The sequence below is a fragment of the Arachis hypogaea genome, chromosome 9 (genome assembly GCF_003086295.3).
Source record: "Arachis hypogaea cultivar Tifrunner chromosome 9, arahy.Tifrunner.gnm2.J5K5, whole genome shotgun sequence".
Classification (NCBI taxonomy): domain Eukaryota; kingdom Viridiplantae; phylum Streptophyta; class Magnoliopsida; order Fabales; family Fabaceae; genus Arachis; species Arachis hypogaea.
Window position 1 is genome coordinate 79,030,933 of NC_092044.1, and position 72,089 is coordinate 79,103,021.

At 38.6% G+C, this 72,089-nt stretch overlaps 1 protein-coding gene and 1 non-coding gene across 16 annotated transcripts; both read left to right on the forward strand.

Moving 5' to 3' along the window:
- Positions 1-6,739: 6,739 nt before the first annotated feature.
- LOC112713971 (small nucleolar RNA R71) lies at positions 6,740-6,847 on the forward strand. The gene has a single exon (XR_003158931.1). It is a non-coding gene; the product is annotated as a small nucleolar RNA R71 (small nucleolar RNA).
- A 3,120-nt stretch (positions 6,848-9,967) lies between these two features.
- Positions 9,968-38,909, forward strand: LOC112711084 (uncharacterized). Of its 15 annotated transcripts, none has more exons than XR_011865865.1 (8): positions 10,112-10,253; positions 11,606-11,675; positions 12,031-12,084; positions 12,179-12,798; positions 12,889-12,981; positions 13,092-13,199; positions 13,844-14,240; positions 14,429-15,598. XR_011865865.1 is itself a non-coding variant. In XM_072203049.1 (7 exons), exons 4-7 carry the CDS (start codon positions 12,634-12,636, stop codon positions 36,902-36,904), a joined length of 429 nt encoding a protein of 142 aa, XP_072059150.1. In that variant the 5' UTR covers positions 10,112-10,253; positions 11,606-11,675; positions 12,031-12,084; positions 12,179-12,633; the 3' UTR covers positions 36,905-37,784. The 15 variants fall into 15 exon arrangements, 6 of the variants coding, with proteins under 6 accessions (XP_072059153.1, XP_072059149.1, XP_072059151.1 ...); XR_011865861.1 differs by having other exon boundaries at positions 13,847-14,240; positions 14,429-14,852; XR_003157221.3 differs by lacking the exon at positions 12,031-12,084 and having other exon boundaries at positions 9,968-10,253.
- The last annotated feature ends 33,180 nt before the right edge of the window (positions 38,910-72,089 follow it).

Consider the following 72,089-nt stretch of genomic DNA (forward strand, 5'->3'; position numbering starts at 1 on the left):
ATTGTATTTTGTGATTAGAATTAGTGAAATCCAGTTCATATTTATTCTTGAAAGATTTATTTACTTTTTTCACCAAGTAGGTAGAATCATTTTAGCCTGTAGTTGCATTCACATTCATAGGTTGCATTGCATGAGTATTGCCTTTCCCTACTCATTTATTTGGTCTCTTTGAGTTTAGCATGAGGACATGCTAATGTTTAAGTGTGGGCAGGTTGATAAACCACTATTTTATGATTTACAATGTGTTTAATTGTGTGGTTTTATCATGGTCTTTACCCACTTATTCATATAATTAGCATGCATTCATATTTCCTTCCTAAAATTATTACATGATTGAAAACATGCTTCTTTGGTCTTAATTTAGCTAATCTTAATCCTCTCTTATTACCATTTGATGCCTTGATCTGTGTGTTAAGTGTTTAAGGCTTTATAGGGCATGAATGAGTGAGAGATTGGGAAGGAAGCCTGCAAAAATGGAAGGAACACAAGAAATTGAGGAGATGACTAGCGAGAAGTGACGCGTACTGGTGGACAAAATTGTGATCACTACAACTTCGCACAACTAACCAGCAAGTGTACTGGGTCGTCCAAGTAATAAACCTTACGCGAGTAAGGGTCGATCCCACAGAGATTGTTGGTATGAAGCAAGCTATGGTCACCTTGTAAATCTTAGTCAGGCAAACTCAAATGGTGATGAATGATGAATAAAACATAAAGATAAAGATAGAGATACTTATGCAATTCATTGGTGGGAATTTCAGATAAGCGTATGAAGATGCTTGTCCCTTCCGTCTCTCTGCTTTCCTACTGTCTTCTTCCAATCCTTCTTACTCCTTTCCATGGCAAGCTGTATGCAAGGGTTTCATCGTTGTCAGTGGCTACCTCCCATCCTCTCAGTGGAAATGTTCAACGCACCCTGTCACGGCACGGCTATCCATCTGTCGGTTCTAAATCAGGCCGGAATAGAATCCAGTGATTCTTTTGCGTCTGTCACTAACGCCCCGCCCTCAGGAGTTTGAAGCTCGTCACAGTCATTCAATCATTGAATCCTACTCAGAATACCACAGACAAGGTTTAGACCTTCCGGATTCTCTTGAATGCCGCCATCAGTTCTAGCTTATACCACGAAGATTCCGGTTAAAGAATCCAAGAGATATCCACCCAATCTAAGGTAGAACGGAGGTGGTTGTCAGGCACGCGTTCATAGGTGAGAATGATGATGAGTGTCACGGATCATCACATTCATCAAGTTGAAGAACAAGTGATATCTTAGAACAAGAACAAGCGGAATTGAATAGAAGAACAATAGTAATTGCATTAATACTCGAGGTACAGCAGAGCTCCACACCTTAATCTATGGTGTGTAGAAACTCCACCGTTGAAAATACATAAGAACAAGGTCTAGGCATGGCCGTGAGGCCAGCCTCCCAATGATCTAAGAACTAAATGTCCAAAGATGATCAAAGGATGTAAAATAATCCAAAGATGATAATACAATAGTAAAAGGTCCTACTTATAGAGAACTAGTAGCCTAGGGTGTACAGAGATGAGTAAATGACATAAAAATCCACTTCCGGGCCCACTTGGTGTTTGCTTGGGCTGAGCAATGAAGCATTTTCGTGTAGAGACTCTTCTTGGAGTTAAACGCCAGCTTTGGTGCCAGTTTGGGCGTTTAACTCCCATTCTTGTGCCAGTTCCGGCGTTTAACGCTGGAATTCCTGAGGGTGATTTTGAACGCCGGTTTGGGCCATCAAATCTTGGGCAAAGTATGGAGTATCATATATTGCTGGAAAGCCCAGGATGTCTACTTTCCAACGCCGTTAAGAGCGCGCCAATTAGGCTTCTGTAGCTCTAGAAAATCCACTTCGAGTGCAGGGAGGTTAGAATCCAACAGCATCTGCAGTCCTTTTTAGTCTCTGAATCAGATTTTTGCTCAGGTCCCTCAATTTCAGCCAGAAAATACCTGAAATCACAGAAAAACACACAAACTCATAGTAAAGTCCAAAAAAGTGAATTTTAACTAAAAACTAATAAAAATATACTAAAAACTAACTAGATCATACTAAAAACATACTAAAAACAATGCCAAAAAGCGTACAAATTATCCGCTCATCACAACACCAAACTTAAATTGTTGCTTGTCCTCAAGCAACTGAAAATCAAATAAGATAAAAAGAAGAGAATATGCAATGAATTCCAAAAACATCTATGAAGATCAGTATTAATTAGATGAGCGGGGCTTTTAGCTTTTTGCCTCTGAATAGTTTTGGCATCTCACTCTATCCTTTGAAATTCAGAATGATTGGCTTCTTTAAGAATTCAGAATCCAGATAGTGTTATTGATTCTCCTAGTTAAGTATGATGATTCTTGAACATAGCTATTTATTGAGTCTTGGCCGTGGCCCAAAGCACTCTGTCTTCCAGTATTACCACCGGATACATACATGCCACAAACACATAATTGGGTGAACCTTTTCAGATTGTGACTCAGCTTTGCTAGAGTCCCCAATTAGAGGTGTCCAGGGTTCTTAAGCACACTCTTTTTGCCTTGGATCACAACTTTATTTCTTTCTTTTTCTTTCTTTTCTTTTTTTTTCTTTTTCTTTTTCTCTATTTTTTTTTTCGTTTTTCCCTTTTTTTTTGTATTCACTGCTTTTTCTTGCTTCAAAAATCATTTTTATGATTTTTCAGATCCTCAGTAACATGTCTCCTTTTCCATCATTCTTTCAAGAGCCAACATTCATGAACCACAAATTCAAAAGACATATGCACTGTTTAAGCATACATTCAGAAAACAAAAGTATTGCCACCACATCAAAATAATTAAACTGTTATAAAATTCAAAATTCATGCAATTCTTCTCTTTTTCAATTAAGAACATTTTTTTCATTTAAGAAAGGTGATGGATTCATAGGATATTCATAACTTTAAGGCATAGACACTAAGACACTAATGATCACAAGACACAAACATAGATAAACATAAGCATAATTTTCGAAAAAGAAAACAGGAAATAAAGAACAAGGAAATTAAGGAACGGGTCCACCTTAGTGATGGCGGCTCTTTCTTCCTCTTGAAGATCCTATGGAGTGCTTGAGCTCCTCAATGTCTCTTCCTTGTCTTTGTTGCTCCTCTCTCATGATTCTTTGATCTTCTCTAATTTCATGGAGGATGATGGAGTGTTCTTGGTGCTCCACCCTTAGTTGTCCCATGCTGGAACTTAATTCTCCTAGGGAGGTGTTTAGTTGCTCCCAATAGTTTTGTGGAGGAAAGTGCATCCCTTGAGGCGTCTCAGGGATCTCATGATGAGTGGGGTCTCTTGTGTGCTCTATCCTCTTCTTAGTGATGGGCTTGTCCTCATTAATAGGGATGTCTCCCTCTATGTCAACTCCAACTGAATAACAGAGGTGACAAATGAGATGAGGAAAGGCTAACCTTGCCAAGGTAGAGTACTTGTCCGCCACCTTATAAAGATCTTGGGATATAACCTCATGAACTTCTATTTCTTCTCCAATCATGATGTTATGAATCATGATAGCCCAGTCTATAGTAACTTCGGACCGGTTGCTAGTGGGAATGATTGAGCGTTGAATGAACTCCAACTGTCCCCTAGCCACAGGTTTGAGGTCATGCCTTCTCAATTGAACCGATTTCCCTCTTGAATCTCTCTTCCATTGGGCACCCTCTTCACAAATAACTGTGAGGACTTGGTCCAACCTTTGATCAAAGTTGACCCTTCTAGTGTAAGGATGTTCATCTCCTTGCATCATGGGCAAATTGAATGCCAACCTTACACTTTCCGGACTAAAATCCAAGTATTTCCCCCGAACCATAGTAAGATAATTCTTTGGATCCAGGTTCACACTTTGATCATGGTTCTTGGTGATCCATGCATTGGCATAGAACTCTTGAACCATTAAGATTCTGACTTGTTGAATGGGGTTGGTAAGAACTTCCCAACCTCTTCTTCGGATCTCATGTCGGATCTCCGGATATTCACTCTTTTTGAGTGAAAAAGGGACCTCGGGGATCACCTTCTTCAAGGCCACAACTTCATAGAAGTGGTCTTGATGCACCCTTGAGATGAATCTCTCCATCTCCCATGACTCGGAGGTAGAAGCTTTTGCCTTCCCTTTCCTCTTTCTAGAGGTTTCTCCGGCCTTGGATGCCATAAATGGTTATGGAAAAACAAAAAGCAGTGCTTTTACCACACCAAACTTAAAAGGTTTGCTCGTCCTCGAGCAAAAGAAGAAAGAAGAGAGTAGAAGAAGAAGAAATAAGGAAGAAGGGAATGGCTTTGTGTTCGGCCAAAAGAGGGAGAAGTGGTGTTTAGGTTGTGTGAAAATGAAGGAGTGAAGATGGGTTTATATAGGAGTGGGGGTGGTGATGGTTCGGCTATGTGAGGGTGGGTTTGGGAGGGAAAGTGTTTTGAATTTGAATGGTTAGGTAGGTGGGGTTTTATGAAGGATGGATGTGAGTGGTGAAGAGAAAGATGGGATTTGATAGGTGAAGGGTTTTTAGGGAAGAGGTGTTGAGGTGATTGGTGAATGGGTGAAGAAGAAGAGAGAGAGTGGTGGGGTAGGTGGGGATCCTGTGGGGTCCACAGATCCTGAGGTGTCAAGGAAAAGTCATCCCTGCACCAATTGGCATGCTAAAATGTGTTTTTAGCCATTTCTGGCGTTAAACACCGGGCTGGTGCCCATTTCTGGCGTTTAACGCCAGCTTCTTGCCCTTTTCTGGCGTTTAACGCCAGTTTGGTGCCCCTTTCTGGCGTTAAACGCCCAGAATGGTGCCAGACTGGGCGTTAAACGCCCAACAGCTAGCCTTACTGGCGTTTAAACGCCAGCACGCTCTCCTCCAGGGTGTGCTATTTTTCTTTCTGCTTTTCATTCTGTTTTTGCTTTTTTTATTGATTTTGTGACTTCTCATAATCATCAACCTACAAAAAATATAAAATAACAAAGAAAAATAGATAAAAACATAACATTGGGTTGCCTCCCAACAAGCGCTTCTTTAATGTCAGTAGCTTGACAGAGGACTCTCATGGAGCCTCACAGATACTCAGAGCAATGTTGGAACCTCCCAACACCAAACTTAGAGTTTGAATGTGGGGGTTCAACACCAAACTTAGAATTTTGTTGTGGCCTTCCAACACCAAACTTAGAGTTTGACTGTGGGGGCTCTGCTTGGCTCTGTTTTGAGAGAAGCTCTTCATGCTTCCTCTCCATGGTGACAGAGGGATATCCTTGAGCCTTAAACACCAAGGATTCTTCATTCACTTGAATGATCAACTCTCCTCTATCAACATCAATCACAGCTTTTGCTGTGGCTAGGAAGGGTCTGCCAAGGATGATGGATTCATCCATGCACTTCCCAGTCTCTAGGACTATGAAATCAGTAGGGATGTAATGGTCTTCAACTTTTACCAGAACATCCTCTACAAGTCCATAAGCTTGTTTTCTTGAGTTGTCTGCCATCTCTAGTGAGATTTTTGCAGCTTGCACCTCAAAGAGCCCTAGCTCTCCATTACAGAGAGAGGCATGAGGTTTACACTTGACCCTAAGTCACACAAGGCCTTTTTGAAGGTCATGGTGCCTATGGTACAAGGTATTGAAAACATCCCAGGATCCTGTCTCTTTTGAGGTAGTTTCTGCCTAGACAAGTCATCCAGTTCTTTGGTGAGCAAAGGGGGTTCATCCTCCCAAGTCTCATTTCCAAATAACTTGTCATTTAGCTTCATGATTGCTCCAAGGTATTTAGCAACTTTCTCTTCAGTGACATACTCATCCTCTTCAGAGGAAGAATACTCATCAGAGCTCATGAATGGTAGAAGTAACTCCAATGGAATCTCTATGGTCTCTTTTTGAGCCTCAGATTCCCATGATTCCTCATTGGGGAACTCATTGGATGCCAGTGGACGTCCATTGAGGTCTTCCTCAGTGGCGTTCACTGCCTCTTCCTCCTCTCCAAATTCGGCCATGTTGATGGCTTTGCACTCTTCTTTTGGATTTTCTTCTGTATTGCTTGGAAGAGTACTAGGAGGGAGTTCAGTAATTTTCTTGCTCAGCTGACCCACTTGTCTCTCCAAATTTCTAATGGAGGACCTTGTTTCAGTCATGAAACTTTGAGTGGTTTTGATTAGATCAGAGACCATGGTTGCTAAGTCAGAGGTATTCTGCTTAGAACTCTCTGTCTGTTGCTGAGAAGATGATGGGAAAGGTTTGCTATTGCTAAACCTGTTTCTTTCACCATTATTATTGTTGAAACCTTGTTGAGGTCTCTGTTGATCCTTCCATGAGAAATTTGGATGATTTCTCCATGAAGAATTATAGGTGTTCCCATAGGGTTCTCCCATGTAATTCACTTCTTCCATTGAAGGGTTCTCAGGATCATAAGCTTCTTCCTCAGATGAAGCTTCTTTAGTACTGCTTGGTGCATTTTGCATTCCAGACAGACTTTGAGAAATCATATTGACTTGTTGAGTCAATATTTTCTTCTGAGCCAATATGGCATTCAGAGTGTCAATCTCAAGAACTCCTTTCTTCTGACTAGTCCCATTGTTCACAGGATTCCTTTCAGAAGTGTACATGAATTGGTTATTTGCAACCATTTCAATCAGCTCTTGAGCTTCTGTAGGCGTCTTCTTCAGATGAAGAGATCCTCCAGCAGAGCTATCCAAAGACATCTTGGACAGTTCAGAGAGACCATCATAGAAAATACCTATGATGCTCCATTCAGAAAGCATATCAGAAGGACACTTTCTGATTAATTGTTTGTATCTTTCCCAAGCTTCATAGAGGGATTCTCCTTCCTTCTGTCTGAAGGTTTGGACTTCCACTCTAAGCTTACTCAATTTTTGAGGTGGAAAGAACTTTGCCAAGAAGGCATTGACTAGCTTTTCCCAAGAGTCCAGGCTTTCTTTAGGTTGTGAGTCCAACCATGTCCTAGCTCTGTCTCTTACAGCAAAAGGGAATAGCATAAGTCTGTAGACCTCAGGGTTAACCCCATTAGTCTTGACAGTGTCACAGATTTGCAAGAATTCAGCTAAAAACTGATGAGGATCTTCCAATGGAAGTCCATGGAACTTGCAATTCTGTTGCATTAGAGAAACTAATTGAGGCTTAAGCTCAAAGTTGTTTGCTCCAATGGCAGGGATAGAGATGCTTCTCCCATAAAAGTCGGGAGTAGGTGCAGTAAAGTCACCCAGCACCTTCCTTGCATTGTTGGCATTGTTGTTGTTTTCGGCTGCCATAGGTTCTTCTTCTTTGAAGATTTCTGTTAGGTCCTCTACAGAGAGTTGTGCTTTGGCTTCTCTTAGCTTTCTCTTCAAGCACTACAACATTTTTGAGCTATTGCAACATGTGCGATAAATAACCCTTAAAAAGTGTTGTCTAAAGTGGTTAAAAGCATCACTTAAAATTTATTGCAAAAAAATAAAACTAATACAACACCTTGTTAATAAGTGTTATTTTTTATCAATTTAAAAAACATATAAAAAACGTTGCTTTAATAAATTAAACAAACAACATTTATAATATTTATATATTACACTTATCAAATGTTGCTATATTAAATATACAAAAATAACTATTATAAAAATAATATATTACTTTTTTTAAAAGTTGCCTTTAGATTTATTTTAAACTTCACGTTTAAAGTGTTGCTTAAAATTTTTTAATATTTTTTAAAAAACAAAAATAAACTATATGGTGTGCAGAGAAAGAGAAAAAGAGGGAGAAGAAAACCCCAATCCATTCCAAAGTGTTTCGTTCCTAAAACCACAACCCTAACAAAATTCCTAAAATATTTCAATTAATAAAATCACAAAATCCTCAATCCATTCCAAATGTTTCGTTCTTCAGTTGTTCTTCAATCCATTCGATGACGATGTGCATTTCTTTATTGAGCTTCGATCTCAATCTCTGCTCGCTAATGAGCTTCGATTTTTTATTATCGTGAATGTGCTTCGATCTTCTCTGCTCGTCAATGTGCTTCGATCCTCTGCTCTTCTCCTCGTTGAGCTTCAATCCTCTACTTCTCTTTTTGTCAAGCTTCGATCCTCTCTGATCGCGTTCATCACCGCCACTGTTCGATTATCACTGCTCGTGTTTTTGGTGAGATTCTCATTTTTGACATTCTTCTGCAGGTATTGATGATTCTACCGTTCTTTTTTCTGCTCTATTTTAGCACCTGTTTATATATCCTTCCTATTGACAAGTTTAGGTCATGCAAATAGCATTCCTGTTGTTACTTTGGAGGGTTTGGGTGGTGATGGTGTTTTTGGAGGGTTTGGGTGATGGTTGTTGTGGGTAGCAGGCGAAGGAGCTTGAGAAATTGGTGATGGAACATATGGAGGATTAGGTGATAGTTGTTATGAGCAGGGGAAAGAGCCTGTGGTGGAGTTGGAGTATGATAAGGTGGTTGAGAAATTGGTGTTGGTACATATGGAGAAGGTGATGATCTTGGTGTTCCTGGTGGAACAATTGGAGTGTATGGAGGGTTAGGATGATGATTCTTATGGCCGGAGGAAGGAGCGGTTTTTGGTGGAACTATTGGAGTGTATGGAGGGTTATGGCTAGGGGATGGAGCAACTTGTGGTGGAGTTAGAGTAACATATGGTGGAATAATTGGAGTATGGCCAGGGGAAGGAGCTTGTGGTGGTGTCGGAGTAACATACGGTGGTGATGGAGTTTTTGGTGGGACTATTGGAGTATATGGAGGGTTATTGCTATGGGAGGGAGCTTGTGAAAGGGGGGATGATGATTAACTTAAATAACATTTACTACTTTTCTGCCAGTATTGAATTACCTATGTGCTTCACAAAATAATTTTTTAGAATATCTATTTAACTGTGTAACGTGTCTTATTCAAATTTGCAGGCTGCTTTTCTGTTAGCTTTGGTTGGACCAGAAGTTGCATATTCTGCTGCACAAGCTACAGTGACAACTCTTTCGGAGGCTTACAAAACAACTAAAAATCATCGATCATTCCCAAGAAACACATCACTACAAGGTGAGAATGGTGAATATCTTTGGCTTAAGATTACAAGCTTCTTAATTAATTAAGGTAATGGTCATAATGGAGGTTATCTTGAAATGGATGGATCAATCTTCATCATGTACTTATTGGACTAGTTTTTGAAACGTGTTTTTCTAAATTATGTGAATCTATATACTGTGCTGCAATTTTTTCCGTTTGTTTTTCTTCCTCCCCTCTTTTTCTGGAGCTGATATAGTATGTTCATGTGATTCTCAACAGAAAGTGAAGAATTTAACTTATTAACTCATTTTTCTCAGTATAATGCTGGCTTTGTTTCTGATACAGAAGCTGGTATTAAATCTTAGCTTGTTAATAAACATTTCTGCAACTGACCTTTTCTTGAAAATAGCAAGACCCGCCGCTTTGATGCTTGTGAAGATCCAGAATATGAAATTTTAAATTTTAATGATGTCACTTAATTTGAATTTGTGAGTTTTAATCAACTATATATATATATATATATAATAAACAATGTAATCAGTAAAGGAAAAGTAATCAATGATTATATAAAACAACTAAGATCTCGTATAGTATAGTAAAAGATTTAGCTTATTTTCATTATATGTATTCTGTAGAAATTAGGAAACAGGGTAAGTAGTGCTGATATTTTGAGATTAGCAATTGGGAAACGGGAAAAGTATTATATACGAAATTAATATATAGCTGGTTGTTATAAGTTTCAGGTTTTATCAGATCGTCTCATTTCTACTTTTACTTCTGCTTTCATTCCTCAATCCACTGCAAAAAAACAAAGTTCTATTATAACTAACAGAAAATAAAATAAGAAGATTATATCTTTATTTCTGAGTTTATATTATTATTATTATTATTATTATTATTATTATTATTATTATTATTATTATTAGTCTCTTGAGCATTTCACGTTTGTCGCTGTTTATATTATTATTATTATTAACTGCCAGAATCTGAGTATTCACATTCCTGGCCTCATGGTAGCAAAATCTTGTTCCCCCTTATTTGCCACGTGTGCAACTCAGTGGGTCCCACCCTTGCATTTGATTGGTTCTTCCGCTCTCTTACTTCATAAATATATTGTTATTGCAGTTTGCACTTTTGGTATGTAACTAAGCTTGTTACATGTTACATACCAACAAGGGAAGAAGAATTAGAAAAGAAGAAGAATTGCAGTCTTATTATCTTCCCTGAACCAAATTCCACACAACGAAGATAATTGAATATTCTTCCTTATCAAGGTACTCTTCTAAGTTCTAACATGCTTGAATTATTGTATATCATTATTGTTTTTGTTTGGGATCTTATTATTCATACTTCATACATGTTCATACTCTGAATATGAGTTGCTGTCTCTGGTTTTGTATCTTAATTCCTTTCCGGTGACCATGATTTTGTTTAGTCAAAATCAGGCCGGATGACGAGTGGCAAGTTCATATTAATGGAAGATTGTGTCATGTGTTAGCTTTGTTATTGGTATGAAAGTTACAGCATGAAAGAAAATGAGAAAAAGAAGCTATTACTTGGGTATATCACACTACCCTCTTGTAAAATTTAGCTAACATGAATTATGGTATTTATCTATTTGCCATGCCTACACTACGTTTCCTACCAGAAAATAAGTGTCATGCATTAAACACTATTAGCAAGGCCATTAAAAGATGGACAGCTACAAAGAATATCTCTTTTGTATTTTTCTTAGAAGTGGGTATATGAGACAAGATTCTTAAAAGTGGGTCCCTGGGCCTTAAAGTCAAAAGAATGGGAATGAAATAAGGATGAAGGTGTGGTGGTGGTACATAATGTGAAAGAAGTAACTAAGAACATAACTATTTTAATTAGTGAGGATGGTTAGTTGTATCCATTCTTGGAACTGCTAAGACCAATACTTGCATCATCACATGCCTTGTTTCCATTGGGGGACCCTATTCGGAATAGATATATATGGCTACTTCATTGTACAAATTAATGCGTATATTCATAAATATCTCTTTGTATTTTTCTTTATATATAGTCATCATGTACGTATCTTATCCTTAGTTTTTTTGACTGGCTCTGTGGACCTCTTCTTATCTTTGTTATCATTTTCTTTTCGTGTCACTCATAATTCGTTATTTAGTTTGGATGAGTAACTTTGTTTCTTGATTTGGGGATTTAAAAGAACAGCTTAGCTTCCAAATGATATAGATACAAGTGTCAAACACTTGGATGATCAAATTTCTACCTCCTGTTTTCAACCTTCCAAGCTTTTAATCACAACCACATTAATATATTTGGTTATTAAGTATCTTAAAAATATTAATCAAAATTATTTATATTTTTTTTAATGGCCTTGCTAATAGTGTTTAAAAGCTTTTGTTCCCTCTATGTACAAAATTCATGAATGTGATTTGCAGCAATATATCAAAAGATGGACAGCTACAAAGAATAAAATGGCAGTAGTATTAATAGTGCTTTTGTTTATATAAAACCTGCACTCTCTTGTGTATATAAAAGCTACACTAAGTGCAGAATTAGATTGATTTTATGCAAGTCACAATTCATTTTCACTCATACTCTTTCTCATCTCCTCTAGTCTTTCCTTCTTAATCAGATTGATTCTTTTACTCATACTTGGATATACGCAGCTGAACACTAAGTGCAAATTGTTGTGGCATGACCTCGTAAGATATTTCTATCTTATACTTATTTGCTTTTATATGTTTATGTTATTCTTTTGCACTTTTTTATGTAACAAAATACTGATTGTTTAATTAAAAAATTAAAATATAAAAGCATTTTTATTTTAAAATATATCTTTTCAAAAGTAATTATTAATATTTCTTTTAGAATAATAAAAGAATTATGATTAGTTTGTATTTGGTTAGCTTTTTAGAATAATAAAAGAATTATTAATATTTCTTTTAAAATATAAAAGCATTTTTTTAATATTTCTTTTTGATAAAAGAAAATTATTTTTAGCTGGTGTTTAAGACCATAATCATTTTTAGTTTAATAGTAATGTTGGTGAATATGAAGATGCAGTTTTTCATGGTGATGACAATCACCTTATGGAAACTAACAATATTAAAGGTGCTGTACTTTATACATAATTATCATTTTACTTATTCATTAGTATGTATAGCTATATAATTTATTTAACTGGTTAAATTGCACATATTTATAGATACTCCAAAGACTAGAAGGACACGAGGAAAAACAAGGTGTGCTAAAATTCATGCAAGAAGCTGGGAAGAAAGAGAAGAGGTGACTTTTTATGAAGGACAAGCAGTGGGACCAACTCCAAGAAGAGTGAAGGATTTAACTTACTTTATTGGAACAATGGGAAGGAATAGTGATTTCATAACATTGATGTACACTAGTTGGAAAGCTGTGCCCCTCAAAGTCAAAAAGCGCATATGGAAATATATTAACATAAGTGTTTTATTCTCATCTATTTTTTATGATCTGAAAATTTTCAATTTCGCATGGCTTAGCTATAGTTTTGTGAAAATATATAGCTGCTATTTTATGCTGCAGTTGTCTTTGTTTTTAGTGTTCTTGAATTGTCATTTACAAATTTTGTTTTGTACTTTTTTGTAGTCAAAATTCATTCTTCCAAAAGAGGGGAAAGAGTGGGTGATGACTGGTGTTCGAGAAGCTTGGAAAGGTTACAAAACAAGAATCAAGGAAAAGCATTTTGAGATATATAACAACATTGAAGATATGCTGAAAAATCGCCCTTTAGATATTCCAAAAGTTCAATTTCGAAAGTTAATTGCATATTGGAGTATTCCTTCTGTTAAGGTGAGTTGTAGAATAAATAATTTTGTTTCTTTGTCTTTTTGATGCTTTTGGTTTATTACATATAACTCCCTTTAATTTTGTTGGGTATAGACTCTATCTCGTTTAAATTCTGAAAATTGTAAAAAGCAACAACATCAACATCGAATGGGACCTATAAGTTTTGCAAGAGTGCGTAATGAAATGGTAATAATTTTGATTTTTTATAAGTTTTTTCTTGTTGTATAATGACCATCTTAAAACTAGATAAATATTATTTTTGGCCATTTTTAATACTCTTTCCCCCTTACTTGTAGCGTGAAATGAATGAGAACAAAGAAGACCCATCACAGGTTGATGTGTTTGTTGCAACTCGAACTGGACGAAAAGGAAAAGAGCTTAATTCATTTACACAAGCTGTTATTGTAAGTCATAATAAGTTGAAGTAGAACTGCCTTAATTTACAAATTGATCTGAAGTAGAACTGCCTTAATTTACAGTATCATTTACAGTATAAAACTTAAGATCCTATCCTGAACATAAAATACTGGATTCACCATGATCTTAACCCTATTTGGACCCTGTGATCTCTGCCTATCATTAACCATATCTTCCATGTATTGAGGATCAAAGCTCCTATTCTCTTCTACCCTTAAGATTCCCAATGGAGGGTTGAAATAAAATGCCAACAAATACAGCAACCATATGCATTTTGCTGCCATAAAGAAAGCTTGAAGAATAATGCTGCATTCCTACTAGTCGACAAGAAAAGTTCCCCCAATGAAGTTCTCATCTCAAAAACTTCCATTAATGCTGCATCCCTACTCTCGTTTGCTTCCATTAACTCCCTCTTGAGTGTCTCAATTGAAACTGTTCACATGTCCTTAAGAACTTGAGAAACTTCTTCAGATTCAGTTCTGTTTGGGGAACTCATCATCACATTCTTGCTATGCTTCTTCTTGAACCGAGGAAATAGCCATGACATAACACCTTTACTTTTAGGCTGTTTTGGAAAGAAGCATGAGAATCAGTGAGTGAAACAAGCTAAAATTGTTATGTTTTCTTTTAGTAGGATAAACTTAAGAGCCACCAAGAAGCTGGAGACACTCCCGAGAAAGCATTTACTACAGTATTTGGCAAAGAACAACCAGGAAGAGTTCAATGTTATGGGAGGACAATCACAAAAACATCTCTGCAGAAAGAACGAGAGATTGCTAAAATTAAGCAACAACATGCATAGACTATAAGTTCAATGAAAACTGAACTTCATGAGACAAAAGATAGAGTCCAAAGTTTGGAGGATCTTGTGAAGCTTCTCTTGCAACAGAGTTCTCTTGGCACAAATATTGATGAAGCACTGTCTTTATTACGAGCCAAGGAATCAACACATGATATAAATAGTAAGCAATGTCCGAATGGCAACGATCGTCCTTCCTCATCAACTCGTGATCCAAAATGATGACCAGGTATAACAAAAAAATTTGCAGTAATTTTTGTGATTTATCATTTATTAGGAATTGACTATCAACATTTTTGGCCTTTGCTTTCTCTGTCTTCTACCATCTTACTTCATGGTAGCTTCTGCAATACACTCTTGCTATTTTTAATCAATCATCTTTTTTTCTTTTTCCTTTTTAATTACTTATTTTTGTAGCGTTGTGCTACTGTGAGGAAGAAAATTTTTTCTTCATTGCTGAAATAATGTGGCTATGTTGGGGAGTGATGCGTGTTGTCACTGCAACAGACTCTAGTAACTACTGTTTCATTCGCAGGAATGACAGAAATTGTCAAGGGAGTTGTTTCATATCTTTATCTTTTCATTTTTTTCCCTTCAAATTTATGTTTCAGTCATTTATTTCTCTGTTGCTTTCTCTCAAACATAAATTAATTAATTATATATGATAGTGATAATAAAAGAATAATGACTAAAAAATAAAAGAGAAAAGTCTAATATAGCAGCAACGTTATTTCCTTCCACACCAAACAGTTATGTGAGTGAAGTCTCTTCCTGTGAGCTTGTTTCTTCTGATTCTATGATTCTAAATAAGAACTACTAAGCTAATTCCTTTTTGGAGCAATCATCATTATCTGAATTGCATTTCTCTTTCTCAGTTTACTCAGGTACTTCATCAAACACATACCATGCATCATTTTCCGTTATTGCACCTTTTATGTTTCATTTTTTTTAAATGCAACTTTAACTAAACCCCAATTCATTTATGTGTTTGCTTTTCATTTGGAAACTTCTGCTTTTATATGCTGTAACTTTATCAGTTGTTTCAATGGATTCTACATTAAAAAATTGAAGTATGTGGATCCTGAATTATTTTGTTCCTTTGATTTTATTCTATTAGTGTTGTTTTGCTATTTTATGGATAATCATATGGTTAGAACTTAGAACAATTTGGGAGTTTTCTGACACCTGTATTTTCAGCTAACACAGGTTAAGAATTATTGCCTTAATAGGGAAGTTTGATGTTACTCGCACATAGTTATTAGGGGAGTATAACAATGGCTACTACAGTAGTTATTGGACTCAGTGGAGGCAAGAGGATTTTGAGTTTATCATACCATTACTCTATGTTACCGAAAAGCTTTCATTTGGCACTGATTTTGGATCCACACACTATCAGATTGTTCCAACAAAGTCAAGCATAGATATAAAATATGCAAATAGATTGACATCTTTTTGATAAATATTAATTACTATTTTGTTATGACAATTATTGTTAGACAAGAATTTTATTATTTTGTTGAGAATTATTGATGAACATTTATTAGAAATACTAATTGAACTTTTTAATATCTATTTTAATTAGAATTTTATTATTAGTTATTTTGTCTCTTTTATAATTTTTTGAATATTAGACAACACTTGTATAGTTGCATATCCAAAAGAAAAGGCAACACTTGTATAGGTTGCATATCCAAAAGAAAAGGCAATACTTTAAAGGGTTGCATATTCAAAACTAATAGGCAACACTTCAAAGGATTGCAAATTCCAACTTATAAGCAACACATAAAAGAGTTGCATTTTATTGCAAATAGACAACACTTCAAAGGATTGCAAATTCCAACTTATAAGCAACACATAAAAGAGTTGCATTTTATTGCAAATAGGCAACACTTTTTAGTAGTGACCAAAATACGAGAAAAGAGACAACACTGCAAAAGTGTTGTCTCAAACACACCTTTGAAGTGTTGTTGTTTTTCAACCAAAGGCAACACTTACCAAGTGTTGCTCTCAAAAGCGTTGCTTTTGAAACAAAAAAGTGTTGCCTTGATCTAAGGTAACGGCTGCATATGCAACGCCGACAAAAAACGTTGCCTTAGGCCCAAAAGTGTTGCCATTGATCAAAAGCAACTTTTTGTCAGCCTTTAGGCAACACTTTTTAAATGTTGCCTCAACCTGAAAATGTTGTAGTGAAGGTCCTTTCAGGTTCAGGATCAGCCTCAACAAGAATGCTTTTGTCCTTGCTCCTGCTCATAAGAAAGAGAAGGGAACAAGAAAATGTGGAATCCTCTATGTCACAGGTATAGAGATTCCTTTAGGTGTCAGAGGAAAAGAAAAATAGAAGACAGAAAAATTTGAACTTATCAAAGAAGATGGAGTTCGAATTTTGCATTAAGGAATAGTGTTAGTCCATAAATAGAAGGATGTGAGAAGAAGGGAAGTAATTTTCGAAAATTTAAGTAAAAGATTTTGAAAACATTTTTGAAAAACACTAATTGATTTTCGAAAATGAAAGTGGAAAAGAAATCAAGTGATTTTTGAAAAAGATTTTGAAATTAGAAATCAAAAAGATTTGATTGAAAACTATTTTGAAAACGATGTGGTTAAGAAGATATGATTAGTTTTAAAAAGGTGTGATTGAGAAGATATGATTTGAAAAACATTTTAAAAAGATTTGATTTTGAAAATTAATGACTTGGCTAACAAGAAAAGATATGATTCAAACATTAAACCTTTCTCAACAGAAAAGGCAGCATACTTGAAATGTTGAATCAAATCATTGATTGATAGCAAGTATTTTTAAAAATAGAAAGAAATTGATTTTGAAAACATATGATTGAAAAGATATGATTTGAAAAAGATTTGATTTTGAAAAAGTTTGAAAACTGAAAAAAAATCTGCATTAAAAACAAAATCTTCCCTCTTGTGCCATCCTGGCGTTAAACGCCCAGAATGGTGCACATTCTGGCGTTTAACGCCCAAAACTCTACCCTTTTGGGCGTTAAACGCCCAACCAGGTACCCTGGCTGGCGTTTAAACGCCAGTCTGTCCTTCTTCACTGGGCGATTTGAACGCCCAGCTTTTTCTGTGCAATTCCTCTGCTGTATGTTCTGAATCTTCAATTCTCTGTATTATTGACTTGAAAAGACACAAATTAAAAATATTTTCAAATTTTTGATAATGAGAAATAATCAAAATGCAACTAAAATCAAATAACAATGCATGCAAGACACCAAACTTAGCAGTTTGTATACTAACAACATGAGAATGCATATGAAAAACAAAACACTCAAGTCAATAGAATTCAAAGATCAGAGCAAGGAAATCATCAAGAACAACTTGAAGATTACTAAGACACATGCATGAATGCAAGAAGAACAGAAGCATGCAATTGACACCAAACTTAATATGAGACACTAGACTCAAACAAGAAATTTTTGGATTTTATGATTTTGAAATTTTTTTGTGCTTTTTTCGAAAATTAAGTGGAAAAAGAAAATAAAGGTATCAAAATTCTTAATGAGAATTCCAGGAATCATGCAATGTTTAGTCTAAGACTCCGGTCCAGGAATTAGACATGGCTTCACAGCCAGCCAAGCTTTCAAGGAAAGCTTCGGTCCAAAACACTAGACATGGCCAATGGCCAGCCAAGCCTTAGCAGATCACTGCTCCAACAGCAAGATTGATAAAAATCAACAAGCTCTTGTGATGATAAGTTGAAACCTCGGTCCAATGAAATTAGACATGGCTTCACAGCCAGCCAGATTTCACCAGATCATCATGAAACTCTAGAATTCATTCTTAAGAACTCTGAAGAAAAAAAAATACCTAATCTAAGCAACAAGATGAACCGTCAGTTGTCCATACTCGAACAATCCCCGGCAACGGCGCCAAAAACTTGGTGGACGAAATTGTGATCACTACAACTTCGCACAACTAACCAGCAAGTGTACTGGGTCGTCCAAGTAATAAACCTTACGCGAGTAAGGGTCGATCCCACAGAGATTGTTGGTATGAAGCAAGCTATGGTCACCTTGTAAATCTTAGTCAGGCAAACTCAAATGGTTATGAATGATGAATAAAACATAAAGATAAAGATAGAGATACTTATGCAATTCATTGGTGGGAATTTCAGATAAGCGTATGAAGATGCTTGTCCCTTCCGTCTCTCTGCTTCCTACTGTCTTTTTCCAATCCTTCTTACTCCTTTCCATGGCAAGCTGTATGCAAGGGTTTCACCGTTGTCAGTGGCTACCTCCCATCCTCTCAGTGGAAATGTTCAACGCACCCTGTCACGGCACGGCTATCCATCTGTCGGTTCTCAATCAGGCCGGAATAGAATCCAGTGATTCTTTTGCGTCTGTCACTAACGCCCCGCCCTCAGGAGTTTGAAGCTCGTCACAGTCATTCAATCATTGAATCCTACTCAGAATACCACAGACAAGGTTTAGACCTTCCGGATTCTCTTGAATGCCGCCATCAGTTCTAGCTTATACCACAAAGATTCCGGTTAAAGAATCCAAGAGATATCCACCCAATCTAAGGTAGAACGGAGGTGGTTGTCAGGCACACGTTCATAGGTGAGAATGATGATGAGTGTCACAGATCATCACATTCATCAAGTTGAAGAACAAGTGATATATTAGAACAAGAACAAGCGGAATTGAATAGAAGAACAATAGTAATTGCATTAATACTCGAGGTACAGCAGAGCTCCACACCTTAATCTATGGTGTGTAGAAACTCCACCGTTGAAAATACATAAGAACAAGGTCTAGGCATGGCCGTGAGGCCAGCCTCCCAATGATCTAAGAACTAGATGTCCAAAGATGATCAAAGGATGTAAAATAATCCAAAGATGATAATACAATAGTAAAAGGTCCTACTTATAGAGAACTAGTAGCCTAGGGTGTACAGAGATGAGTAAATGACATAAAAATCCACTTCCGGGCGCACTTGGTGTGTGCTTGGGCTGAGCAATGAAGCATTTTCGTGTAGAGACTCTTCTTGGAGTTAAACGCCAGCTTTGGTGCCAGTTTGGGCGTTTAACTCCCATTCTTGTGCCAGTTCCGGCGTTTAACGCTGGAATTCCTGAGGGTGATTTTGAACGCCGGTTTGGGCCATCAAATCTTGGGCAAAGTATGGAGTATCATATATTGCTGGAAAGCCCAGGATGGCTACTTTCCAACGCCGTTGAGAGCGCGCCAATTGGGCTTCTGTAGCTCCAGAAAATTCACTACGAGTGCAGGGAGGTCAGAATCCAACAGCATCTGCAGTCCTTTTTAGTCTCTGAATCAGATTTTTGCTCAGGTCCCTCAATTTCAGCCAGAAAATACCTGAAATCACAGAAAAACACACAAACTCATAGTAAAGTCCAGAAAAGTGAATTTTAACTAAAAGCTAATAAAAATATACTAAAAACTAACTAGATCATACTAAAAACATACTAAAAACAATGCCAAAAAGCGTACAAATTATCCGCTCATCACGTACGCGTCAGCGACGCGACCGGCGGAAGAAAGAAATTCGCAGTGACGCGGCTGCATGGCTCACGCGACCGTGCGGATTGGAAAAGCACAAGTGACGCGGAAGCGTGGACGACGCGAACGCGTGGCTGGGAAAAACGCGAATGATGCATCCGCATAGATGACCGATCGCATGACGTATGCGATCTGCAGAGTTACAAAAGCCGCTGTCAGAGATTCTGGGCCGCATTTCAACCCAGTTTTCGGCCCAGAAACACAAATTAAAGTCAGGGAACTTGCAGAGACTCATTATGCTCTGATAATTCATAATTTTAGGATTAGATGTAGTTTTTAGAGAGAGAGGTTCTCTCCTCTCTCTTAGGATTAGGATTAGGATTTTTATTAGAATTATGAATATTTCTTCTGCATCTCAGGTTTAATATTCTTTGTATTTATTTATTTTCAATGTTCCATGTTTGGATTGATTTTCTTATTTAAATATAATTTGAGATATTTTCAGATCTATGATTTGTTTCTTTCATTTATGAAATAAATAATTTAGATTTTTCTACCTTTTGGCTTTGGTTGATTAATTGGTGACTCTTGAGTTATCAAACTCATTGTTGATTGAAAATTGGAATTCTTCAAGAATTGATTCAAGATCCAATAACTCTGACTTTTCCCAAGGAAAGACTGGGACTTGAGGATTCAAATTAATTCATTCACTTAACTTAACTTCATAGTTAGAGGTTAACAAAGTGGGAGAAAAATCAAATTCTCATCACAATTGATAAGGATAACTAGGATAGGACTTCTAGTTCTCATACCTTGCCAAAGGTTTATTTTACAGTCAATTATTTATTTTACTTATCATTCATCATAATTGTTCCTCATTCTTAAAACCCCCAATTTACAAACTCATAACCAATAATAAGAACATACCTCCCTGCAATTCCTTGAGAAGACTACCCGAGGTTTAAATACTTCAGTTATCAATTTATTTAGGGGTTTGTTAGTTGTGACATCCAAAACGTTTGCACAAAGGGATTTCTGTTGGTTTAGAATCTATATCTACAATGCGACTATTTTTATAAAATTCTTTACTAGCAAAAATCCTAACGTCAAGGCTTCAGAAAACTAGCGGCCGACTTGAATATAAAACAACAATTTACCTCTGTTGAGCACCCCCAAGCCAATGGGCAAGCTGAAGCTGCTAACAAAGTTATATTAGCAGGGTTAAAACGGAGATTACAAGATGCAAAGGGAGCCTGGGCTGAGGAGCTCCCGCAAGTCCTATGGGCATATCGAACAACTCCACATTTCACGACAAAGGAGTCACCTTTCCGATTAGCTTACGGAATGGAGGAAATGATCCATTTTAGCAAAAAATCCAATTCCCAACTTCAAAGGGAAGAGCTCGACTTACTTCCGGAAATTCGAGAAAGCGCTCGAATAAGGGAAGAGGCGTTGAAACGACGAATGGCCTCCAGATACAACCAAAAAGTAATACAGCAGGCCTTTGCTAAAGACGACCTCATCCTAATCCGAAACGACATATGAACAACTTGACCTGGAGAAGGAAAGCTGACAGCAAACTGGAAAGGACCCTTTCGAGTTATAGAAGTATTGGAAAAGGGCTACTACAAGCTTTCCGAACTCGACGGGCGAGAGCTTCCTAGGTCATGGCACGCCTGCAACCTAAGTAGGTACTATAGCTAGGGATGATAAAAGATCTTGGACAAGGCGCACTCTTTTTCCTGAAAAAGGTTTTTTAACGAGGCGCCCATCCAAGACCTACAAATCACCCGACATAGGAAATTAACCCCCCATGTATATTTGCATTCTCTTTTAATAAAATTTGTTCAGATTCTCTACAAATGCTCAAGTCGTATTATTCTGAAACATTCATCACCCGATTATAAAGCTACAGATCGACAGAAAGTGAAAACCAAATTCACTACGCGATCACAATAAAAACAAGGGTTAAAACCCAAATTCTACAAAATTGGCAAAGATAAAAATAGAATAATGCAAGAAGTTATAGAAAGTGATCCATAGAAAGGACTTGACGAGGTCATAATAAAATGGATTGCTATAAAATAACTTAAAGACTGGCCGGCACAAAAAGTCGGACCAACCACAACGACCCAAGTTATAAGTAAAGCCCTGGAAAGAGGTCTGGCCAACCCTATAAAAGAGGATTACTATAACTTCGAAGAGCCCGATATGATGAAGTCGGACTCCTACAAAAAGTTACAAAGATAATCCCTGAAAGAAACCCGAACAAATGTCCAAGAAAGAGGATTATCAAGTAACTCGACAGGGCCCGACATGAGGAAGTCGGCTCAGAAAAATAAGTTACAAAGATAATCCTTGAAAGAGACCCAAACAAAGGTCCAAGAAAGATGATTATCAAGTAACTCGACAGGGCCCGACATGAAGAAGTCGGCCCAGAAAGATAAGTTACAAAGATAAATCCCTGAAAGAGACCTGAACAAGGTCCAAGAAAGAGGATTATCAAGTAACTCGACAGGGCCTGACATGACAAAGTCGGCCCAGAAAGATCATAAGTGGCCTCTAACGTTAAAAGGGGGAAGGAAGCCAACGTTAGTGACACTCAACATTGTCACTAACGTTGGCCTAAGGTGCAATGTACCACATTAACTCCCACGTTAACTTAGTTAACGTGGGAGCTAACGTAAGAGGCAAGGGTGGTCGACAACGTTAGTGACACCCAACATTGTCACTAACGTTGGAAGCAACCACAAAATCCCAAGGAGCCACGTTAACTTCCACGTTTACTTAGTTAACGTGGAAAGCTAATGTTGATGAGTGAAAGATGAGCCAACGTTAGTGACACTCAACATTGTCACTAACGTTGGGGATGGCTAAGAATGTCCACGTTAGAAGCCACGTTAACCTAGTTAACGTGGACTCTAACGTGAGACATTGGGGCACATTGGAACGTTAGTGACAATGTTGAATGTCACTAACATTCTCGAAGGTTGGCAAGGCCACGTTAGAAGCCACGTTAACCTAGTTAACGTGGGCTCTAACGTGAGGCAAAGGGGTACATTGGAACGTTAGTGACAATGTTGAGTGTCACTAACGTTCTCGAACTCATACTTTCACTAAAATGTTAACACCCCTAACGTCCTGAGCTAAAGTCTCTGCCCACTTCACACTTTCTCTCTACAAGTAAAACCAAGCCCAAATAAAGAAGAGAACTGCTTCAAACTCAAGATCCAAAGGCCCAAGACTTGAAGAGTCAACTAAAAGCTGAGAAGAGTAGTATATATAGGAATAGCTTTGAATTATTTAGGGAGTTCTGCAAGTTGGAAAACTACTCTCTGTATTTTACTCTGCTCTTCTAGTTCCATGATGTATTCTCCATCTTTGTTTTCATTTTCTAGAGCTATGAACAACTAAACCCCTTTCATTGGGTTAGGGAGCTCTGTTGTAAGTTGATGGATGAATACTAGTTTTCATTATTCTTCTTCTATCTTTTCTCTTGATTTTACTTGAAAGCTTTCGATCTTCATCCCATTGGGTAGTTATCTTGGAAAAGAAGCTATTCAAACTTGGATCTCTTCTGAGCCTTGAAAGAGGAATGAAGATATCAAGCTAGAAATGCTTTCTCATGCTGGACCAAATTGGGTTTGGATGGATATGTGACTATAATCCTCTCAATACTTGATTTGGGAAATGCATGTGGTATAATCAGTGACCATACTTCATCTCTTCTCATGAGCAATTGACCAAGGAATTGGCTATTGATCAAGATTTGAGAGATTAAATTGCAAGAAATTGTAATTCAATCAATTAAGATTGCCAAGGAGATCAATGAGTGCATTGATTGAGGAAGAGATGAAAATGAACTTGATCCGGAGAATTGCAACATCTCCTGCGCCCAATGAACTCCCCAATTCTGATCTCACCCATTCTCTTTAATTTCTGCGTTTACTTTCATGAGCAAACACCCCATTCCCATTTACAATTCTGCAATTTACTTTCAGTCATTTACTTTCATCCCTTTAATTCTAGCATTTACTTTTTCTGTTATTTACATTCCCGCCATTTTATTTTCTGCAAATCTCAACCCAAATTCTGAATTCGCTCAACTAGAACATTCTTCTAATTAAAGTTGCTTGATCAATCAATCCTTGTGGGATTCGACCTCACTCTATTGTGAGTTTTTACTTGACGACAAATTCGGTATACTTGCCGAAGGAAATTTGTTGAGAGACAGTTTCCACCTGCATCAAGTTTATGGCGCCGTTGCCGGGGATTGATTGTGCATCAACAATGATTAAATTAGGAGATCACTAGATTGAGCATTTTTGTTTTGTTGATTTAATTTTCTGTTTGAGTAATTTACTTTCTGTCTTAGTTAACCTCTCCCCTTCCCCCTCTACTCTTTCATGTTCTTTGTTATTTACCATTCAGTTTGCTAACCCACTAACTGTTTGATATATTGCATCACTCACAACTAACAGTAATTCTGACAGCAATACTATCTGCACATATTGTTACTTGCTTGTACTTGTTGGTTGTATGACAGGGAGAAGAAGCGGGGCTTCAACTTCCTTCGATTCTGAACCAGAGAGGACTCTCCTTAGATTAAGGAGGGAAGCAAGAGAAAAACATGCAATCGGTGCTGAAGAGGAGGATGAACACTTTGAACTAAACATGGAAGGCAACATGGAAAACCAATATGAAGAAGAGGCTAATAACCATGGGGGAGGAGGTAGAGCAAATCATGCTGGGGAGGATAGAAGAGTGTTAGGCTCTTACATCAATCCAAACCCAGGCAACTGTGGAAGTAGCATTCAGAAGCCCACTATACATGCCAACAATTTCGAGCTAAAACCTCAGCTCATCACTCTTGTGCAGAATAATTGCTCATTTGGAGGAGGTGCTCAAGAAGACCCGAATCAACACTTGACCACCTTCTTGAGGATTTGTGACATAGTGAAGTCCAATGGAGTCCATCCGGATGTCTATAGACTGCTCTTGTTCCCTTTTTCACTCAGGGACAAGGAATCCAAATGGCTTGAATCCTTCCCAAAAGAAAGCCTGACAAATTGGGAGGAGGTAGTGAATAAGTTTTTGGCACGGTTTTACCCCCTTTCAAAGGATCAATAGGCTGAGAACTAAAGTGCAGACGTTCAAACAGCAAGATGGGGAGACACTTTATGAAGCTTGGGAAAGGTTCAAAGACCTAACAAGGAGGTGTCCACCAAATATGTTCAATGAATGGGTGCAGTTGCACATCTTCTATGAAGGGTTGTCATATGAATCAAAGAAGGCAGTAGACCATTCCTCTGGAGGATCATTGAACAAGAAGAAGACTATTGAAGAAGTCGTAGATATAATTGAGACTGTAGCTGAGAATGACTACTTCTATGCTTCCGAAAGAGGGAACACTAGAGGAGTGATAGAGCTAAACAATGTAGATGCTCTGCTGGCTCAGAACAAGCTCATTACCAAGCAGCTAGCTGACCTCACCAAGAAGATGGAGAGGAACCAAGTGGCAGCAATCACCACCTCCTCAACAACCCAAGAAGGAGTTGAAGAAGAAGCAGAGGGTAACCTTGAGCAAGCCAACTACATTGGGAATTCACCTAGACAGAACCTTGATCCATACTCCAAGACATACAACCCTGGATGGAGGAACCACCCAAACTGTGGGTGGGGGAATCAGCAAGATCAAAGCCAAGACCAGAGATGTTACAACTCCAACAACAATGTAGCTCATCAACAATTCACACAGAGGACATATCAACACCCCCACAACAACACTTCTCCACACCCATATCAAAACCAAAACAACACCTCTACTCCCAATCCACCATCATTTGATGACAAGCTCTCTAAGATTGAAACCTTACTTGAAGGAATATGCAAAGAGATTCAAGAAAACAAGGTATTTCGAGAGGAAGTGCAGTCAAACATGCAGAATCAAAATGCTGCCATCAAGAAACTGGAGACACAAATTGGTTATCTATTCAAGCAGCTTTCTAACCACAACCTTTGCAATGATAACAATTCAAGCAAAGAGGAGGAGTGTCAAGCTATAACACTTAGGAATGGGAAGGAACTTAAGGAACTCTCCCAAAAACCACAAGAAGAAGGCTCAAATGAAAAGGGAGAAGAGCAAGATGGAGTTCAAACTCCCACTTCAAGTCCACAAAAAGAAAAAAGGATGCCAAAACTGAACATCTCAAGAGCTCCATATCCTCAGCAGTTGAAGAAAAAAGAAGATGACAACCAGTTCGTGAGATTTTTGGAAATCTTCAAGAAACTACAAATCAACATACCCTTTGCTGAAGCAATAGAACAAATGCCACTCTATGCCAAGTTCCTGAAGGAGCTGATGACTAAGAAGAGAAGCTGGAAGAACAATGAGACTGTGATACTAACCGAAGAATGTAGTGCTATCATCCAGCACAAACTACCCCAGAAGTTGAAGGATCTTGGGAGCTTTCAGATCCCTTGTATTATAGGAAAATCACAGTAGAGAAGGCCCTTTGTGACTTAGGAGCCAGCATCAATTTGATGTCAGTAGCAATGATGAGGAAGATGAAGATCGAGGAGGCTAAACCCACAAAAATGGCCTTACAACTGGCAGACCGATCGTTCAAGTTCCCTCATGGCATAGTAGAGGATTTGTTGGTGAAAGTAGGAGACTTCATATTCCCGGCAGATTTTGTAGTGTTGGACATGCAGGAGGAAGCCAAGACCTCCATTATTCTGGGAAGGCCGTTCTTGGCTACTGCTGGAGCTATCATTGATGTCCAAAAAGGTGATCTTACCTTGAGATTACACAATGAAAAGATGACATTCAATGTGTTCAAGGCCATGAGTTACCCACCAGAACAATTGGGGGAATGCATGAGGTTAGACGCACTTGAAGAAGAAGTGCTGGAGTGTTTTGAAGAAGAAGAGCATGAAGAGCCTGAGAGATCAATGGAGGAGGAGTATATATCAAGTGAGGATGTTGCAACAGCAGAGAGTCATGTACAAGATGCACCAAAGGAAGAGGCTGAAAAGTCAGAGGCACCCAAGGTTGAACTCAAAGCATTGCCACCCACTCTCAAATATGCATACCTAGGAGAAAATAAATACTACCCAGTGATCATAAGCTCATGCCTCAGCCAAGATCAAGAGGATGAACTGCTCAAGGTGCTGCGGGAGCATAAGGACGCCATCGGATGGACCTTTGCTGACCTGAAGGGAATCAGTTCAGCTATATGCATGCATAAAATACTATTGGAAGATGATGCAAAACCATCCATTCAATCCCAAAGAAGGCTGAACCCAATCATGAAGGAAGTGGTACAGAAAGAGGTTATGAAGCTTTGGCAAGGAGGTGTAATATACCCGATCTCAGACAGCCCTTGGGTCAGCCCCGTGCATGTTGTGCCCAAGAAGAGAGGAATCACTGTGGTTCCCAATGAGAGGAACGAACTGATACCTACCAGGACCATCACGGGATGGCGGATGTGCATTGACTACCGAAAACTCAATGAAGCTACACAAAAGGATCATTTCCCTCTCCCATTCATGGATCAGATGTTGGAAAGACTCGCAGGACATGCTTATTACTGTTTTCTTTATGGTTATTCATGATATAACCAAATAGTGGTTGATCCTAGAGACCAAGAGAAAACTTCATTTACCTGTCCATATGGAGTGTTTGCCTACAGACGCATGCCATTTGGGCTATGTAATGCACCTGCGACTTTCCAATGCTGCATGCTTTCTATCTTCTCAGATATGATAGAGAAATTCATTGAAGTTTTTATGGATGATTTCTCGGTATTCGGAGATTCTTTTACTAGTTGCTTGAATCACCTAGCCTTGGTATTGAAAAGATGCCAAGAGACCAATTTGGTCTTGAACTGGGAGAAATGTCACTTTATGGTGACAGGAGGAATAGTTCTTGGCCATAAGATTTCTAACCAAGGAATCGAAGTGGACAGGGCTAAAGTGGAACTTATTGAAAAGCTTCCTCCACCCAGTGATGTCAAGGCAATTAGAAGCTTTTTAGGGCATGATGGCTTTTACAAAAGATTTATTAAAGATTTTTCAAAAATAGCTAAGCCCTTGAGTAATCTCCTTGTATCAGATACACCATTCATCTTCGATGAAACCTGCATGTTGGCATTCGAGCATTTGAAAGAAAGATTATCCTCTGCCCCTATCATCTCCCCACCTGATTGGAACTTACCCTTTGAATTGATGTGTGATGCATCTGACTTTGCAGTAGGGGCAGTGTTAGGGCAGAGGAAAAATAACTTAGTCCATGTAATATACTATGCTAGCAAGGTCCTCAATGATGCTCAAAGAAATTACACCACTACTGAAAAGGAATTGCTAGCCATAGTTTTTGCATTTGACAAGTTTAGATCGTACCTCATTGGTGCTAAAGTCATTGTTTTTACAGATCACACAGCACTTAAATATTTATTTGCCAAGCAAGAATCAAAACCAAGACTAATAAGATGGATCTTATTATTGCAGGAGTTTGATATTGAAATCAGAGACAAGAAGGGAGTGGAGAACAAGGTGGCAGATCACCTATCCAGGATTCCTCATGAGGAAGGAGGAACACATGATATGAGTGTGAACGAGCTCTTCCCTGATGAGCAGTTAATGACAGTGCACAAAGCCCCATGGTTTGCAGTCATTGCCAACTTCAAGGCAACTGGGGCTCTACCTCCAGGGATCAATAAACATCAAAAGAGGAAGCTCATGAATGATGCAAAATACTTTGTCTGGGACGAGCCTTATTCTTCAAGAAGTGTTCAGATGGAATCCTTAGAAGATGTGTCTCAGAAGAGGAAGGACGAAAGGTACTATGGAATTGCCACGGCTCATGCTACGGAGGCCACTTTGGAGGGGACAGGACTACAGCAAAGGTGTTACAAAGTGGATTCTTTTGGCCCACCCTATTCAAGGATGCCAAAGAACTAGTAAGGAGCTGCAATGAATGCCAAAGATCTGGGAACTTGCCCAAAAGAAATGCCATGCCACAGAATTTCATTTTGGAACGGGAAGTATTTGATGTGTGGGGAATAGATTTCATGGGACCATTCCCAACCTCATATGCAAACAAGTACATCTTGGTGGCAGTGGATTATGTGTCCAGATGGGTAGAGGCCATTGCAACCCCAACAAATGACAATAAAGTGGTCATGAACTTCCTCAGGAAGAATATCTTCAGCCAGTTCGGAGTCCCAAGAGCCCTCATCAGTGATGGAGGGAGCCATTTTTGTAACAAACCACTAGAGGCTCTTCTCCTACGATAAGGGGTGAAACACAAGGTAGCCACACCTTACCATCCCCAAATAAGTGGACAAACAGAGATATCCAACAGAGAGCTAAAGAGGATTCTGGAAAAGACTGTGGGTGCATCAAGAAAGGATTGGGCGAAGAAGCTGGATGATGCTCTTTGGGCATACAGGATAGCATTCAAAACACCACTGGGAATTTTCCCATATCAACTGGTTTATGGGAAAGCTTGCCATTTACCACTAGAATTGGAACACAAAGCTCTCTGGGCCATCAAGATACTAAACTTTGACAGCATTGCTGCTGGTGCAAAGAGGATCTTGCAGCTGCAAGAGATGGAGAAATTCAGGTCACAAGCCTATGAAAATACTAAGATATATAAAGAGAAGGCAAAGAGGAGACATGACCTGCATCTTGCACCCAGGGATTTTGAAAAGGGGCAGCAAGTACTCCTCTACAATTCCAAATTGAGACTGTTCCCAGAAAAACTCAAATCGAGGTGGTCCGGGCCTTTTATTGTCACAAAAGTCTCACCATATGGACACATCAAAATCATGGATGAAAGGTCAGAGAGGACTTTTACAGTGAATGGACAAAGACTCAAGCATTATCTGGGCAACATGGGGGAAAACCCCAGAGCAAAATATCATCTCAAGTGAAGTAAGGACCCGTTGAGCTAGCGACGATAAAAGAGCGCTTTGTTGGGAGGCAACCCAACCTTAGGTAACTACTTTTTCAGCTGCATTTCAATAAAGATCACAAGTTGTTTCCCCTGCATTGCAAGGAGCTAAGTTTGGTGTTCCACACCAAAATAATTCAAGAGTGAAAGTGCGATTCTAAGTTTGGTGTCCCACCAAAGGATGCTAGTTAGAATCACACTACACTCTCAAAGCACATTGCTAGCTCTGACCAATCAAGGGAACCACTTGGATATAGATTAGTCTTTAGTTAATTGGTTGCTAACATCAAGATACGAGGTTCTACGCATGCATGCAAGGTTTTGTAGTAGGCAAGGAACTAAGTTTGGTGTTCACACACCAAAATAAGTTCAGAAATCATAAGCATACATGCAAGCTGACTATTCCTCAAGTGCTTGAGAAACAAGCAACTTCCAATAACCTTGCAGGGAGCTTATGAGGAGATGGTGCACCTTCAACTAAGAAAGTGAGGCATCAAGAACTATGACAATGACGACAAGAGGGCAACTGGATTGGTGTGGCAAACCATCTCCCAAAGGTTGTATTGCTACTTAATTCCATCTACTCATCGTGTTAAAAATTGGAAGTCCGAATGCATTGTTAATTAATAGTCATGTGTTGATTGGAACCTAGTTCAACTATGCATTTTAAGTTTTCTGATGAAGAAGTCTATGCTTACTATTTTTTATGTTACTGCATCATATCTTTACTTATTGTATGCTTGTCTTGTAAAATCAAATGAAAAAGAGAATGATTTTTCTTCAAAAGACCATAGTGGAGTTCATTATATGGAGTAAGTTTCTGAGTTTGTGGTGTAGTCATAAGTTAGCTAAGTTGGTTCAACCATAAGGTGGGGATGACAACTATCTGGCCTGAATACTATACTTTGAATATACCCATGAGACTAAGTAAATAACAAGATCCTAATAAGAGAAAGGGAAATAACACTTAAAGTGAAAAACAAAAGAAAAAGAGTAAGCAATAAGGCTAGGCACCAATGGTTTTAATCTTGAGGCATGTGTCTGTGGTGTTCCTGTGTGAGGGATTTACTTGGATGAATAAGCTCTTAGGGGTGCCTTATCACTTGGTAACTTGGGTTAACTAACTCGGGATTATCAGCTGAAAGTCCACTATCAAGAGTAACCCTCACTACAGAGCATTTAGTAACCCAAAGAGGTGCTGGACACCAAGGTCTCAAGAAGGAAAATAAATGAACCAGATGCCTGTGGTGTGTATGTATGGGGGAGAGACTTGAGGGAGTAAGTCCTTAGGGGTGTCTCAACACCTAGCACCTTGAACCAACTAGTTCGGGAGTGTTGGCTGAAAGTTTATCTTAAAGAGTTGCCCCCTTACAGAGCACTTAGCTTGAAGAACACAAATAAGCCCTAGAATGACAATAAAAGGATCAATAAAAGTCTCATGGGATGTAAGCAGAGTCAGTGTTTTAGGACATGATAAAGGTCTGAAAGCCAGTAATGGAATGAACCTAAGTTGCTATGCATGAAACCACCATAAAATCAGTGACATGACTTCCACAAGAATGACTCATTTCTCTTGGCATTCCATTCATCATTCTCTTGTTCCAATACTTGCTTAGGGACAAGCAAGCTTTAAGTTTGGTGTTGTGATGCCAGGGCATCTAGGCCAGTTTCACTGACCTTTTCTTTACTGTTTTTAAGGTAGTTTCATACATTTTCTTAGGAAATAAGCTAGTTTTGAGTAGATATTCACTTACACCTTGATTCAAGCATACATTGTGAATTTTACATGATTTCATGAGGATTTTGCATGAGTTTAATAACAAATTGTATGTTGCATTACCCATGACTTGGACTAGAACTTTGATGCACTCTATTGCTTGATTTCAGGACCAAAGGAAGCAAGGAAGAACCACTTAGCAGTCACGTTAATCTAATTAACGTTACCACTAACGTGGAATGGGAGGTAAGTTGCAAAGTTAATGAGAAAAGTGATTGCCAATAACGCTCTCGAAGCCATCATTGCCCACGTTAAGAGTCACGTTAACTAAGTTAACGTGAACTCTAACGTGAAGAAGGGACTTTGAGCCAACGTTAGTGACACTTAACATTATTACTAACGTTGGCCAATGATCATAAGTGGCCTCTAACGTTAAAAGGGGAAAGGAAGCCAATGTTAGTGACACTCAACATTGTCACTAACGTTGGCCTAAGGTGCAATGTACCACGTCAACTCCCACGTTAACTTGGTTAACGTGGGAGCTAACGTAAGAGGCAAGGGTGGTCGACAACGTTAGTGACACCCAACATTGTCACTGACGTTGGAAGCAACCACAAAACCCCAAGGAGCCACGTTAACTTCCACATTAACTTACTTAACGTGGAAAGCTAACGTTGATGAGTGAAAGATGAGCCAACGTTAGTGACACTCAACATTGTCACTAATGTTGGGGATGACTAAGAATGGCCACGTTAGAAGCCACGTTAACCTAGTTAACGTGGACTCTAACGTGAGACATTGGGGCACATTGGAACGTTAGTGACAATGTTGAATGTCACTAACGTTCTCGAAGGTTGGCAAGGCCACGTTATAAGCCACGTTAACATAGTTAACGTGGGCTCTAACGTGAGGCAAAGGGGTACATTGGAATGTTAGTGACAATGTTGAGTGTCACTAACGTTCTCGAACTCATACTTTCACTAAAACGTTAACACCCCTAACGTCCTGAGCTAAAGTCTCTGCCCACTTCACACTTTCTCTCTGCAAGTAAAACCAAGCCCAAATGAAGAAGAAAACTACTTCAAACTCAAGATCCAAAGGCCCAAGACTTGAAGAGCCAACTAGAAGCTGAGAAGAGTAGTATATATAGGAGTAGCTTTGAATTATTTAGGGAGTTCTGGAAGTTGGAAAATAGCACTACTCTCTGTATTTTACTCTGCTCTTCTAGTTCCATGATGTATTCTCCATTTTTGTTTTCATTTTCTAGAGCTATGAACAACTAAACCCCTTTCATTGGGTTAGGGAGCTCTGTTGTAAGTTGATGGATCAATACTAGTTTTCATTATTCTTTTTCTATCTTTATCTTGATTTTACTTGAAAGCTTTCGATCTTCATCCCATTGAGTAGTTATCTTGAAAAAGAAGCTATTCAAACTTGGATCTCTTCTGAGCCTTGAAAGAGGAATGAAGAGATCAAGTTAGAAATGCTTTCTCATGCTGGACCAAATTGGGTTTGGATGGATATGTGACTATAATCCTCTCAATACTTGATTTGGGAAATGCATGTGGTATAATCAGTGACCACACATCATCTCTTCTCATGAGCAATTGACCAAGGAATTGGCTATTGATCAAGATTTGAGAGATTGAATTGCAAGAAATTGTAATTCAATCAATTAAGATTGCCAAGGAGATCAATGAGTGTATTGATTGAGGAAGAGATGAAAATGAACTTGATCCGGAGAATTGCAACATCTCCTGCGCCCAATGAACTCCCCAGTTCTGATCTCACCCATTCTCTTTAATTTCTGCATTTACTTTCATGAGCAAACACCCCATTCCCATTTACAATTCTACAATTTACTTTCAGTCATTTACTTTCAGCTCTTTAATTCTAGCATTTACTTTTTCTGTTATTTACATTCCCACCATTTTATTTTCTGCAAATCTCAACCCAAATTTTGAATTCGCTCAACTAGAACATTCTTCTAATTAAAGTTGCTTGATCAATCAATCCCTGTGGGATTCGACCTCACTCTATTGTGAGTTTTTACTTAACGACAAATTCGGTATACTTGCCGAAGGAAATTTGTTGAGAGACAGTTTCCACCTGCATCAGTGATCCCAATTACCTATGTCTAGCCAAGAGTATCTTTCCTCTATTTTATTATTGAATTATTCATTTACTTTCTTGTCATTTATTTTCTTGCCCATTTAAAATCAAACCCCCTTTGCATCCTCATAGACAATATTTGAGCATTTCATTGAAATTCCTTGTGAGACGACCCGGAGTTGAAATACTTCGGTTAATTCTTATTTGGGATTTGTATTTGTGACAACTGAAATTTTTTATGTGGGAATTGTTTGTTGGTTTAGAACTATGCTTACAACAAAGTTCTAATTTCTATGAGAGAAATTTCTAGACCGACAACAATTCTCATTTATCAAAATGGCGCCGTTGCCGGGGAGTTGGAATGGTGTTATGTTATTGGTTATTGTATACATGTTAATATGCTTCTTTGCTAGTTTTTGCTTGTTTTTGGAGTTAGTTTTTATTATTTCTTACTAGTTTTGTTTTTATTTCCTCTTGCTATTATGAATTCTCACCACTTTGGCTATGAGTTTGGCTCAAATTATATTGTAGAAAATGGGAGCTACAATGACAATATGCATCAAGGATGGAACAATCAAAGGTGGGAGGAGCCTCAAGGGATTGATCAACCTTCTTGGCAACCACAACCTCCGGTTTCTTATGGGTATAATTCCAATCCTAATGCATATCAATCTAATGGATGTGGTGACCCTTATTGTGATTTTCAACAACCACCACATACCTATGAACCATCTCCTCAACATGATTTTGAACCACCTTACTCACAAGCCCCATACCACCAAACACCTCATTATGACCCTAATCCTTACCCACCATACCAACCACCTTATGAGCCATATGAACCATATGTAGAACCACCCCAATTCCACCACCAATACCCTTAAGAACCACCACCTCCATACTATTACCAAGATGAATCACCTCCCATGTACGATAACTTTCAACCACAATAAATTTCCCTTTTCACCACAAACCTCCATGGAAGAACACCCATATCCATCCATCCAAGAGCAATATGATCCTACTCATACTAGACAAGTGGAACAAGAGCCAATGGATTGTCTTAAGGAAGAAATGGATCGGCTTCAAGTAATCATCCGTCAAAAGGAGCAAGAGGAAGCCCAAAAGAGACATGAAGCTATCGAGGCTAACCTTGCCAAAATTAAAGCCACCTTGGACTCATGGGACTCATGCAACAAGTAAAGCATCTCCATGGATGAATGTGAGAAATTAACCGAAGAAAGGAGCATGAAGGAGATTTTAGAATCTCAACATGAGGATAAGGAGATGGGGCATGTCTTGCAACAAGTGGAGGAGGAAAAGATTGTTAATGAAGAAAAAGCGGTTGAAGACCTAGGCGAAGTTGAACAAGAGGTGGATTTCAAGTTGGATGACACTTCCACACCAAGCAATATGGTTGATAATTTTGTAGATGTTGTTGAACCTTCTTCCATTGAGCTTGAAGGCGATGTTAAGGAGGGTGCGCAACCTCCTAAGCATATAATGAATGATGAAGGATCGGAAGAAGATGAGCAAGCAACAAATCTCCCTCTTGAAGATGATCCCACACTAACACATGATCCTTTGGTATTTGAAGAATATCCTCATCTTGAAATTAAGGTGGATGTTGAGATAATTTTCACATTACCTCTAAGTTGTGATATGAAAAATAGAAAAGAGCTAGAAGAGGTTAGTGAGAAAGTAATTGAATATGAAGAGCCTTGTCAAGAGGTGAACATTGAAGAAGCTTGCCAAGAGATGGAGGTAGTCCAAGAAGAGTACAAGGGAATGGAACTTATAAGACCATTGGAGACGTCCCTTCCTAAGTCACCATCCAACATAACATTCAAGTGGGTAAAGTTCTTATCTCTAATATTCACTTTCCCACTTGAATATGGTTTGATTAAGACGCATGGACAACTTAGAGCTCTTTGACGGGTTAGGAAGAAAAGGAAATTGATTAGTGGATGGAAATGCCAATCAAGGTTCCTTGTGGTTAGAAACTCAAAGTCTAAGTGCAATGGTTGGTATAGTTCTCAACTAAAGGGTTCTAGGAAGATGCTTTGGTGCTTACATGAGAATTCGAATCACTTGCCACCCAAATGGAATTGTCTTTATCAACTTGAAGATGGGTGTGGAAACAAGATTTGGGATCCGGGTATATATGAGGATCAACTTTGGGAACCCTTAGCTTGTGAAGGACTCCATCAAGATTTGGTGAAACTTATTAGAAATCTTGGAGCACAATGAAGAACCAAGCATTGGTGGGAGTTCCATGGTAAACTTAAGGACTTAAAATAAAAGTGCTAGGTGGAAGACACCCCCACCATGGTAAACTCTTTCCACTCTCTTTTAGATTTGGCTAATAAGTGATTTGAGTTGCCATTGTAGGTAGTTTTTGTTATTTTCTATACTCTTATACATTTTTCTTTGATTGATTGGTTGTTTCTTAGTTTGTTTTGATTAGTTTAGTTGTTGTTAGATTGCATTTTGTTTGTAGTATAAGTTTTGTTTTTAGTATGTTTGAAAATTTTTCAAAAACTAGAAAGATATGTTGTTAAATTTGAATTTTGGTTGCTTTAGAATGTTTATAGGTTAGGAGAAGGTTAAATTCTGTTTTTGTGCCTTAAAAAAAAGGAAGAAATGGGGGCAAGCCGATGTGGTTTCACAACTCCTAGTACTAAAACCCGAGAGTTGTGCCCGCTTTATGCCTACTTTGTGCCAGGCGATCCGCACATAAGCACGCATGGCGCGCGCGTGCGGATTGTCCCTGCTGAATCCGTGCGTAAGCACGCATGGCACGCGCGCGCGGATTGTCCCTGCTGCATCCGTGCATAAGCACGCATGGCACGCGCGCGGATTTGCACCCTATTTTTCTCCTTCCTCCTTTCTCCTTCTTTCTTCTGTTCTTCTTCTTTCTTTCTATTTTTTTTCTTTCTTTTTCTTTTTGTTTCTTCTTTCTCTCTTGAAAAAAAATATGTTTCTAAAAAAAATTTAAAATAAAATAAAAATAAATAAATAAAAAACTAATGTAAAAAAAATAATAAAAAATTTTTCTATTCTTCCATTTTCTTTTATTGCATTTGCTTTTTTTTTCATTCATTGCATTTTAATTTTGTTTTTATAGCTTGTTCTTATTTCCCTTTCTAAGTTTCTTATTTTAATAATGGTGTTGAATTTTCTTACTCAATTGTTGAGAATTTCTTGGTTAATCTTGGTGCTTCTTGACTTGTTTGATATTGTTGGGTGATGAAACTTTTAAATCAATTCTTAATCTTGTATGACTCTTAGATTCTTTATGCATTGATATGAACTTGCATGTCTTTCATGACCCACTCTTTCTTGTTGGAACTTGATGCTTTTGAGTGCTCTTCGTGCTTTGACTTTACTCTTGCATCAAGTATTAGTTAATATGCCTTTGCTTGAATTGCTTTCTCACTCACATGCGTAGCTAACATGTAGTGAGAACCCTACTCTTATTTGGCATTAGCCCCCGCCTATGTTCTATATGCTTTGCTATCTTTGTTGTAGGCTTAATTTTCTTTCTTTTTCTCTCCTTTGAGGTTGGCCACCAAGAAGGAAAGGAAAGGAAAAGCTTCAATGGGGCAACAAACAAGTTCACCTGAACAACCCTTTGAAGAAACTCATCAAATGTAGCTACCCATCCACCTTGCTCTTCTTTGCATGCACCGAGGACGGTGCAAATTTTTAAGTGTGGGGAGGTCGTCCGACCGATCTCCATGGGTAACAATTTCTTTCTTTCAACACCAATTTTTTTTAGTTAGTTGTTGCATTGCATGATAGGTTGCATGTTAGTTATAATTTGTATATATTCTATCATTTCTTTTTATGTTAGGACTACTTGGTTAGGATGATGATTTCTTTTCCAAGAAAAATTGTTTTAGGGCACCCTACCAATTTGAAAAAATTTTTCTTGTTGAACTTGCTTGAAGAATTTATTTTGGAACATGCTTTTTGAGCTAAGAACACAAGTATGTGAGTTTTGAGCCTAATTGTGTGGTTACATCTTATAACCACTTATTTTCATTCTTGTGTGTATTACTGTCTCTATGATTGTAATCTTTGATTTGTTTGATTCTTTATGTCCATTATTCCATGTATACATGCATTTATATGATTGAGGCCATCATTTTATTTAGCTCACTTACCCAAATAGCCTACCTTTCATCAACCATTGTTAGCTAATTTTGAGCCTATTTAATCCCTTTTGTTCTTAATATTAGCACATCACTACCCCTTAGTGAAAAACAATAAATATCCTTAATTTGGATCTTTGATTAGCTTAGGCTAGTGAGTTGTATATCATTTGGGCATGGGAAACTTGGGACATTGGTTGAGAGGAAAGTGTGTTTTTGCATTTTTGTTGAAGATTTTTGGGAATTGAGTACATATTCATGCACTATATGTAAAACCATATGCATTGATACGTTTGTATATACTTTTGAAAAAACAAAAAAATGTGAAAAAAATGATAAAGAAAAAAAATATATATATATAAGAAAAAAAATAAAATAAAGAAAAAGAGAAAAAGAAATAAAAAGGGGACAAAAATGTCCCAAAGTAAAGTTTAATAAAAATCAATGCATATGGGATGTGAATTAAAAAGAATGCATGAGTATGTGAAAAAGTGGGAATCATGGGTAGCTAGGTTGTGTATTAGAATTGTATAGGTTGTTATATGTGTTTGGTGAGAGCTTAGGTTAATCAAAGATTCAAATTCCAAGCTCACTTGACCATATGCATCCTACCTTGACCCTAGCCCCATTACAACCAATGAATAAGTCCTCATGATGAATGTATGTATGCATTGAATAATTGTTGATTGTTAGATGAAAAAAAATCATAGAAAGCATGATTAGAAGAGAATTGAGTGGATCGACCCTATACACTTGAGCGACTAGAGCGGATACACATCCGGTGAGGGTTCGATGCTGAATTCCTTGTTCTCGCCTTTCATGAGCTTTCTTCTTGCAAGTGTACTTGAACTTCATTTTAATGTTTGAATTGGTAGGATTCATGAATCATCATATGATCTTAGCCCTACTTGTTCATACATACTCTTGGAGATTGATTTGCTTTTGACAAAGTAGGTAGAAGCATTTTGCATTTAGTTGCATGCATGTAGATAGGTTTATATAGTTTCTTTGCATTGAATAAATGTTCATACCCTTTTCTTGTCCTTCTTTATTCTTAGCATGAGGACATGCTTGGTTTAAATGTGGGGAGATTTGATAAACCCCAATTTTGTGGTTTATCTTGTGCTTAATTTGGGGGATTTTATCACCTTTTTCCATATTTATTCAATGAAATAGCATGGTTTTGTAATTCTCCCTTGAATTATGCTTAAGCGTAAAAAAAAAGCTTTTGGGGCCCTTAAATTGGTGATTTTAATTCACTTTAATTCCATTTGATGCCTTGATGTGTTTTTTTGAGTGATTTCAGGTTCATAAGGCAAGTATTGGATGGAAGAAATGAGGAGAAAAGCATGAAAAGCGGGAGAACTCATGAAGAAATGAAGGAACTGTAAAGTTGTCAAGCCTGACCTCTTCGTACTAAATCGACCATAACTTGAGCTACAGAGATCCAAATAAGGCTGTTCTAGTTGCGTTGGAAAGCTAACATCCGGGGCTTCAAAATGATATAAAATTTGCCATAGTTGCTTGACGTCTAAGGATGCGCACGTGCACTGTATGCGTACGCACCGATGGAGCCGCATGGGTCCATTTTGGGCAACTCGTTGGGGGCGATTTCTAGCTCATTTTGGGCCCAATCCAACTCATTTATGATGCTATTGAACCCAAGGATTGAAGGGAGAATAAACCAAGTAGTCATAGTTTAGTTTTCATCATGTTTTAGGTAGAACTCTAGAGAGAGAGGCTCTCTCCTCTCTCTAGATTTAGGATAGAAATTAGGGTAAAGTTAGGTTAATCACTCTCAAATTTATCTTTTAATTCTTGTTTTGATTTTAGTTTTCATTATATTTTAGTGTTCTATTGTCTCAATCTTCTTAGTTTCTCTTGTTAATTTCTTACTTTGCTCTCTTTTATGTTGATGAACCATTGTTGAATTTTAATTTTCTTTAATGCAATTTTATGTTTCTATGTCCTTTCTATGTTTATCTTCATTGTTATTGTTGATTTCTTGCTTGTGATAGTTATGGGTTTTGCTAATTCTTGCATTTGATGATGTTTACTTTTCTTGCACTCTAGGTGTTTGTTAAAATGCTTTCACTAGTTTTGAGTAGTTTTCTGGACTATTGGCCTAGGCTAAGGAAATTGAGTAACCTTGAGTCATTGGGTCTCATTGAATTGGTGATTTGAGAACCCTTGGTGATCAATTTGATATCCATTGAAACCAACCCACTACTAATATAATTATTAGATAGGCTGGGACTTATGGGTTGATGTGATCAAGCCATTTGACGTACCTCAAGCTTATGAGTAGATTATACGTACTTAAGGCTTTTGGAGGTAGACTTAATGAGCTTGGTTCCTTATAATTGTCAATATATAGTTTGTAGACAATGATGGTGATCCCAATTACCTATGTCTAGCCAAGAGTATCTTTCCTCTATTTTATTAGTGAATTGTACATTTACTTTCTTGTCATTTATTTTCTTGCCCATTGAAAATCAAACCCCCCCTTGCATCCTCATAGCCAATAATTGAGCATTTCAATGCAATTCCTTGTGAGACGACTCGGAGTTAAAATACTTTGGTTAATTTTTATTTGGGGTTTGTATTTGTGACAACTCAAATTTTTTATGTGGGAATTGTTTGTTGGTTTAGAACTATGCATACAACGAAGTTCTAATTTCTATGAGAGAAATTTCTAGACCGACAACAATTCTTATTTATCAGGAAGCTGGCGTTTAACACCAGTTTTGGGTCTTCTAACCGAAAGCAAAGTATGAACTATTATATATTTCTGGAAAGCTCTGAAAGTCAGCTTTCTATAGCCATTGAGAGTGCGCCTTTTGGACTTCTTTAGCTCCAAAAAAGCTCTTCCAAATGCAGTCAGGTCAGATTTGGACAGCTCTGCAATGCTTTCTTTGTCTCTGAATCAGACTTCTGCTCCAAAATTGCCTAAAAACACAAAAACTCATAGTAGAATCCAAAAATGTGAATTTAACACTAAAAGTTATAAAAAGTTGATAAAAACTAAATAAAAACTACTAAAAACTATATGAAAATGATGTCAAAAAGCATATAAATATCCGCTCATCACAACACCAAATTTAAATTGTTGCTTGTCCCCAAGCAACTATAAACACAGTAGGTTAAAAAAGAAAATTAAGATGCAATAAATTTCTAAGTTTCAAAGGAAGCTTAGTTAAAATCAGATGAGCGGGACTTAGTAGCCTTTTGCTTCTGAATAGTTTTGACATCTTACTATCCATTGAAACTTAAAGATGTTGGCATCTTTAGGAACTTAGAATCCAGATGATATTATTAACTCTCCTAGTTAAGCTTATTTTGTATCTTGAACACAGCTTTCTGAGTCTTGGCCATGACCATAAGCACTCTATTTTCTAGTATTACCACCGGATACATTCATGCCACAGACATTTTACCTGGGTGAACCTTTTCAGATTGTGACTCAACTTTGCTAGAGTCCCCAGATAGAGGTGTCTAGAGTTTTTAATCACACTCTTTTTGCTTTGGACTACGACTTTAACCGCTCAGTCTCAAGCTTTTTACTTGACACCTTCATGCCATAAGCACATGGTTAGGGACAGCTTTAGATTGAGCCGTTTAGGCCAGGATTTTATTCCTTTGGGCCCTCCTAACCACTCATGCTCAAAGTCTTGGGCCCTTTTACCCTTGACTTTTGGTTTAAAGGGTTATTAGCTTTTTGCTCTTGCCTTTTGGTTTAAAGAGATTTTGGCTTTTTCTTCTTGCTTTTTATTTTTTCTTTCTTTTTAATTTTCACCTCTTTCTTTTTCTTTTTTTTTTTTCGCATGCAAGCTTTTTCTTTTTCTTTTTGCTACTTTTTCTTGCTTCAAGAATCAATTTTCATATTTTTTAGATTATCAATAATACTTTTTCTTTTTCCTTATTCTTTCAAGATCCAACACTCTAAAGTTACAACTTCAAATATGCACTGTTTAATGATACATTCAGAAAATAAAAGGAAATGATACCACATCAAACTAATTAAACTAATCTTATTTTAAACTTAAAATTCATGCATCTCTCAGTTCTTTTCAATTAAAATTTTTTATTTAAACAAGGTGAGAGATATATGGAACATTTTACAACTTAAAGACATTAAAAGCAAATGATCATGCAACTAGAACAAGAGAACAAATAATAAATAGATAGAAAACAGAAAAATAAACAGAAAGGGGTGTAAAAGAGAACAAATCCACCTGAATGATGGTGGCTAGTGCTCCTCCTAGATGATCCAATATGATACTTGGTCTTTTCAATATCACTCCTTTGTCTTTGTTGACACTGCTGCACAAGCTCATGTGCATGCTCTCCGGTCCGCTCCATCCTCTTCTTCTATACTTAAGAGTGGTAGAAGTCACAAAGCAGAGCTTTTACAACACCAAACTTAAGATTTTTTCTCGTCCTCGAGCAAATATGATCAATGGAGAAGAAGGTGGCGGTAGGTGGAGCTTCTGTGGGACCTCTTGGTCCTGAGATGCTAGGGAATTCTAGATTCTCTACTTCTCTGCACTAGCATTTGAACACCCAGGGGCTGCTCCCTGGCTGGCGTTCAACGCCAGCAATGCTCCCCTCTTGGGGCGTTGAACGCCCAGGAGGGCTTCCTCACTGGTGTTCAACTTCTATCTCTTGACTGATGCACATGATCATGACTCTAATAACTGAAAGAAAAACAAAATGAAATAAAATAAATATGGTTGAGTAAAGTTGGGTTGCCTCCCAACAAGCGCTCTTTTAGAGTCACTAGCTTGACCTTTAGCTCCTTACGGAGGTGAGTATGGGCTCAGATTTTTGCTCCTGACAGTGAATTTTCTACCTGTCCTCTCATGAATTAGCTCTACATGCTCTAGAGATAGGACACGGTTCACTGTATGTGGTAAGGCTGGCTTCTTAGTGAAGACAACTCTCATGCCAGGTGAAAGGCCTTTAGTTGGGACTTTATTGTCCCTCTAGCCTTTAGGTACTTTCTTTTTAGTACCTTTGTTCTTGGAGCTTGTTGAGGGCTGCCCAACACTAAACTTAGAATTGATGTCTATGGGCTTTGCAGAGCTCTGCACAGAAAGAGAGGGTTGGCACACTAGGTGTTGCACTGTTATCTATCTTTTAGAGGGAGAGCTAGGATGAGACATCTTGAATAAGATGTGATTCTCCCCTAACTTTAAGGTAAGTTCTCCCTTTGCCACATCAATGATAACATTAGCTATGGCTAGGAAAGGTTTTCCAAGGATGATGCAGTCATCCTTATCCTCTCCTATGTCCAAGACAATGAAGTTTGCAGGGATTTAGTAGTTTTCAACTTTTACCAGAATATCCTTCACTAAGCCATATGGCTTCTTCATGGTCTTGTCTGCCATATCCAAAGAGATGTGTGTAGCTTATACCTCAAGTATGCCCAACTTCTCCATTACAGAGTGGCATGAGGTTAATACTTGACCCTAGGTCACACAGAGCCTTATCAAAGGTCATAGTGCCTATGGTGCAAGGAATCAGAAAGCGTCCAAGGTCTGGAAGCTTCTGAGGTATCTCTTGCTGAACCAAAGCATGGAGTTCTTCGGTAAGAAGTGGAGGTTCTTCCTCCAGAGGCTTTGGTGCACGAAATCACAATCACACTTTTGCAATTCCGCACAACTAACTAGCAAGTGCACTGGGTCGTCCAAGTAATACCTTACGTGAGTAAGGGTCGATCTGACGGAGATTGTCAACTTGAAGTAAGCTATGGTCATCTTGTAAATCTCAGTCAGGCAGATTCAAATGGTTATGGGATTTTTATATTTAAAAGACAGATAAAACATAAAATAGGATAGAGATACTTATGTAATTCATTGGTAGGAATTTTAGATAAGCATATGGAGATGCTTTGTTCCTTTTGAATCCCTGCTTTCCTACTGCCTTCATCCAGTCATGCGTACTCCTTTCCATGGCAAGCTGTATGTTGGAGGATCACCGTTTTCAATGGCTACCGTCTGTCCTCTCAGTGAAAATGGTCCGGCTACGGGTTATGTAGGGCTAATCATCTGTCGGTTCTCACTTGTGTTGGAATAAGATCCAATGATCCTTTTACGCACTGTCACTGCGCCCAGCACTCGTGAGTTTGAAGCTCGTCACAGTCATCCCATCCCAGATCCTACTCGGAATACCACAGACAAGGTTTAGACTTTCTGGATATTAAGAATGCTGCCAATTGATTCTAGCTTATACCATGAAGACTCTGATCTCATGGAATGGAAGGCTCTGTTGTCAGGAGAGGCAACCATGCGTCGTGGACTAGGAAGCCAAGAGATACACATTCAAGCTTATTTTCAGATAGAACGGAAGTGGTTGTCAGGCACGCATTGATAAGTGAGAATGGTGATGAGTGTCACTTGATCATCACATTCATCATGTTGAAGTGCGAATGAATATCTTAGAACAAGAATAAGCTTGAATTGAATAGAAAATAGTAGTAATTGCATTAATTCATGAGGAACAGCAGAGCTCCACAACTGAATCTATGAGGTGTAAAAACTCCACCGTTGAAAATACATAAGTGATGAAGGTCCAGGCATGGCCATAATGGCCAGCCCCCTCAACGTGATCAAGAGATCAACAGTGATACAAAGATAGTCTCAAAAATGATCTAAAGATCTCCCGATATTAAAAATACAATAGTAAAAGGTCCTATTTATAATGACTAGTAACCTAGGGTTTACAGAGATAAGTAAATGATGCAGAAATCCACTTCCAGGGCCCACTTGGTGTGTGCTTGGGCTGAGCATTGAGGGTTTCACGTGCATAGACTTTTCTTGGAGTTAAACGCCAGCTCTGGTGCTAGTTTGGGCATTTAACTCCAGCTTTTATGCCAGTTCTGGCGTTTAACGCCAGAAAAGGGTAGAAAGTTGGCGTTAAAACGCCAATTTGCGTTGTCAAAACTCGGGCAAAGTATGGACTATTATATATTGCTGAAAAGCCCAAGATGTCTACTTTCCAACGCAATTAAGATCGCACGAATTAGGTATCTGTACCTCTAAAAAATCCATTTCGAGTGCAGGACGGTCAGAATCCAACAGCATCTGCAACCCTTTTTCAGCCTCTGAATCAGATTTTTGCTCAGGTCCCTCAATTTCAGCCAGAAAATACCTGAAATCACAGAAAAACACACAAACTCATAGTAAAGTCCAGAAATGTGATTTTTGCATAAAAACTAATAATTATATACAAAAAACTAACTAAATCATACTAAAAACTACTTAAAAACAATGCCAAAAAGTGTATAAATTATTCGCTCATCACAACACCAAACTTAAATTATTGCTTGTCCCCAAGCAACTGAAAACAAAATAGAATAAAAAAAGAGAATATACAATGAATTCTGATGCCAGGGCATTTTGGCCAGTTTCACTGACCTTTTCTTTACTGTTTTTAGGTAGTTTCATTGCATTTTCTTAGGAAATAAGCTAGTTTTGGGTAGAAAATCATTTACATCCTGATTCAAGCATGCATTGTGCATTTTACATGATTTCATGAGGATTTTGCATGATTTTAATGACAAAATTGATATTGCATCCCCCATGACTTGGATTAGAACTTTGATGCACTTTATTGCTTGATTTCAGGACAAAGGAAGCAAAGAATGGGAGTAACTTGCAAGGCTAAGGAGAAAAGGGATTGCCAATAACACTCTCAAAAGCCATCAATGCCACGTTAAGGAGTCACATTAACTAAGTTAACGTGAACTCTAATGTGGAGAAGAGAAGTTGAGCCAACGTTAGTGACACTTAACATTGTCACTAACGTTGGCAATTGCTCACAAATGGCCACATTAGGAGCCACGTTAACCTAGTTAACGTGGCCTCTAACGTTAAAGGGGGAAGAGAAGCCAACGTTAGTGACACTCAACATTGTCACTAACGTTGGCCCAAGGTGCAAAGTACCACGTTAACTCCCACGTTAACTTGGTTAACGTGGGAGCTAACGTAAGAGATGAAGAGTTGTCGACAACGTTAGTGACACTCAACATTATCACTAACGTTGAAGCAACCACACAAATCCCCAAGAGCCACGTTAACTTCCCCGTTAACTTGGTTAACGTGGAAGCTAACGATGAGGAATGAAGGATGGGCCAACGTTAATGACACTCAACATTGTCACTAACGTTGGGATGGCTAAGAGTGGCCACGTTAGAAGCCACGTTAACCTAGTTAACGTGGACTCTAACGTGTGACCTATGGGCACATTGGAACATTAGTGACAATGTTGAGTGTCACTAACGTTCTCGAAGGTTGGCAAAAGCCACGTTAGAAGCCACGTTAACTTAGTTAACGTGGGCTTTAATGTGAAGCAAGAAGGGGGCACACTGGAACGTTAGTGACAATGTTGAGTGTCACTAACGTTCTCGAAGGTTGGCAAAAGCCACGTTAGAAGCCACGTTAACCTAGTTAACGTGGGCTTTAACGTGAGGCTAAGGAGTGCATTGGAATGTTAGTGACACTGTTAAGTGTCACTAACGTTCTCAAACTTATACTTTCACTAAATGTTAAACACCCCTAACGTCTTGAGCTAAAGTCTCTACCCACTTCACACTTTCTCTCTGCAAGTAAAGCCAAGCCCAAATGAAGAAAGGAACTGCTTCAAACTCAAGATCCAAAGGCCCAAGACTTGAAGAGCCAACTAGAAGCTGACAAGAGTAGTATATATAAGAGTAGCTTTGAATTGTTTAGAGGACGGACGAAGAGCTAGGAAATAGAACTACTCTTTGTAGTTTACTTTCTCGGCACTTCTAGCTTTATCATGTATTCTCCATGTTTGATTTTGATTTCTAGAGCTATGAACAACTAAACCCCTTTCATTGGGTTCGGGAGCTCTTTTATAATTTGATGGATCAATACTAGTTTTCATTATTCTTCTTCTATCTTTCCTCTTGATTTTACTTGAAAACTTTCGATCTTCATCCAATTGGATAGTTATCTTGGAAAAGAAGCTATTCAAACTTGGATCTCTTCGGAACCTTGAAAGAGGAATGAAGAGATCAGCTAGAAATGCTTTCTCATGCTGGACCAAATTGGGTGTGGATGGGTATGTGGCTATAACCCTCTCAACACTTGATTTGGGAAATGCATGTGGTATAATCAGTGACCATACTTCATCTCTTCTCATGAGCAATTGACCGAGGAATTGGCTATTGATCAAGATTTGAGAGATTGAACCACAAGAAATTGTTGTTCAATCACTTAAGAATGCCAAGGATATCAATGAGTGCATTGATTGAGGAAGAGATGAGAATGAAATTGATCCGGAGAATGTAACATCTCCTGAGCCTAATGAACTCCCCATTTCTGATCTTACCCACTCTCTTTAATTTCTGCAATTTACTTTTATGAGCAATTCCCCCATTCCCAATTACAATTCTGCAATTTACTTTCAGTCATTTACTTTCCCGCCGTTTTATTTTCTGCAAGTATCAACTCTATTCATGGATTCGCTCAACTAGAACATTCCTCTAATTAAAGTTGCTTGATCAATCAATCCCTGTGGGATTCGACCTCACTCTATTGTGAGTTTTTACTTGACGACAAATTCGGTACACTTGCCGAATGGAGATTTGTTGAGAGACAATTTTCCCCCGATGAGTAAACTTGATCGGGGGAAAACGTGTCTCTCAACAAATCTCCATTCGGCAAGTGTACCGAATTTGTCGTCAAGTAAAAACTCACAATAGAGTGAGGTCGAATCCCACAGGGATTGATTGATCAAGCAACTTTAATTAGAAGAATGTTCTAGTTGAGCGAATCCATGAATAGAGTTGATACTTGCAGAAAATAAAACGGCGGGAAAGTAAATGACTGAAAGTAAATTGCATAATTGTAATTGGGAATGGGGGAATTGCTCATAAAAGTAAATTGCAGAAATTAAAGAGAATGGGTAAGATCAGAAATGGGGAGTTCATTAGGCTCAGGAGATGTTGCATTCTCCGGATCAATTTCATTCTCATCTCTTCCTCAATCAATGCACTCATTGATCTCCTTGGCAATCTTAAGTGATTGAACAACAATTTCTTGTTGTTCAATCTCTCAAATCTTGATCAATAGCCAATTCCTTGGTCAATTGCTCATGAGAAGAGATGAAGTATGGTCACTAATTATACCACATGCATTTCCCAAATCAAGTGTTGAGAGGGTTATAGCCACATACCCATCCACACCCAATTTGGTCCAGCATGAGAAAGCATTTCTAGCTGATCTCTTCATTCCTCTTTCAAGGTTCCGAAGAGATCCAAGTTTGAATAGCTTCTTTTCCAAGATAACTATCCAATTGGATGAAGATCGAAAGCTTTCAAGTAAAATCAAGAGGAAAGATAGAAGAAGAATAATGAAAACTAGTATTGATCCATCAAATTACAACAGAGCTCCCTAACCCAATGAAAGGGGTTTAGTTGTTCATAGCTCTAGAAATCAAAATCAAAGATGGAGAATACATGATAAAGCTAGAAGTGCCGAGAAAGTAAAATACAAAGAGTAGTTCTATCTCCTAGCTCTCCGTCCGTCCTCTAAACAATTCAAAGCTACTCCTATATATACTACTCTTCTCAGCTTCTAGTTGGCTGTTCAAGTCTTCGGCCTTTGGATCTTGAGTTTGAAGCAGTTCCTTTCTTCATTTGGGCTTGGCTTTACTTGCAGAGAGAAAGTGTGAAGTGGGTAGAGACTTTAGCTCAAGACGTTAGGGGTGTTTAACATTTAGTGAAAGTATAAGTTTGAGAACGTTAGTGACACTTAACATTGTCACTAACGTTCCAATGCACCCCTTAGCCTCACGTTAAAGCCCACGTTAACTAGGTTAATGTGGCTTCTAACGTGGCTTTTGCCAACCTTCAAGAACGTTAGTGACACTCAACATTGTCACTAACGCTCCAGTGTGCCCCTTCTTGCTTCATGTTAAAGCCCACGTTAACTAAGTTAACGTGGCTTCTAACGTGGCTTTTGCTAACCTTCGAGAACGTTAGTGACACTCAACATTGTCAGTAACGTTCCAATGTGCCCATAGGTCACACGTTAGAGTCCACGTTAACTAGGTTAACGTGGCTTCTAACATGGCCACTCTTAGCCATCCCAACGTTAGTGACAATGTTGAGTGTCACTAACGTTTGCCCATCCTTCATTCCTTATCGTTAGCTTCCACGTTAACCAAGTTAACGGGGAAGTTAACGTGGCTCTTGGGGGTTGTGTGGTTGCTTCAACATTAGTGACAATGTTGAGTGTCACTAACGTTGTCGACAACTCTTCATCTCTTACGTTAGCTCCCACGTTAACCAAGTTAACGTGGGAGTTAACGTGGTACAAACGTTAGTGACAATGTTGAGTGTCACTAACGTTGGCTTCTCTTCCCTCTTTAACGTTAGAGGCCACGTTAACTAGGTTAACGTGGCTCCTAACGTGGCCATTTGTGAGCAATTGCCAACGTTAGTGACAATGTTAAGTGTCACTAACGTTGGCTCAACTTCTTTTCTCCACGTTAGAGTTCACGTTAACTTAGTTAACGTGACTCCTTAACGTGGCATTGATGGCTTTTGAGAGTGTTATTGGCAATCACTTTTCTCCTTAGCCTTGCAAGTTACTCCCATTCTTTGCTTCCTTTGTCCTGAAATCAAGCAATAAAGTGCATCAAAGTTCTAATCCAAGTCATAGGGGATGCAATATCAATTTTGTCATTAAAATCATGCAAAATCCTCATGAAATCATGTAAAATGCACAATGCATGCTTGAATCAGGATGTAAATGATTTTCTACCCAAAACTAGCTTATTTCCTAAGAAAATGCAATGAAACTACCTAAAAACAGTAAAGAAAAGGTCAGTGAAACTTGCCAAAATGCCCTGGCATCACAACACCAAACTTAAAGCTTGCTTCTCCCTAAGCAAGTACTGGAACAAGAGAATGATGAATGTAATCTCCAGAGAAATGAGTCATTCTTGTGGAAGTCATATTACTGATTTTATGGTGGTTCATGCATAGCAACTTAGGTTCATTCCACTGCTGACTTTCAGACCTTTATCATCTCCTAAAATACTCACTTTGTTATATCCCATGAGACCTTTATTTATTGATCCTTTTATTATTATTTCAAGGGTTATTTGTGTTCTTCAGGCTAAGTGCTCTGTAAGGGGGCAACTCTTTAAGATAAGCTTTCTGCCAACACTCCCAAACCAGTTGGTTCAAGGTGCTAGGTGTTGAAACACCCCTAAGGACTTACTCCCTCAAGTCTCTCCCCCATACATACACACCACAGGCATCTGGTTCATTTATTTTCTTCCTTGAGACCTTGGTGTCCAGCACCTCTTTGGGTTACTAAGTGTTCTGTAGCGAGGGTTACTCTTGATAGTGGATTTTCAGCTGATAATCCCGGGTTAGTTAACCCAAGTTACCAAGTGATAAAGCACCCCTAAGAGCTTATTCATCCAAGTAGATCCCCCACACAGGAGCACCACAGACACATGCCTTAAGGTAAACCATTGGTGCCTAGCCTTATTGCTTTACTCTTTTTTCTTTTGTTTTTCACTTCCATTGTTCTTTCCCTTTTTTTTTCTTATTAGGATCTTGTTGTTATCTTAGTCTCATGGGTATATCAAAAGTAAAGTATTCAGAATAGATAGTTGTCCTCCCACCTTGTGGTTGAACCAACTTAGCTAACTTATCATCACACCACAACCTCATGCACTGACTCCACATTAAAAACTCCTCTCTGGTCTTTTGTAAACACTCATTCTCTTTTTCATTTGATTCTAAGGGAACAAACATACAAATAAGTAAATGAAAGATGCAGTGACACTCCAACCAGAATCATAAACCATTTTCAATCAAAAGCTTAAAAGACAAAATTGAAAAGTGCTTAAGCTAATATGGAAGCATGTTCTATTTCATACAAGATCTTCCTTATTCAAGCATAGAGAAAAGATGGAGTAAAGAAGGAACTCCACCACCTTTTACTTTTGTGGCTGTCCATGCTCTTTTCCTTGCTGGTCCTCCTTGTGTCCTCTTGCACTTCCTCGTAGCCGTGCCAATCTCGCTTGCTTCCAATCCGCAAGTGCCTTCCTCACTGATTCATGACTCTCTTCCACCCTTTGTCCCTCTTCTCGTGCTAATTCATCCTTCATTTCTTCAAACCTTCCGATTCCAGGGTGTAATATAGGCAGCTTTCCTACTAGGTACCCGAGCCTGGCTTGAGTGTTTATGTGATGCCCTGTCTCGCTCATGTAAACTCCTTCTGCAAATGCCCTTTGCTCGTCCAGTAGTTCTGTGTGTTCTATTTGTCTTCGATGCATCTCATGTATGTGTGCCCCTTGATGTGCTTGGATGTTGATTAGCCTCTGGATGGACTCTTGTTGCTCATTTTGCCTTTGTTCCATCCTGTTGAATGTTTCTCCCCATTGTTGCCCTTGACTTTGTTGCTGTTCCATCATCTGTAGTTGAAGCTCTTTCTATGCTCCTTGGCCTTCTAAATACTGTCTAGACAAGCCATTAATGGCTTCCTGTAGTTGGTGCATGTCCAAGGTCTGTGGTGCTTGCCCCTCTAGGGCTTGTCCTTCCACTACTTGAGGGCATGTACTCTTTCTTTGCTTCTTTTGAGGTACGGGGGATGCTGCAGCATTCATCCTTCGGACAGTTATTGGAATGCCTTCCTTTATCCATACAGGATCCTCATCTTCAAACTCCACCCCAGCTTTCCTGCATATTCGGTAAATAGTGCTGGGGTAACCTAATGTTCCTCTTGCGTCACTTTTCTCTGCCATCTTTCTAATGCCTTGAGCTATGATTTCATGAACCTTGATTTCTCCTCCTTTGAGTATGTAATGCACCATTGTTGCTCTCTCTAGATTCACCTTCGAGTTGTTTGCAGTTGGGAGGATAGATCTCCTCACTAGCTCAAACCACCCCTTGGCTTCAGGAGTGAGATCTGTTCTCTTGATGAATTTTGGCTTATTTCCCGCGCCCCTTTCCCAGTCAGCTCCGGGTACACAAAGGTCTCGCAAGAGCTGGTCATAATTGGGGTTGTTGTCCATCCTTGAGTGATAACTTTCTTCTTCAAACGGTATAGACCGTAGCTTCAATGCCCTCATCACACTCATGGGACCAAAATCCACCATCTTTCCTCTCACAAAGCTTGTATATGACTCATCTTTCTTATCATACCGGACTACATTTGCATAAAATTCTCTTATGAGGTTTGCATTCACCTTAGTGACCGGGTCAGTGAGGAGCTCCCATCTTCTCCTTTCTACCTTTTCTGCGATCTCTGGGCACTCACTCTTCTTAACTTGAAATCCCAACTCATAGATGATTTCCTTATCAACCATCCACCCATATTCCAATGCATGATGCAAGCTTCTAAACCTCTTCTCATCATATGGGTGTTCCTCCGTGGGTTCCTTTCCCTTCCTTCTCTTGGCACTTGAAGATGCCATGAATGATAGTTATTATGTGAAGGTGGTAAGGTTGTAGAGACTTTTGGTTGTTTAGGGTTTCATGGCAATGAAAAGAGTGAGGAGAAACGTTTGTAATGAGGTAAGAAGTGCTGCGTTTCGAAATGGATATGTATGAAGAGTGTGTGAGGAAAGTTAAGGATGGGTACAGAACAAGGGTCACTTATATAGGGAGGTTGTAAGTGAATGGAGGGTGTGGATTGATGGACTTGTTGCTTGATAGACGGTTGGGGTTATGCATGCTAAAGGACAAGGATTACCACTTTATGATGGTTATTGGTTCGGTCATCAAGGTTCTCCTTTCTTCCATGTTGCATGGCAACATTTTCCAATGCATTCCTCCTTGAGTCACGTGTGTGTGTGTCTCTCTTCATAAAGTGATGAACCGTTTCTATTTACTTGTCCTATCAATCCCCTCAATGCTCCTTTCTTTTCCCTATAAAATAAAATGAGAAAAGTAAAAAGGAATATCTGAACCAAATTGAATTCTACGGCTAGCATAATAAAAGCAAGAAAAAGGATTTTTGTTTTTTCATGAACTCCGACTAACTAACTAACTGTGTATCCTTATATGCATATTGGTGGCACCATAAGGTGACACCAAACTTAGTTTGGAGCACTGTGATGAAAAGTTGTGTTCAAAGCCTTAAGAATAATGCTTTGAACACCAAACTTGTTCTTCACTATATTCTGCATATCAAGAATTTCACATGTGTTTGTCAAGTTTCGGTTGGAATTCATGAACATTGATTTATTCACTATTTTCTCAAAGCATATAAAACATGGGTTGCCTCCCATGAAGCGCTTCTTTAGCATCACTAGCTTGACGTTTTGCTTTCATCAAGGAGGTTGGTAGTGCTTGAAGTCTTCTCCTCTGGCAGTGGACTTATATCCATTGGTTGAATCAATTATCTCTACATGCTCTAAGGAGAGAACTCTGTTGATGGTGAAAACCTTAGGTAACTGAGATGGCACAGTAGGGAGATTAGGGGGGATGTCTGTGAAGTAGGCTGAGATTACTTTATCCCCTGGAGAGAAATCTTCCGTAGGGATCTTCTTGTTCCGCCACCCCCTTGGTACCTTCTTCTTTGCCCCTGGTGCTGTTTTCTTATTCTTGGTGGCCTCCTTTTTTGATGAGCTTTTGTTGATGTCCTCACAAGCCTCTGGTGGCTTAGGTTCTTCTAATTTTTCCTTGACCTGTGGCACTTGCTGTTTGCCTTGTCCATCAACCCAGTGAATCTCAGGATGAGCTGGCTGTGCTTCAGTGCTTGCTTCTTCCTTTAACAGCTCATCATGATGTTTGCTTGATTCCTTGTACTCTTAGTCTTCTTCTTTAAAGACATTAAAGCTAAGCTGCTCATCATGGATTCTCAGTATTAGCTCCCCTTTCTCCACATCTATGAGTGCTCTAGCAGTAGCGAGAAATGGTCTCCCCAGTATGATTGGGTGCAGGTGACTCTCTTCCATGTCCAGGATGACAAAGTCTGTTGGGAGAAAGTATTTTCCAACTTTGAGCAACACATTTTCCACCACTCCTATTGCTTGCTTTTGAGTCTTGTCAGCCAACCTTATGACTACATCTGTGGGTAGTATCTCATTGATCTGCATCCTTTTCACCAGGGATAGGGGCATTAAGTTAATGCTTGCTCCTAAATCGCAAAGTGCTCTATCAAAAAGTGTCTCCCCTATGGCACAAGGGATGTGAAAACTCCCTGGGTCTCTTCTTTTTGTAGGTAGCTCAGGTTGAATTAGAGTACTACATTCTTTGTTCATCACTATAGTCTGGCCCCCCTTGAGTGAACTCTTCCTGGGAAGAAGTTCCTTCATATATTTGATGAATGCTGGCATTTGCTGAATGGCCTTGATGAATGGTATGTTCACATTCAAGGATGCAAACAAGTCCAAGAACCTTGAGTATATTCTCTTTCCTACAGCACCCTTAAGCAGTTGGGGAAATGGTGCATATAGTCTCAGCAGCTCCTGTTGTGAGATTTCTGGTCCTTGATGGTCTTTCTTCTCCTTCTCTACTAAGGTATCTTCAGGTTGTTCTGACAGATTGCTTGGCTTATCTTCAATCTCCTTATCATTTGTAGTGACCATGTTACAATCCTCCCATCTTACTTTCTTTGTTTTACCTCTCGGATTCTTCTCCGTGTCACTTGGGAAGCTATCAGTGGGTCTGGGAATCTTCTCAGATAAATATCCCACTTGGAATTCCAGCTTCTTGATTGCTTCTCCCCGATTCTTCATACTAGCTCGCACCTCCTCTTTGAACACCTTATTGTCTTGAATGTCTTTGCATATGCTTTCAAGGAGGGTTTCTATCTTTGAGATTCTGTCATCAAATGATGGTAGGTTGGGATTAGGGGTAGAAGGATGAGATGTGTTGATGTGGTTTTGTTGATATGTCCTCTGTGTGAATTGTTGGTGAGCTGCATTGTTGTTGGGGTTGTGACGTCTCTGATCTTGGCCTTGGTCTTGTTGATTCCCCCACCCAAAGTTTGGGTGATTCCTCCATCCAGGGTTGTAGGTCTTTGAGTATGGATCATGGTTTTGTCTAGGTGAATTCCCAATGTAGTTAGCTTGCTCCTGAGTGCCCTCTTCCTCTTCACTTGCTTCCTCTTGAGTTGAAGTGGTGATTGCTGCTACTTGACTTCTTTCCATCTTCTTGGTGAGGTCAGCTAGCTGCTTGGTGATGAGCTTGTTTTGAGCTAGCAGAGCATCTACATTGTTTAGCTCTATTACCCCTCTAGTGTTCCCTCTTTTGGAAGCATAGAAGTAGTCATTCTCAGCTACAGTTTCAATGACATCTATGGCTTCCTCAATGGTCTTCTTCTTGTTCAAAGAACCTCCAGATGAATAGTCTACGGCCTTCTTTGATTCATATGACAGTCCTTCATAGAAGATGTGCAGCTGCACCCATTCATTGAACATATCGGATGGACATCTCCTTGTTAGGTCTTTAAACCACTCCCATGCTTCATATAGAGTCTCACCATCTTGTTGCCTGAAAGTTTGGACCTCAGCTCTCAACCGATTGACTCGTTGAGGGGGGTAAAATCTTGCTAAGAATTTGTTCATCACATCATCCCAAGTTGTCAAGCTCTCCTTTGGAAAAGACTCCAACCACTTGGCTGCCTTGTCTCTGAGTGAGAATGGAAACAACAGCAGTCTATAGGCGTCAGGTTGAACGCCATTGGACTTCACTGTGTCACATATTCTCAGGAAGGTGTTTAAGTGTTGGCTGGGGTCTTCTTGGACACCTCCTCCGAACGAACAATTATTCTGAACAAGTGTGATGAGCTGTGGCTTCAGTTCAAAATTGTTGGCATGGATGGTTGGCTTTTGGATGCTACTTCCGCAGTTCCCTGGGTTTGGGTTGATATAAGAGCCCAAGACTCTTCTATCCTCCCCACCAGGATTTGCTCTACCTCCTCCACCATGGTTGTGAACCTCTTCCTCACGATGGTCTTCCATGGTTGTTTCAAAGTATTCTTCAAAGTGTTCCTCCTCTTCTTCAGCACCAACCACACGTTTTTCTTTTGCCTCCCTTCTTAATCTCAAGAAGGTTCTCTCAGGTTCAGAATCAAAGGAAGTTGAAGCCCCGCCTCTTCTCCCTGTCATACAACCAACAGAGTACAAGCAAAAAAAAGAAATGCAGAGAGTATTTCGTTAGGATTACTGTTAGTGTCAGTGATGCATTATATCAAACAGTTAGTGGAGTTAGTGAACTGAATTGTAAATAACAAAGAAAAACTAAGAAATAGGGGAGGGGAGAAATTAACTAAGACAGAAAACAAATTACTAAAACAGAAAATTAAATCAAACAAAACAAAAATGCTCAATCTAGTGATCCTCTAATGTAATCATTGTCGATGCACAATCAATCCCCGGCAACGGCGCCATAAACATGATCGGGGGAAAACTTGTCTCTCAACAAATCTCCATTCGGCAAGTGTACCGAATTTGTCGTCAAGTAAAAACTCACAATAGAGTGAGGTCGAATCCCACAGGGATTGATTGATCAAGCAACTTTAATTAGAGGAATGTTCTAGTTGAGCGAATCCATGAATAGAGTTGATACTTGCAGAAAATAAAATGGCGGGAAAGTAAATGACTGAAAGTAAATTGCAGAATTGTAATTGGGAATGGGGGAATTGCTCATAAAAGTAAATTGCAGAAATTAAAGTGAATGGGTAAGATCAGAAATGGGGAGTTCATTAGGCTCAGGAGATGTTGCATTCTCCGGATCAATTTCATTCTCATCTCTTCCTCAATCAATGCACTCATTGATCTCCTTGGCAATCTTAAGTGATTGAACAACAATTTCTTGTGGTTCAATCTCTCAAATCTTGATCAATAGCCAATTCCTTGGTCAATTGCTCATGAGAAGAGATAAAGTATGGTCACTGATTATACCACATGCATTTCCCAAATCAAGTGTTGAGAGGGTTATAGCCACATACCCATCCACACCCAGTTTGGTCCAGAATGAGAAAGCATTTCTAGCTGATCTCTTCATTCCTCTTTCAAGGTTCCGTAGAGATCCAAGTTTGAATAGCTTCTTTTCCAAGATAACTATCCAATTGGATGAATATCGAAAGCTTTCAAGTAAAATCAAGAGGAAAGATAGAAGAAGAATAATGAAAACTAGTATTGATCCATCAAATTACAACAGAGCTCCCTAACCCAATGAAAGGAGTTTAGTTGTTCATAGCTCTAGAAATCAAAATCAAAGATGGAGAATACATGATAAAGCTAGAAGTGCCGAGAAAGTAAAATACAAAGAGTAGTTCTATTTCCTAGCTCTCCGTTCGTCCTCTAAACAATTCAAAGCTACTCCTATATATACTACTCTTCTCAGCTTCTAGTTGGCTCTTCAAGTCTTGGGACTTTGTATCTTGAGTTTGAAGCAGTTCCTTTCTTCATTTGGGCTTGGCTTTACTTGCAGAGAGAAAGTGTGAAGTGGGTAGAGACTTTAGCTCAAGACGTTAGGGGTGTTTAACATTTAGTGAAAGTATAAGTTTGAGAACGTTAGTGACACTTAACATTGTCACTAACGTTCCAATTCTCCCCTTAGCCTCACGTTAAAGCCCACGTTAACTAGGTTAACGTGGCTTCTAACGTGGCTTTTGCCAACCTTCGAGAACGTTAGTGACACTCAACATTGTCACTAACGTTCCAGTGTGCCCCTTCTTGCTTCACGTTAAAGCCCACGTTAACTAACTTAACGTGGCTTCTAATGTGACTTTTGCCAACCTTCAAGAATGTTAGTGACACTCAACATTGTCACTAACGTTTCAATGTGCCCATAGGTCACACGTTAGAGTCCACGTTAACTAGGTTAACGTGGCTTCTAACGTGGCCACTTTTAGCCATCCCAACGTTAGTGACAATGTTGAGTGCCACTAACGTTGGCCCATCCTTCATTCCTCATCGTTAGCTTCCACGTTAACCAAGTTAACGGGGAAGTTAACGTGGCTCTTGGGGGTTGTGTGGTTGCTTCAACGTTAGTGACAATGTTGAGTGTCACTAACGTTGTCGACAACTCTTTATCTCTTACGTTAGCTCCCACGTTAACCAAGTTAACGTGGGAGTTAACGTGGTACTTTGCACCTTAGGCCAACGTTAGTGACAATGTTGAGTGTCACTAACGTTGGCTTCTCTTCCCCCTTTAACGTTAGAGGCCACGTTAACTAGGTTAACGTGGCTCCTAACGTGGCCATTTGTGAGCAATTGCCAACGTTAGTGACAATGTTAAGTGTCACTAACGTTGGCTCAACTTCTCTTCTCCACATTAGAGTTCACGTTAACTTAGTTAACGTGACTCCTTAACGTGACATTGATGGCTTTTGAGAGTGTTATTGGCAATCCCTTTTCTCCTTAGCCTTGCAAGTTACTCCCATTCTTTGCTTCCTTTGTCCTGAAATCAAGCAATAAAGTGCATCAAAGTTCTAATCCAAGTCATGGGGGATGCAATATCAATTTTGTCATTAAAATCATGCAAAATCCTCATGAAATCATGTAAAATGCACAATGCATGCTTGAATCAGGATGTAAATGATTTTCTACCCAAAACTAGCTTATTTCCTAAGAAAATGCAATGAAACTACCTAAAAACAGTAAAGAAAAGGTCAGTGAAACTGGCCAAAATGCCCTAGCATCAAATTCCAAAATATCAATGAAGTTTAGCTCCAATTAGATGAGTGGGACTAGTAGCTTTTAGCTTCTTAATAATTTTGGAATCTCACTTTATCCTTTGAAGTTCAGAATGATTAGCATCTCTAGTAACTCAGAATTAAGATAGTGTTATTGATTCTCCTAGTTCAGTATGTTGATTCTTGAACACAGCTACTTTATGAGTCTTGGCCGTGACCCTAGGCACTTTGTTTTCCAGTATTACCACCGGATACATAATTACCACAGACACATAACTGGGTGAACCTTTTCAGATTGTTACTCATATTTACTAAAGTCCACAATTAGAGGTGTCTAGAGTTCTTAAGCACAATATTTCTGCTTTGGATCACGACTTTAACCACTCAGTCTCAAGCTTTTCACTTGGACCTTCAAGACACAAGCACATGGTTAGGGATAACTTGATTTAGCCGCTTAGGCCAGGATGTTATTCCTTTGTGCCTTCTATCCATTAATGCTCAAAGCCTTGGATCCCTTTTCTCCTTGCCTTTTGCTTTAAAGGGCTATTGGCTTTTTCTGCTTGCTTTTTCTTTTTCTTTCTTTTTCTTTTTCGCCATTTTTTTTCGTAAGCTTTGTTATTCACTGCTTTTTCTTGCTTTAAGAATCAATTTTATGATTTTTCAGATTATCAATAACATTTATCTTTTTTTTTATCATTCCTTCAAGAGTCACCAAATTTATTATTCATAAACTTCACTATCAAAATTATGCACTGTTCAAGCATTCATTCAGAAAACAAAAAGTATTGCCACCATATCAAAATAATCAAACTAATTTCAAGATAAATTTCAAAATTCAAGTACTTCTTGTTCTTTTGTAATTAGGCACATTTTTCATTTAAGAAAGTTGAATGGTTCATAGGACATTCATAGCCTTAAGACATAGATACTAGACATTAATGATCATGTAATGAAGACACAAACTAAGATAACACATAAAGCATAAAAATCGAAAAATAGAAAGATAAGAACGAGGAAATCAAAGAACTGGTCCAGCTTACTGATGGCGGCTAATTCTTCCTCTTGAAGATCCAATGGAACGCTTGAGCTCCTTGATTGCAAGGATTTGATACCAGTTCAGAATTCCACAAAATAATTCCATGGTTAGTATAGTCCAAACCGATAGTCAATCCTCGAATCAAATTAAATTTATGGTTTTGTCACAAGTACAAATCCCAATAAGAATTAACCGGAGTATTTGGACTCTAGGTTGTCTCACGAGGAATTGTAATGAAGTGGTCAATTATTGGCTATGAAGGGGTAAAGGATGGTTTTGATTGGCAAGAGGGCAAGAAAAATAGATGGTAAGAAAAGTAAATCAAGCAAGTAGCTAAATAAAGCAAGTAATAAAGGGAGACATTCATGGCAAGAGTTGAGAACATAGGCTTTCCATCATAGTCATGCAATGATTAATTCATCTTATTTAGTCAACTCCAACACATAGGGAGAAAGACAAACGAGATTAATCAATCATATCACAATAATAAACAAGAATTTATCTTATTACGTCATCCCCGAAGATGGAAGAAGGTATCATGTTATCCTCATACTCAGAGAAAGCCTAATAAAACTAGTTAACCTCAATCCAAACGTACTAATCAACTCACTAATGGAATTAGCAAAAGATTAGAGTCAATGGAAATCATATTAACTAACAATTCTAGATAACCAACATTAGTTAGGTTTTCATGACTCAAGATTGCCTAATTACTCTTCCCAAGCCAAGAATGCTCAAAATCTACTCTAAAGCCCAACCAAGCATGTTGTCAAACACTTGGTGGGTATAAATGGAAAGCATGGTAAATTGCAAGAAAAGATAAAATGTAATAACTACTAATTGCAAGGAAAATGAGATCACAACTCAAATCAACAATAAAAGAACATCAAATATTAAATTGCACTAAAAGTAAATCAAATCTAACAAGAGCATCCATAAACATAAAAGAGAAATTAACATGAAAACTAAGAGAATCAAGTAGTAGGAACAAGAAATCATAAAGAAACAAGATGAAAACATGTAATTGATCCTAGATCTAAGATGGAAATGTCCTAAACCTAACCTAATTCTAGAGAGAAGAGGGAGCTTCTCTCTCTAGAAACTAACCTACATGATGCCAAAACTACAAACAATTGCTACCTCTTTGCCCAAGCTTGAATTCTGCATGAAATAGCATTAGAAATGAATTGGATTTGGCCCAAAATGCTCTAGAAATGGCTGGCCATGAGTTGCTTTTAGTAAATCACGTGCACCAATCGGTGCGCATGCGTGCAGTGTGTGTGCGTAGCCTTAGACGTCAGGTAACTATGGCAAATTTTAAATCATTTTGAAGCCATGGATGTTAGCTTTCCAACGCAATTAAAATCGCCTCATTTGAACCTCTATGGCTCAAGTTATAGTCGATTGAGTGCGAAGAGGTCAGGCTTGACAAATTTAGGGTTCCTTCATTTCTTCATGAGTTCTCCCACTTTGCATGCTTTTTCTTCATTCCTTCAATCCAATCTTTGCCTTTTAAACCTGAAACCACTTAACAAACATATCAAGGCATCAAATAGAATTAAAGTGAGTTAAAATTAGCTATTTTAAGGCCTAAGAAGCATGTTTTCACATTTAAGAACAAATCAAGGGAGAATTGCAAAACCATGCTATTTCATTGAATAAATGTGGGAAAAGGTGATAAAATTCCCGAAATTAAGCACAACATAAATCTCCCCACACTTAAACTAAGCATGTCCTCATGCTAAAATTAAGAAAGAAGCAAAGGGGTATCAACATTTATTCAATGCAAACTAACTAAATGCAAGCTATCTATATGCAATCTATTTATATGAAGGCATCCACTTGGTCAAAATAAGTCAATTTCCAAGAATACATATATAAGTACATGGGCTTAGGCAATAACAACCAAATCAACCCACAATTAAATTTAATCATTGAAAGATTTTACAAACTTGCAAGAAAAGATGATCATGGGTAGAGACATGTAATTGAGCGAGCGAACCCTCACCGGATGTGTATCCGCTCTAGGCATTCAAGTGTATAGTGTTGATTCACTCAATTCCCCCTTAATCATGCTTTCCAAGATTTGTTTTTCATCTAACAATCAACAATTACTTTATGCATGCATATAAATATCATGAGGGCTTTCCCATAGGTTGTAATGGGGTTTGGGTTAAGGTAAGGATGCATATGGTCAAGTAGACTAGAATTTGAATCTTTGATTTACCTAAGCTTCCCACCTAACCTATGACAACCTGTATAATTCTAAACAAACCTAGCTATCCATTCTTTTTCACACACTCATGCATTCTCTTTTGATTACCACACATATGCATTGATTTTTTTATTGAACCTTGAACTTTGGGCACTTTGTCCCGTTCTTATTGCTTTTTTTTTCTTTCTTTTTCTATTATTTTTTTTCTTTTGATATATATATATATATATATATATATATATATATATATATATATTCTTTATTTTCTTTTTTGCAATAAAGTATATACAAGATTATCAATGCATATGGTTTTACATTCAATGCATGAGTATGTACCCAATTTTCCAAAATTTTGACAAAAATACAAAAATACACTTTCATCCCAACCAATATTCCTAACTCTCCCAAACTTAGATGATGAGCACTCTCACTAGCCTAAGCTAATCAAAGATCCAAATAAGGGACATTTATTGTTTTTTGCTTTAGGCTTGTAATGTGCTAGAATTAAGAACAAATGGGTTAAGCATAGGCTCAAAATTGGCTAACAATGAAAGATAATAGATGGACTATTTGGGTAAGTGAGCTATTTGAAACGATGGCCTCAATCATATAAATGCATGTATACATAGAATAATGGACATATAGAATCAAACAAATCAGAGATCACAATCATAGAAAGAGAACAATGCACACAAGAATGAAAATAAGTGGCTATATGATGTAAGCACACAATTAGGCTCAAATCTCACATGCTTGTGTTCTTAGCTCAAAAACATGATCCACAATGTACATAATTCAAGCAAGTTCTAATTTTTTTTCAATTAATTGGGGTGCCCTATAGGTAAAATCCTTGGAAAATATCATGATTTTGACGAAGCTTAATATATACATATGCAATGTAACCAAAAATCCTAAAAGACCTAAGAATGAAATGCAAAAGTGTTGGGATTAGAAATTTGTCACCCAAAAACGTCGAGTAGTCGGATGACCTCTTCACACTTAAAAGTTTGCACCGTCCTCGGTGCATTCAAAGATGAGCAAGGGGGTACGGCGTCTTTCTGAGTTGCTACCTTCAGCTGGTAGATCAACCGGTTGCTGCGTGTTCTACTCCCGCTTCCGTTTTTTTTTTTTTTTGCTTATGATAATTCATCCTGAAAATAGGAAATAGGGTATAATAAGAAAGTAATTGCACAAGCAAGGAAGGATAAATTGTTGGAATGAGGTAAATCACTAGAATTGAGTGAGTGAATTAGTGTGACATTGATGAAAATGGTGTGTGGGTCCTAAATTGCTGCGGTTTAGAACACACACTCACACTAGTTTTGAAAAGCTATGCCATCTTTGTGCAAAGAGGTGTACACTTCACTCATTCTAGTGTGCTTGAAATACTTCAAAAGACTTGTATGTAAAATAACCAAACAAGTAGTGAAGAAGCATAAGAGTATTCAAGCATTAAATCAAGCAATTGTGAAATTGGATAGTGCATGGACATTGATCGATGTGCAAGTAAACTTGGTGAACAAAATGGTATATGAAACTCACACCACAATCAATGACACATATTGATGTTGTTGCAACACCTAAGTGACATAGAGGTGGAACACATGTATGCTATATAACTTAGGTAAAAGAAGATAGAAGTGAAAATCAATCACATAGCAAGCATAGTCCACAAAGCTTTACAAAGCTAAAAAATATGTCACTAGGTAAGCTTTCGATCCAACTTCACAATTCTGGAATCTCAATGCATGAAATAAGTGAAGGGTAAATCACAAACAAGCATCACCTAATAAAAAATGCAATGATAATATACAATTGCCTAGCAATGGATGATGAATGCATGGTGGCCAAAACATGCAATTCAAAAGAGTTAAGAAGCTTAAAGGCAACGTAACATTCACTTGGTGTTCACAAATGTTAAACATGAAAACTCAAAACCAAGTAACAAAATATAACCTCAACAATTGAATCCAACAATGACAATCAAAGAGAATCATGCTAAAATAGCATCAGTTAATACTAAGCAGCAATAGACGGCAAACAAAATTAGTAATCCAACACTTATAATGACAAATAGAAAATTAAATGAAAAATTAAACTAAGTCAACAAGTAACTAACTAACTAAAAAAAGGTTATGGATGGTGTTTGGTAGTGTTGGATGACGGTTGACGGGTGGAAAGAGAAGAGAAGAAGGAAAGAAATGGAAATAGGAGAAGAAAAGAAGGAGAGTGGAACAGGGCAATCCACGCGTACGCGTCATGTGTGCGTAAGCGTGGATTGATGAAATGGAAGCGACCCATACGCCCGGCAGACGCGTACGCGTGCATGGCAAAGCAGAGAGTCGACGCGCATGCGTGAGACACGCGTGCGCGTGGGTGGCCTTGTGCCTTGGGCACAAAGTTGGCACACTTCAGGCATAACTCTCAGGTGAATGTATGGAAGAGTGGAAATTTTAATCCACGCGTACGCGTACGTAACGCGTGCGCGTGGATGGTCGAAAATGCTTGAGGCGCGCGTACGCGTGGGATGATGCTCTATTTTTCAAAATTTTTCTTAGTTCTTGCACCAAACCAAGCATTCCCAACCTCCAAACAACTACCAAAACATCATAAAACCTTATTTAACTTACTAGATTCCCAAATAAACATATCTAACCAAACAAAACATAAAACTAAACTAATTATTAGCAATATTTACAAAAAGGTAAAAGAAAAGATGTTACCATGGTAGGGTGCTTCCAACCTAGCACTTTTGTTTATTGTCCTTAAGTTGGACTTATGGGGAGCTCCCCATCAAGGTGGCTTGTGCTTGAATCCATCATTTAACATCCACCAATGCTTGGACTTCCATTGTGCTTCATCATTCAAAATTAATAACTCCAAGCTTTGATGGAGTTCTTCACAAACCATAGGATCCCAAAGTTGATCTTCCTTGTGCGATTTGGAATCCCACACTTTGTTTTCACACCCGTCCTTGAGTTGATCATGGTGATTTCCTCCGGGTGGTAAGAGAGATGAATTCTCATGGAAGCACCAAACTACCTTCCTAGACCCAACCAATTGAGCACTAGTCCAACATTTGCTCCTTGAAGCTTCAACTACAATAAGCCTAGACTTACTACACCAACCAATAAACATCCTCCTTCAAGCCAACCATATTCAAGTGGCATTACAAAGCTAAGAGTTAGAAGTTTTACCCACTCAAACGAAGGATTGGTTGACAACTTAGGTGGAGGAATTCCCAATGATCTTGACAAGGCGCGCTCTACTCCCGTCCATCCTCTCCTAGAGACTTCTTCCACTTAGCAAGATTCTTCAAGCTCTACCTCTTGCCAAGCTTCCTCAAGTTCACATTCTTCTTCACCAATGCCTTCAAAAGGATATTGGGGAAGGACTCATCAAGCTAAGAAGGAGGTTTAGTGAAGTCTACCTCATCATCAATTCCAAGCATATTGGGGGAAGGACTCATCAAGCTCAATAGGATCACATGTTGATTCGGAATCATCATAAATAGGAGGGCTTGTTGCTTGGAACACTTCTTCCAATTCTCCAATCACATTGTGCCTTGGAGGTTGTGCACTTTCCTCCTCAACATCAACTTCAAACTCCATGGAAGAAGGCCCTTCAATTTGTGATTCTTCTATGTACTCAACATATCCTAAGGCTCCAACCACTACTTCCTCTTGCTCGATAATCTCTAGCTCCTCCTCTTGTTGTATTTCTTGCTTTAACTCCTCTTCTTCACCTTGGAGCTTCAAGTCCACTCCCTCACTAAGCTCCTTGGTTGCTTCTCCACATTAAAAAATGGGAGTGTCTTGATCGTAAAGGCTTAGGCGGGATGAGACTATATTACCAATGGCTTCTACCATGATAGCCATTTTCGCTCTTAACTCATCAAACTTCTTTTCATCCTCCTCGTGTCGCCTTAAAATACGAGATTCAAGATCTCTTAGTTCTAGCATGAGGGCTTCATTGGGAGGTGGTGGTGGAAGAGAGGGTTCATTGTTTGAGGGAAGGGTATTGTAGTTGTAAGGTGATTCATATTGGTGAAATTCTTGAGGTGGTGTATATGGACTTTGTGGTTCATGGGAGTATTGGTGTTAGAATGGTGGTGGCTCTAGACATGGTTCATATGGTGGTTGGTATGGCAGATATAGGTTATGATCATATGGAGGTGAATGGTGGTATGAGGCTTGTGTGTTTGGTGGAGGGCTATATTGAGGAGGGGGTCCATATGCATATGATGATTGTGGTTGACAACCACAATGAGGGTCATCACATACATTAGATTGGTATGCATCAAGATTTGAATTGTACCCATAAGAAGCCGGAGGAGGTTGTTGCCAAGAAGGTTGTCTATAAGCTTGGAGCTCCTCCCACCATTGATCTCTAAATCCTTGATGCACATCCCCATTGAAGCTTCCATTCCCCATAGCATAGTTGTAACCATGCTCATAGCCAAAAGGATAAGAATTCATAGTGACAAGAGAAAATAAATAAAAGCTATCAAAAAACAAAGAGAATAAAAATTCTACAACTAGGAAAAACTAACAAACAAACCAAAAATCAAGCTATTCACAATAGCCAATAACATAGCACCATTGTAATTCCCCGACAATGGCGCCATTAATTTGATTACAAGGATTTGATACCGTTCGGAATTCCACAAAATAATTTCGTTGTTAGTATATTCCAAACCAATAGTCAATCCTCGAATCAAATTAAATTTATGATTTTGTCACAAGTACAAATCCCAATAAAGAAAATAACCGGAGTATTTGGACTCCGGGTCGTCTCACAAGGAATTGCAATGAATTGGTCAATTATTGGCTATGAAGGGGTAAAGGATGGTTTTGTTTGGCAAGAGGGCAAGAAAAGTAAATCAAGCAAGTAGATAAAGAAAGCAAGTAATAAAGGGAGACATTCATGGCAAGAGTTGAGAACATAGGCTTTCCATCCTAGTCATGCAATGATTAATTCATCTTATTTAGTCAACTCCAACACATAGGGAGAAAGTCAAACGAGATTAATCAATCATATCACAATAATAAACAAAAATTTGTCTTATTACGTCATCCCCGAAGATGGATGAAGGTATCATGTTATCCTCAATCCGAATGTACTAATTAACTCACTAATGGAATTAGCAAAAGATTAGAGTCAATGAAAATTATATTAACTAACAATTCTAGGTCACCAACATTAGTTGGGTTTTCATGACTCAAGATTGCCTAATTACTCTTCGCAAGCCAAGAATGCTCAAAATCTACTCTTAAGCCCAACCACGCATTTTGTCAAACACTTTGTGGGTATAAATGGAAAGCATGGTAAATTGCACGGAAAGATAAAATATAACAACTACCAATTGCAAGGAAAATGATATCACAACTCAAATTAACAATAAAAGAACATCAAACATTATATTGCACTAAAAGTAAATCAAATTCAACAAGAGCATCCATAAACATAAAAGAGAAATTAACATGAAAACTAAGAGAATCAAGTAGTATGAACAAGAAATCATAAAAGAAACAAGATGAAAACATGTAATTGAACCTAGATCTAAGATGGAAATGTCCTAAACCTAACCTAATTATAGAGAGAAGAGGGATCTTCTCTCTCTAGAAACTAACCTACATGATGCCAAAACAACAAACAATTGCTCCCTCTTTGCCCAAGCTTGAATTCTGCATGAAATAGCATTAGAAATGAGTTGGATTGGGTCCAAAATGCTCTAGAAATTGCTGGCCACGAGTTGCTTTTAGTAAATCACGTGCACCAATCGGCGCACATGCATACAGTGCGCGTGCGCATCCCTAGACGTCAGGTAACTGATAAACCACTATTTTATGATTTATCTTGTGCTCAATTGAGTGGTTTTTATCTACTCTTTACCCACTTATTCATACTATTTGCATGGTTTTATATTTCCTTCCTGATTATGTGCTTTGATTGAAAACATGCTTCTTTGGACTTATATTTGCTTATTATTAATCCTCTCTTATCACCATTAGATGCCTTGATATGTGTGTTAAGTGATTTCAGAGATTACAGGGCAAGAATGGCTTGGAGGATGGAAAGGAAGCATGCAAAAGTGGAAGGAATGCAAGAAGTTGGAAAAATTGCTAAGCTGTCCAGCCTGACCTCTTCGCACTCAAACGGCTATAACTTTAGCTACAGAGGTCCAAACGAAGCGGTTTCAGTTGTGTTGGAAAGCTAACGTCTGGGGCTTCGATTTGATATATAATTTGCCATAGTTGCCTTGACGCCAGGCGATGCGAACGCGTGGGTCACGCGGACGCGTGGGTCACGCGGACGCGTGACCTAGCCAACACCCAATCCGCGCGGTCGCGTGGACGACGCGGCCGCGTCACTTTTCCACGACCTGTACGGACCAGAAAGCGTTGGAAGTGATTTCTGGGCTATTTCTGACCCAGTTTTCGGCCCAGAGAACACAGATTAGAGGCTATAAAGTGGGGGAAATGCATCCATTCATAATCATGCCTCTCATAATTTACTTTTCATGATTTAGATTTAGTCTAGAGAGAGATTCTCTCTCTCTCTTTTTAGGATTTAGGATTTCTTCTTGTTTTAAGAGTAACTCTGGATCCAGGTTTTAATGTTCTTCTATTTTAGTTCCATAATTATTTATTCCGGCATTTGAATTGATCATTTACTTTTATAATTTAATTTATGAATTATTCCATGTTCCAGATTATTATTTGAATTAATGATATTGAGGTATTTTTAGTTTATTATTGCTCTTGTTAATTTATGATTATCATTGTTTACGAATTGAAGATATTTTATTCCAGCAATTTTACTTTTTTTCCCTTTTGGTTCTGATTAAGAATTTAGTAACTCAACAGTTATTAAACTCAACGTAATTAATAATCGTTATCTTGCTAATTGAGCTGAACCTAAATAATGCCAACCTTTTCTTAGGAAATAATTAGGATTCAAAGGTCAGTTTAATTAGTCCATTGACTTTCCTTTGCCCTGGCAAAGGTTGACCAAGTGGAGTTTAGATTCAACTTTTATTATAGTTGAGAGAGATAACTAAGTTAGACCTCTAAATTCCCTTATCTTGCCAAAAGTTGTTTTACAATTAGTATTTATTTTTAATTGCCATTTAATTCACTCATCATTTAAATTACTTGCTTCTCACCTTCTAAACCCCGATTACAACCTTTATAACCAATAATAAGAACATACTTCCTCGCAGTTCCTTGAGAAGACGACCCGAGGTTTGAATACTCGGTTAACAATTTTTAAAGGGTTTGTTACTTGTGACACCCAAAACGTTTGTATGAAAGGACTTTTGAAGGTTTAGAAACTATACTTACAACGAGGATTTATCCACAAATTTCTAGACCACGCAAAAGTTCTCTCATCAGTAACTATGGCAAATTTTATATCATTTTGATACCCCGGATGTTAGCTTTCCAACGCAATTAGAACCGCCTCATTTGGACCTCTGTAGCTGAAGTTATGATCGATTGAGTGCGAAGAGGTCCGGCTTGACAGCTTTACGATTCCTTCATTTCTTCATGAGTTCTCCCACTTTGAATATTGGAATTCAAATCTCCCAAAGAGGTGTTGAGTTGCTCCCAATAGTTGTGTGGAGGAAAATGCATCCCTTGAGGCATCTCAGGGATTTATTGATGAGGGACTTCCTCATGCTCTTGTTGAGGTCTATGAGTGGGCTCTCTTATTTGCTCCATCCTCCTTTTAATGATGGGCTTGTCCTCTTCGTTAAGGATGTCTTCTCCTATGACAACTCCAGCTAAATTACATAGGTGACAGATGAGATGAGGAAAGGCTAACCTTGCCAAGGTGGAGGTTTTGTCAGCCACTTTGTAGAGTTCTAGAGATATGACCTTACGAACTTCTACTTCCTCTCCAATCATGATGCTATGGATCATGATAGCCCGATCTATAGTCACTTCGGATCGGTTGCTAGTAGGAATGATGGAGCGTTGGATGAATTCCAACCATCCTCTAGCCATAGGTTTAAGGTCATGCCTTCTCAATTGAACCGGCTTGCCTTTAGAGTCTTTTTTCCACTGAGCTCCTTCCACACATATGTCCATGAGAACTTGGTCCAACCTTTGATCAAAGTTAACCCTTCTAGTGTAGGGGCACGCATCTCCTTGCATCATTGGCAAGTTGAATGCCAACCTTACATTTTCCGGACTGAAATCTAAGTATTTCCCCCGAACCATTGTAAGCCAATTCTTTGGGTTCGGGTTCACACTTTGATCATGGTTTTTGGTGATCCATGCATTAGCATAGAACCCTTGAACGATTAAGATTCCGACTTGTTGAATGGGATTGGTGAGAACTTCCCAACCTCTTTTTTGAATCTCATGTCGAATCTCCGGATACTCAATCCTTTTGAGCATAAAAGGGACCTCAGGGATAACCTTCTTCTTGGCTACAACTTCATAGAAGTGGTCTTGATGGACCTTTGAGATGAATCTCTCCATCTCCCATGATTCAGAGGTGGAAGCCTTTGCCTTCCCTTTCCTCTTTCTAGAGGTTTCTCCGGCCTTAGGTGCCATAAATGGTTATGGAAACACAAAAAGCAATGCTTTTTCCACACCAAACTTAAAAGGTTCGCTCGTCCTCAAGCAAAAGAAGAAAGAAAGACGAAGAAGAAGAAGAAATGGAGGAGATGGAGAGTTGTGAATGGTTCGGCCAAGGGGGAGAAGAAGTGTTTGTGATGTGTGAATTTGAAGGATGGATGAAGGGTTTATATAGGAGTGGAAAGAGAGGATAGGGTTCGTGTATTAGGGGTTGGGTTTGGGAAGGAAAAGATTTGAATTTGAATGGTAGGTGGGTGGGGTTTTTAGGGAAGAGTAGGTAGAGGTGATTGGTGAAGAGGTGATGGGAAAGAGAAATGGAGGTGATTGGTGAGGGATATTTAGGGAAGGGTGTTATGGGAAGGTGTGAAAGAGAGAGAGAGAGAGAGTGAGTTAAGGTAGGTGGGGATCCTGAGGGGTCTACATATCCTGAGGTGTCAAAGATTTCTCATCCCTGCACCGTTTTGGCATGTAAACGCCCCTTTGAGTGCCAATCCTGGCGTTAAACGCCAGGTTGCTGCCCATTTCTGGCATTTAACGCCAGCTTTTATTCCCTTTCTAGCATTTAATGCCAGCTTGGTGCCCTTTTCTAGCGTTAAACGCTAGTCTGGTGCCCTTTTCTGGCGTTAAACACCCAGAATGGTGCCAGACTGGGCGTTTAAGGCCTATTCTGCTACCCTTACTGGCGTTTAAACGCCAGTTGATGACAAGTCATCATATACCCATTTTTCAAGCTAATTTCACTTGTTTCACTAGTCTTTATGCACTTTCTTGCATCCTAAGTAAGTAATTTGGAATGAAAATGCATGACTTCTTTAAATCAAACAACCACTATTGTATTGATGCTAAATCATGAGGTTTGAGCTAAAATTTATTGATTTTTAATGAATTATAAACCTTATGAGTTTAGAGATACTTTGATTGGTTGTTTTGGTTTCTTGTAGGTGAAGAAAGGAAGAAAAGAAGAAAAACGTGGCTTAAGAAGTGTGGCCAAGAGATGAGAAGTGTGGTGCAACATAGAAGGAAGAAGCAAACACTGCCCTCCACAAGAGCACATTGCCCTCCAGGAGAGCAGCATAATGAACCAAGTCTTAAAAGTATCACTGCCCTGCCCACAATAAGGACGGAGCACAATTCTATGCCAAGGACCAAAGGAAGCAAAAACTCTGCCCTGCCCTCCTCAAGAGCAATATCAGGCTTTCATGAAAAATAATTCAAAGGAAATTGCTTCCTAGTGTTTCATATGGGTTTCGAACCCAAGAACAAGGAGGAAAGGAGTAGCGCTCAAATACAAGGAAAACAAGCAAAACTTAGCTTGTTTTCAATCTCCAAGAATCGAACACAGCACCATGAGGAAGCAAGGAACTAGGCGTTACTTTGGTGCCAAGAAAATCAAGGAAAAAGGAGCAGCGTGTGCCTCCACCGAGTTTCGAACTTGGGACTTCACCCATTGGCAACATTGCCCTGCCCTCCACAAGGGCAGGGCAGCATTTCTTGGTGCATGGCCAGCGCACAAATTGGCACGGGCTTGAGCACTTGGCGCACAACATGGACGCACGGGCAGCAAGGCAAGGCGCGCCATGGCAACACTGCCCTGCCCTCCATAAGGGCAGGGCAGCATCCTGACGCAGCACACGCACGCACGAGGCTTCATCACACAATTTCCCTACTCTGCCCTCCACAAGGGCAGGGCAGCCTCTTGGAAGCTACTTTTTCATGGGCTGAAAATTGGATTAAAAATCCAATTTAATTCATTTCTTCACCAAATCAAAAGCCCATCCAAATTCCAAAATCCAAGAATAGAAAGTTTATAAATAGGAGATAGTTTGATGTAATTAGGACCTTCCTTTTGATTTTTTAATTTTCACATCTTTAGACTTGATTTTTCGTTGAGAGCTTGGGACTGAGATTTTAGAGAATTGGGAAGGAGAATTGATCTCTCTTTTTCCTCGTTCTTGCTTGAGCACTTTTTACTTTTCTTGTTTGAGTCTTAGGTGTGAAAAATTGAGGAATTTCTGTCTCAATCTCCATTCAAGATCTCTTTGATTTTTCTACTGCATAATTGAGTTGAATTCAATTTCTTTTGTTGCTTCAATCTTCAATTTCTCTTTAATTGCTTTGTGAACTTAGATTTGGGAAGGAAATTGAGATCTAGACTTTGCTATCTAGTCTCTGG

Excerpts from the sequence above, each read along its gene's own strand:
- LOC112711084 (XM_025763632.3), top strand. The coding sequence starts at position 12,634 with ATGACTGGTGTTCGAGAAGCTTGGAAAGGTTACAAAACAAGAATCAAG. Across the intron at positions 12,799-12,888 it reads GGAGTATTCCTTCTGTTAAG|ACTCTATCTCGTTTAAATTC; the intron begins GTGAGTTGTAGA and ends TGTTGGGTATAG. Across the intron at positions 13,200-13,846 it reads CATTTACACAAGCTGTTATT|GATAAACTTAAGAGCCACCA; the intron begins GTAAGTCATAAT and ends TTCTTTTAGTAG.